This window comes from Henckelia pumila, chromosome 4 (genome assembly GCF_033568475.1).
Source record: "Henckelia pumila isolate YLH828 chromosome 4, ASM3356847v2, whole genome shotgun sequence".
NCBI classification, from domain to species: Eukaryota; Viridiplantae; Streptophyta; class Magnoliopsida; order Lamiales; family Gesneriaceae; genus Henckelia; species Henckelia pumila.
In genome coordinates this window covers 160,609,318-160,681,406 of record NC_133123.1, presented here as the reverse complement: position 1 = coordinate 160,681,406, position 72,089 = coordinate 160,609,318, and the positions used below count along the sequence as shown (strand labels likewise).

Here is a 72,089-nt window from a genome sequence, read left to right as displayed (position 1 = left end):
TATGATACTATATATATTGATATATGTTGGGTTTGAGTTGAAGAAGATTGATAGATTGATATATTGAGTTTCGGTTACCGATTTTGATATCGATACGCCACCGATTCAAGAATTGATTTCATTTCGAGTCTTGTTGATTGAATTGAATATGATATGAGTTCATGGCTGATTTGATTTGATTCTGACCACTTATTTTCAGATTTTATAAGAGTTTTATTGACTCGAGAAGGTTGCCTTCGAACCGAGAAAGATTTGAAGAAGATTTGAAATTGTTTGGTAACCTTGAAGATTGAATAATGAGTTGAAGAAAATAGTTTGTAGATTTCAGATTTGAAGCGTCTACAATTCACGAGAATGAAAGGTATAAGATGACATCGAGAGTCAGAGATTTGATATTCGAGAATGATGATTCTTGAGTTATCCCGAATAAATCACATACTTGATTATGTTTTATTCTTGATTTAGAATTTGATGTTGTCGATTCATTTCAGGTAGTGGATCTTTATTGCTTATGATATGATATGATATGATATTGAATTGATTCTAATGCAAAGGTCAGATGGACCTTATTTTCGAGTCTGATGGGACGATGATAGATGGATATCCATGTCAAGATCGGATACGAATCTTGATGGCAGTGATTTGATATGAATCAATTCGTGATAGCGCGCTATATAAATCTTTTGATTTGAAGTATGATTTGAAGTCTTGATTTATATGTTTTGAATTGATATATGCGTTATATTACTCTATCCTTGAAATGAAATGGTTAGAGTTGACATGTTTATATTTTAACGCATGTATATGTCGTTTATACTGGGAATTATATTCTCACCGGAGTTTATCCGGTTGTTGTCTTATTTTGTATGTGTGCATGAAAACAGGTGGGGCATGAGCTAGTCAAAGAAAACATTGACAGCTAGGGAAAGAGTTTAGCACGTGAGGACTCGGGTTTTAGTTGTGTTGTCTAGAAACATCAAACATGTGAGAACTATGTTGGTTTGAAGTACACTTATGCAACTTGATGTAGTTGTGTATTTCATCGTCTTCTAAATGATCCATTTGATGTAATAAATGCATGCTTATATGTTTGAGACTTAATATATGTACATATGCATGTTTCAGATTTTATAAACCATGATTTGAGTTGGATTTTGAATGATTTGGATTGAAGGTTCAAAGTTTGACAGCAAAAGAAATCTGCAGATTTTCGAACAGGGCACGCTCGCTCGATCACATGAACTCGTAGGATCGAGCGCGGCATGTGATTTTATCGAACAAAGAATTTGATTTTGTGGCCCGTTCGATCGGGTGAGTTCGTAGGATCGAGCGCGGCCAATTATTTTCCAGACCCAAGAGCTGATGATTTAAGCTCGCTCGATCGGGTGAGTTTATCCGATCGAGCGAAGTGCTGAAATTTTTTTTAAAAAAAATTTCAAGCTCTTGTTTAAACATTCTTTTATTGTTTGATTAATGTTAATTGATTCTTTATTAATTAATCATGTTTAGTGATTAATTGCCTCAAGATTTGATTAACAACCCGAGGTCCCCACAACAGGTGGTATCAGAGCATAGGTTCTGGACTGAGATAACTGAGCGGGGTAGATTGAATCGCATGTTTTGATGTATTGCATGATTACTGCTTTACTTGATTTGATGAATTGCATGCGAGTATGATTTACTCTTACGAGAAATGAATTTCTTACTGATTTACAAATTATGAGTTTCTTATTGATTTTGTTATAAGATTCTTCGGGTGAAGTAAGCACCCCAGACTGAACAGAACCTTATTCTCAGATGAAGTAAGTATCTCTGATTGAACAGAACCGTATACTAGAGAATCAAGAAGATGATATTGCTTATAGAAGTTTGTTTGAAGAATTTGATCAGTTGATTGAAATCCTGAGAATATGTAGATAAATGCAGAATCAAACTGATTGTATACCAACTTCAAGACCTGACAAAAAGTTAGTGAATTGTGATGAAGAAATTTTTAGAAAGATGAAACTGATTTTATGAAGCAGAAAGAAATTGTAGACATGCCATGGTATGTGAGATAATTACCATCTCAGCTACAATTTTCCTTCACAGAGTAGATACGAGACAAGAAATATGGGAGTAATTCATTTAACTCTAGCAGACCAAGACCGATTTGTTTGGTTTAGAATGCAGAGTATGCTAGTGATTATTGCACTAATTGTGAAGGGAGATACCATAGCAATCAGTGCAAAGAAGTTTCAATCAGATGTGATTGATGCAAGAATGTAAGATATTTTGCTAGCATATTTGTTTAAGTACAGCAGATTCAGAGAAGAACAATTTCAGAAGTATACAGAAGATCAACATGAAATTGCATCTGAGAATGAGATTGCATGTAACAGAATTATTTGAGTTAATCTGTTATATTATTGGTGCAAGATATATATTAATTGATAGCTAAAAGCTTTGTTATGTGTTTACCTCTGTATCTGAAGAAAGAATCTGAGAATTGAATTGAAGAATTGAGCTACAGTTTTGATGACATGAAATTGAACATGATTTTTTTCGTACTTTGAAATACTTGTTTATGTTGCATGATAGATGATGATGCACTAACCAAGTACAGAATAGCAGAAGATGATGATAAGACGTGATTAAGCTAAATCAGCAGTAGAAAGTGCATATGAATATGATGCTATGATATTGTATGGAATTTAGAACACGGATTTTTTTTATTTCGGTTGATGTATATTCTGTTTGACTACAGAAAAGTTCCAAAATAAGTATATTCTATGCATTAGATCTGTTCAAGAATTAAACCAGAATTGGTAGATATACCAATGGTTAGAATGTGCAGATATATTCCAGATAAGATTTTCGACTTTAGATTAAGTTGTAAACTGGAATTCAATATAGGATTGATAGGATTATGAATGAATATTGCTATTGAGGTTGATAGAACAGATATGATAAGAAAATCAGTTACAGTTGAGTCTTTTCTTTGATTATACTGAAATTATTACATTATACTGGAGATATAATTCTTGAATTGCTTGATATCAATTTTGGGGTTTTTGTCATTGACCTCAATTGATATCGATTGGCTCTCAATTCTTTATTCGTAGAGCCTGATTTTATTCACTCGCTTTGAGTTATGAGATGCAAGTGAGTTTTTTTCACTTGGCAGAGTTTGTTATCCAAAAGATTTTATTTTTGGATGACCCTGATTGAGATATTTTCTCAATCTTGTTTTATTTTTTTTATTTTGAGAATTATTGATCCTTTGATGGATATTTCAGCGTATTTTAAGATTTTTGGCTCATAACTGATAGAAAGATTTGAGTATTATCCAGATTTTTGGGTTGATTTTGTGACTTATCAACTCTTGGGAAACATAAAGAAAAAACGAAATGAGTATTCGATTAATTGATTACAGATTTCTGTGTATTCTGGCTTGAATTTTTCAGATGAATGTACAATCAATCAGAATTATTTTGATTGAAAATGAGCCAGATTTGCTTAAAATAAGATTTAAGAAACACAGAGACTAAATCAAATAAGTTAGAATTCATTAAAGAATGCCAGATCAAGATATGAATTGAAGTTTCATATCAGAGTGAATGATTTTAATGTGAATGATTATATGATTGAGCTAGATATTTCTGAAATGAGATATTAGATTCTGAAAGAAATGCACAATAATAAGTTCACTACCCATTCACTAGGAATTTTATCAGAGAAAAAAGAAAGCAGATATGACAGAATTTGTTCGTTGTAGAATTACAACGTATAGAGAATTTTAGTTGAAGTTGAGAAGTATTGATCGGATAAATTCAATTACATTTGGTAACTCTAGAATTGAAATGAGATCACAATTTGAAAGATTATGTCACTAAACTACCAAGATTAGTCAGAATGCGTGATGTAAACTGTGGTAGGTATGATCAGATTGATTTGAATTACGAGATACGATAACAGATATCTATGACCAGATCACCAATAAGTGGGTCAGAATTGTTATGAGATTACATAGTAAGCCAAGAATTATTGTTTCAGTTTGAGACAATCAGTTTACTATTGAATTGTGATACATATTATCAGTAAACTCTGAATACTCTTGAATGGAAAACTACAATATATCATCCTTAAATTGATGAATAGTCCGAACAGACTAATCAGATTGCAAGAATACGTTGTATTTGATGGAATGCAGGTATGAAGAGATAGCTATAAGAAGTTAATGATATGATGAGATTTCAAGAATTATTGCAATCTATTGTCGAAAAAGAGACTTTAGATTTCTGTGATAGAATGTGGCATGGATTATTTGATATTCTGAGTGTTTGGTTGTATGTGATTGCATGATACCATTCTCCGATTGATGGATTGTCTGAGTTGACTATCCATATTTCGAGGATATATATGCTCAGAACTCTAGTACCTGATTCGATATTAGTTGACTTGATGTGTGCCACTTAAATTATATGATTCCTGTGATAGCTATCTGTTTGATATTGAGATAGTATTTGGAGTATTTGATGATCAGAGAATCAGGAATTTTCTTGATTCATGATGATATATGGGAGTATCAACTATTAAATTAGATGTGATTTGATAAAATACAGAGAATATAAAGATTGATCTGTATGGAATAAGAATAGAGCAGGCTCTATAGAGTTAGAAATTGAATGATTTTGAAGCTTGAACAGAGTGTTCAGCGAGAAATATGTTCTTTGACAAAGTATCATTCAATTCAGGAAGAAATCCCAGAATTGATCTGATATTGGATTTCCATGAATAGTGGCTATAGAGATGATAATTTAGCTCATTAATTAATACTCTATCTGAGAGATGAAATGTACCCTTGAGTATAAGCTGAAGAAAATTAGCTAGAGTCGTTCTTGTGAACTTCAAACAAAAAGCAGCGCAAATGTGAGATCACTTAGTGATTACAGAAGAATGAAATAAATATGATTGCAGAAGCGATCAGAAATAAGAAGAAGAAATATATCAGAAAGGATCTCTGAAATCCACAGCATTGAAGTGAAGAATGGATACAGATCCTGAAGCTGTGAACATAATGACAGTGTAGACTTGATAGATATTCTATGCAGAGCATAGAACGATATTGGAAAAGAAACAAGTCATCAATAAAACTGAATTGCATTGTATAAGATATCAGACAGAGTTAGTGATTTCACTGAAAGATTTATTCGTTCTACTTCCACAAGATAGAACAGATATGTTATACGTGTCTAAATTAAGGAAGTATCGATTAAATTCTACATACACTTTAATCAGATGAGACAGAGTCTGAAAAGATTCTAAGCATTCTTGATTGAAAAGAGAAATAGCTCGGAAAGAATTTTTTTTCAGCTAATCAAAGTACGAGAGAATAGACACAGAATGGAAGAGATAAATTAAAAGAAGATTATGAGATGAGATAGAAGTTCAAAAATATATGATTGAAGTGATAATTATTTCTGATAATCATTCAGTCTATTAGATTTGATATTCAGATTGAATGTGATTTCGAGAACGAAATCCTTCCTTAGAGGGGAGGAATTGTAAGGCCCGAAAATATTAAGTTCTTAATTACGGAATTGAGATTTAAATTACGAATTTGGGAAAAATATTGATTGGAGAATTTATGTAAATTAGATATTTAATTTTCGAGTTGAAAATAGTTAATTTGAGAATTTACGGATTTTGAGATTTCAATTCCGGAAATTCTTAAATTAACATATTAAATATTTGACTTGAAGATTTATGGAATTTAAGATTTCAATTCCGCGTTCCGAGATTTAAAGAGGAGTAGTTAGAAAGTAAAACTCGAGCAGAGACCGATTTGCAAATATCGAAGTTTTAAGGCTAAAATGCAATTTTCTTTTTTAATTTTAATTCGAGAATATTTAATTTGAAAATTTTGGAGTTTAGATTTAAATTCTAATATTCTTAAATTATTTAGGATTGAAAATGAATTAAAAGGATTGGCCAAGGACTGAATTGCAAATAGCCCAAAGATCAGGGACTAAACTGCAAAATTGGCATATATATATATATTAATCTCCACTTGCATAATCAGATAATACACGTGAGGAGCAGAAAAACAAGGATAAGGAATCAGAAAACGTGAAGATGACATTTTTGACTTCTCAAACCTTCGATTCTTCAACATTCGGCCGTCAGAATTCAGAGTTGAATATATATTCGCGATCACGGCTCCGAGAGCTACGTTTTGGTACAACTTTTATTAAGTTCTCTTATACTTGATTTTAAATTTGAAGATGGAATTTGATTATTCTTGGATATAAGCGTATATGCGCTAGCATCGAATATATATTCGAAGACGAATCGGTAAAAGACTGTCATTTGGATTTGATATGAATTTTTGAAGCATTTTCGAAAATTTGAAATTCTTGGCTGTTGAATTTCGAGATTTTGATGATATATTGAGTTTGATATCATGTTTAGATCATAGTATGGATGGTGTTTAAGCTTTTGGAATTACCGGTTTCGAATCGTTACGCCACCGGTTTGAATTTTGATTGATTAATCAAGTTTTGAAGTTGCTTACACTTTGATGAGATTGAATTGATCATGAATGCTGATAATTAAGATATTATAACTTCATTTCAGATTTGAAGTGAATGTTATCGAATTCAAATCGAAGAGTTTGAGTTCGAATGATGATTCTTGATGTATTTGAAGTTGAATTACGACTTGAACAATGAACAGCTTATGACGAAGTTCCCAACTTCTAATATGTTGATATATGATGCTATATATATTGATATATGTTGGGTTTGAGTTGAAGAAAATTGATAGATTGATATATTGAGTTTCGGTTACCGATTTTGATATCGATACGCTACAGATTCAAGAATTGATTTGATTTCGAGTCTTGTTGATTGAATTGAATATTGTAGTAGCCCGTAACCAAAATTAGTAATTAAGGAATTAATCATAATTACTTGGGTAGAGTTCGGAAGCTCCGAAGGTGAGTTCGGAAGCTCCGATCAGGATCGGAAGCTCCGAACAGGATCGAAAGCTCCGAATCGATATTACGTCAGGCATGACGTGTAACAATATCGGAAGCTCCGATCAGGACCGGAAGCTCCGATCACCCCTATCCGGAGTCAACAAGTGATATTTTTACAAGTGGCAGATCAGGATCTTCGGAAGCTCCGATGGCAGGATCGGACGTTCCGATCGAGGTTCGAACGTTCCGATCAAGGATCGGAAGTTCCGATCGTTGTCTATAAATAGAAGGCCGAGGCTTCACTTTCATTTGCCAATTCCGAGTTCTCCTTTTCTTTCTAGTCCTTTTGGAGCTGTTCTAGTCTTCTTAGGTTTGGTCCGGAGGTCGGCGAGGCGTTCGGTAGTCGTAGCGGAGTTGTGCCCAAGTTCTGGAGGCATCGACATCAAAGGGCTAACGACGGATGAAGGTATAGCTTTTGCTTCTTATAAATATTTAGGAGTATGCAAGAGCTTAGTTAAGGCTTTTAGAGCACTTTAATGATAGTAGTACCATTTGGCAGTGTAGAGCAGACTATAGGCGTGGACCTAGAGTTGGTAGAGCTTGCACTGTATTGAGGTACGAAAGTACTGTTCGAGATATCCTGACTGAGTATGCATGTATTATGTGACTGCATGATTTATATGCCATGATATTATGCTTCATTCATTTGCATCTTGCTGTATCTCTTTCGAGATGTCTGTTAGTAGGGTTGTACCCTATCCTGTTAGTGGATGGACTTCCATCGATTTGGGTCCGGCGTATCCACGGTTATCTCGGTATGGGAGCCACCTCCTGAAGCGACGGCACAGCGTGCTACATACCAGGGCCCGGTCTGTCTCTGTTATCTGATCCTTGACCTCGAGTCTATAGGGAGTTCACTTTGCATGCATGTATACTCATACTCTCGCACTGAGCGTTTTATGCTCACGTCTCGTACTCTGTATTTTTTGGACACCCTATTCCATGGGGCAGGTTTGCGATTGGACGAGGAGGGTGGATCCAGGAGGGGCTAGTCAGTGGTTGGCCAGCTGGAGCTTCGTTTAGGTTTTATTACTGTTGTTTTGGGTTTGTACAGCTATTTGATTTGGTTGTATATTATTGGATAAATTACAGATTCCTTTACTTGGGGTTATAAATTATTTATGGTTTCCGCAGTTTTATTCTGATATCTGTTTAATTAAGTTTAATTGCATGCCTAAGTTCTGTTTAGTAAGTGATCCGGGTAAGGGTCACTACATTTATGGTATCAGAGCATGCAAAAGAATTCTTGGGATTTAGTCTCATCATGAGGTATTTTTGTAGATGGCAAATCATGACGACCGGAGTTCTCATGGCAGTGTCGGTGGGCGTTGGGGTGATGCCGACCGGGAGCCTCGTCGAGAACGGCGTCATCGTCATCATGACGACGAGCGTTTCACTGTGCGTCGATTCTTAGCTATGGGTCCTAAGCCCTTAGTTGGAGGTGAGTCTCCGGAGGATGCGGAGAACTGGTTAGACCGCATGGAGACGACTTTTTAGACTTTCCAATGCACCGAGGAGCAGAAGGTGGAGACCCTTGGCTATCTTCTGGATGGGCGTGCGCGCAGGTGGTGGAGGTTTACTTCTGCACCTTTTGTTGCGGCGAGAGGAGTGGCCACCTGGGCCGAGTTCCGCACAGCTTTCCAAAAGCGGTGTTTTCCTCCTGCACTCCGTCAGTCGAAGGCAGGCGAGCTACTGAGTCTGCGATAGGGAGCCATGTCTATCGATGAGTATCAGCAGAGGTTCTTTGATCTGCTATCCTATTGCCCCGAGATTGCTGATAGCTCAGAGATGAAGTATAATCTGTTCCTTCAGGGCCTTAACCCTGAGATCCATGACCGTGTGGCGGTTGGCGACGACATGTCCTACGAGGGTTTGGTGAGCCGTTGTCACCAGGCAGAGGACAGCATACGGCGGAACAGGTCTTTCCCTCAGTCGAGGCCTGCTAGTTCTTTGGGTCCCCGTGCCCAAACTTTCAAGAAGTCTGGATCTTCTTCTTCCTCTGGTTCTGGAGGTGTTGTTCGTTACGGTAAGAAGGACAAGTGTGATCACTGTGGGAAGAACCATCCATCCGACAAGTGCCGTAGAGCTTCTGGAGCTTGTTTCCGTTGTGGAGAGACTGGTCATATCCGGAGGGATTGTCCACTGTCTGGGGGAGGCGGTTTTGGATCTGGTTCAGGATCTGGTTCTCAGGCCACCGTACAGCAGAGGTCGCAGGGACAGTCTACTGGGAGTTCTCATTTGAGGCCACGAGCTTCTGGCCAGGTGTTTGCCCTGAGACATGATCAGGCTGTGGAGGAGAATGAGAAAGTCATCGCAGGTACATTTCTGCTTTATGGTATACCTGCTCTTGTACTTATTGACACTGGTGCATCTCATTCCTTCATTTCTGCACGTTTTGTTAAGAGGCATAAGTTACCATGCATTGCACTAGACGTAGTGATGTCTATTTCTACTCCGACGGGCCAATCTGCTTTGGCTAAGCGTCTAGTGATGGGTTGCCCTTTAGAGTTCGAAGGGAACATTCTGTTAGCGAATCTCATGGTCCTGGCGATGGACGACTTTGATTGCATTCTGGGAATAGATATGTTGAATACCTATCGAGCTTCAGTGGACTGCTATCAGAGATTAGTACGCTTTCATCCAGAGGGGAGTGAGAGTTGGTTTTTCTATGGTGAGGGAGCGCGACCCCCGATGCCTTTGGTATCAGCTTTGAGAGCCTGTCGATCTCTAGAGTCTGGCGGGGAAGGTTACCTTATCTATGCAGTTGATTTGTCCGCTGAGAGTATTGGGATAGAGAGCATTCCTGTTGTGGATGAATTTCCAGATGTATTTCCTGATGAGATTTCGGGTTTTCCTTCTGCTAGGGAAGTCGAGTTTGGCATAGAGTTGATGCCGGGTACTTCGCCTATTTCTAGAGCACCGTATCGTCTGGCTCCGTCAGAGATGCGTGAGTTGAAGAATCAGCTACAGGATCTTTTGGACAAGGGGTACATTCGTCCTAGTGTATCTCCTTGGGGAGCTCCTGTTCTCTTCGTGAAGAAGAAGGATGGGTCGATGCGGCTGTGCATTGACTATCGGCAGCTGAACCGAGTCACTGTGAAGAACAAGTATCTGTTGCCTCGTATTGATGATTTGTTCGACCAGCTGCAGGGCTCGTCAGTTTACTCCAAGATTGACTTGAGATCTGGGTATCATCAGTTGAGAGTCCGTGATCAGGACGTAGCCAAGACTGCATTCCGTACTCGCTATGGGCATTACGAGTTCCTAGTGATGCCATTTGGTTTGACTAATGCGCCGGCTATATTCATGGATCTGATGAACCGTGTCTTCAGGGAGTATTTGGACAAGTTTGTCGTGGTCTTCATTGACGACATCTTGGTGTATTCACGTAATACGGAAGAGCATGTTTCTCACTTGCGGTTGGTACTACAGACTCTTCGAGATGAGCAGTTATACGCCAAGCTGAGCAAGTGTGAGTTCTGGATGGATAGAGTGGTCTTTCTTGGCCATATCATATCCAGGGAAGGGATTTCTGTTGATCCAAGCAAGATTGAAGCGGTACTTAATTGGTCGCGTCCGACGACGGTTGCTGAGATCCGTAGTTTTCTGGGTCTAGCAGGGTATTATCGTCGCTTCATTCTGAACTTCTCTCAGTTAGCTCGACCGTTGACGCAACTTACCCGCAAGGGTGTGGATTTCGAGTGGTCCTCCGAGTGCGAGGAGAATTTCCGTGAGCTTCGACGGCGGTTGACTTCTGCTCCGGTGTTGGCATTACCGTCAGGATCTGGAGGGTATGTAGTTTATACAGATGCTTTTCTTCAGGGGTTAGGTTGTGTCCTGACTCAGAATGGGCATGTGATCGCATACGCTTCTAGACAGCTGAAGCTTCACGAGGACAACTACCCAGTCCATGATTTGGAATTGGCAGCCATTGTGTTCGCTTTGAAGATCTGGCGTCATTATCTGTATGGCGAAAAATTTGAGATCTTCACCGACCATAAGAGTCTCAAGTATTTGTTCACTCAGGCGGAGTTGAACATGAGGCAGAGATGTTGGATGGACTTGCTTAAGGACTATGATTGCGAGATTAAATACCATCCGGGAGCTGCTAATCTCACCGCTGATGCTTTGAGTCGCAAGGTGCGACTATCCGCACTTCAGATTTGTTCGATGTCTAGTGCGATCAGTGACTGTTGTACTTCAGGTTATACCTTCAAGCATAAGAAAGGTATGCAGAGTATCCAGATGTTTGCAATATTATCTGAGCCAGCCTTGTATTCGCGGATCCGAGATGCTCAGATGTCTGATTTGAAGACCCAGCGTTTAGCTCATCTAGCTAACGAGGGTAGCTCGTCTGGATTTCATTATCAGTCAGATGGCTTTTTGTGTTTATCTGGTAGGCTTGTGATCCCGCAGGATGAAGAGTTGCGAGAAGAGATTTTGTCTCAGGCGCATCGCACTAAGTTGAGTATTCATCCTGGAAGCAATAAGATGTACAAGGACCTCCGTACTCGTTTCTGGTGGAAGGGAATGAAACGCAGTGTTTATCAGTTTGTTTCGAGATGTTTGGTGTGTCAACAGGTCAAAGCAGAGCACCGACGACCTGGAGGATTGCTTCACAGTCTGCCTATTCCTGAATGGAAATGGGAGTTTATCACAATGGACTTTGTGACCCATTTGCCGGTATCCCCGAGGAACTGTGATGCTATCTGGGTTGTGGTGGACCGACTCACCAAGTCAGCGCATTTCATTGCCTATAGCCGAGAGTACTCTGTGGATCGCATGGCACGGATGTACATTCAGGAGATCGTCCGACTTCATGGAGTGCCTGTGAGCATTGTCAGTGATCGGGACCCCAGGTTTACTTCTAGATTCTGGGGGAGTATTCAGCGTGCGATGGGTACTACTCTCAGTTTGAGTACTGCCTATCATCCGGAGACTGATGGTCAGTCAGAGCGCACTATCCGTACGTTAGAGGATATGCTTAGAGCGTGCGTCATGGATTTTGGTTCAGCCTGGCAGGATCATTTGCCATTGATCGAGTTCGCTTACAACAACAGCTATCACACTAGTATAGGGATGGCACCTTTTGAGGCGTTGTACGGGCGACGTTGTCATACTCCACTCTTCTGGGAAGAAGTGGGGAAGAGACAGGCTGAGGGACCGGAGTTTATCCAGCAGGCGATAGACATTGTTGATCAAATCAAGAAACGGATTAAGACTACACAGGATCGTCAGGCCAGCTATGCTAATATCAAGCGTAGGCCTTTGTAGTTCGAGGTCGGGGAGAAAGTGTTTCTGAGAGTGTCACCTTTCCGCAAGATTCTCAGATTTGGCCTTAAGGGCAAGTTGTCTCCCAGATTTATCGGTCCGTTTGAGATCTTGGAGAGCATTGGCGATTTGGCTTATCGACTAGCTTTGCCACCGCATCTATCCAGTATTCACGACGTGTTCCACGTATCTCTGTTGCGACGGTATGTGGCGGATGAATCTCATATTCTGCAGCGGTCTGAGGTTCAGGTAGACAAGGATTTGACTTATGTTGAGAAACCTCTTCGTATCCTGGATTATAAGGATAAGGTTTTACGAAACAAAGTCATTCCTTTGGTTTTAGTTCAGTGGCAGCGTCGAGGCACTGAGGAAGCTACTTGGGAGCTTGAGGACAGGATGCGTAAAGACCACCCTGAGTTGTTTTGATTTCATTCTTTAAGTTGTATTCAGTTGCAAACTCTGTAAACGTTTGATTTGAATAAAGAATGTTTCTGATTTCTGTATTTGCATTCGGTACTTAAGATCTGATTTCGAGGACGAAATATCTTAAGTGGGGGAGAATGTAGTAGCCCGTAACCAAAATCAGTAATTAAGGAATTAATCATAATTACTTGGGTAGAGTTCGGAAGCTCCGAAGGTGAGTTCGGAAGCTCCGATCAGGATCGAAAGCTCCGAACAGGATCGGAAGCTCCGATCGATATTACGTCAGGCATGACGTGTAACAATATCGGAAGCTCCGATCAGGACAGGAAGCTCCGATCACCCCTATCCGGAGTCAACAAGTGATATTTTGACAAGTGGCAGATCAGGATCTTCGGAAGCTCCGATGGCAGGATCGGACGTTCCGATCGAGGTTCGGACGTTCCGATCAAGGATCGGAAGTTCCGATTGTTGTCTATAAATAGAAGGCCGAGGCTTCACTTTCATTTGCCAATTCCGAGTTCTCCTTTTCTTTCTAGTCCCTTTGGAGCTGTTCTAGTCTTCTTAGGCTTGGTCCGGAGGTCGGCGAGGCGTTCGGTAGTCGTAGCGGAGTTGTGCCCAAGTTCTGGAGGCATCGACATCAAAGGGCTAACGACGGACGAAGGTATAGCTTTTGCTTCTTATAAATATTTAGGAGTATGCAAGAGCTTAGTTAAGGCTTTTAGAGCACTTTAATGATAGTAGTACCATTTGGCAGTGTAGAGCAGACTATAGGCGTGGACCTAGAGTTGGTAGAGCTTGCACTGTATTGAGGTACGAAAGTACTGTTCGAGATATCCTGACTGAGTATGCATGTATTATGTGACTGCATGATTTATATGTCATGATATTATGCTGCATTCATTTGCATCTTGCTGTATCTCTTTCGAGATGTCTGTTAGTAGGGTTGTACCCTATCCTGTTAGTGGATGGACTTCCATCGATTTGGGTCCGGCGTATCCACGGTTATCTCGGTATGGGAGCCACCTCCTGAAGCGACGGCACAGCGTGCTACATACCAGGGCCCGGTCTGTCTCTGTTATCTGATCCTTGACCTCGAGTCTATAGGGAGTTCACTTTGCATGCATGTATACTCATACTCTCGCACTGAGTGTTTTATGCTCACGTCTCGTACTCTGTATTTTCTGGACACCCTATTCCATGGGGCAGGTTTGCGATTGGACGAGGAGGGTGGATCCAGGAGGGGCTAGTCAGTGGTTGGCCAGCTGGAGCTTCGTCTAGGTTTTATTACTGTTGTTTTGGGTTTATACAGCTATTCGATTTGGTTGTATATTATTGGATAAATTACAGATTCCTTTACTTAGGGTTGTAAATTATTTATGGTTTCCGCAGTTTTATTCTGATATCTGTTTAATTAAGTTTAATTGCATGCCTAAGTTCTATTTAGTAAGTGATCCGGGTAAGGGTCACTACAAATATGATATGAGTTCATGGCTGATTTGCTTTGATTATGACCACTTCTTTTCAGATTTGATAAGAGTTTTATTGACTCGAGAAGGTTGCCTTCGAACCGAGAAAGATTTGAAGAAGATTTGAAATTGTTTGGTAACCTTGAAGATTGAATAATGAGTTGAAGATAATTGTTTGTAGATCTCAGATTTGAAGCGTCTACAATTCACGAGAATGAAAGGTATAAGATGACATCGAGAGTCAAGGATTTGATACTCGAGAATGATGATTCTTGAGTTATCCCGAACAAATCATATACTTGATTATGTTTTATTCTTGATTTAGAATTTGATGTTGTCGATCTATTTCAGGTAGTGGATATTTATTGCTTATGATATGATATGATATGATATTGAATTGATTCTAATGCCAAGATCAGATGGACCTTATTTTTGAGTCTGATGAGACGACGATAGATGGATATCCATGTCAAGATCGGATACGAATCTTGAAGGCAGTTATTTGATATGAATCAATTCGTGATAGCGCGCTATATAAATCTTTTGATTTGAAGTATGATTTGAAGTCTTGATTTATATGTTTTGAATTGATATATGTGTTATATTACTCTATCCTTGAAATGAAATGGTTAGAGTTGACATTAGGGGTGGGCATAATTTGGTTAAAACCGAAAAACCCGATCGAACAGAAAAATTCGGTTTTTTCGGTGTTTCAGCCGGTTTCGGTTTTAAATTTTATGAACTTCGGTTATTCGGTTCGATTTACGGTTCCAGTCGTCCAAATAACCGAATTAACCGGACCGACCGATTTCTAATTAAATAAACTAAGGTTTTATGGATATTGGGCCATATCTTTGAATGTTCTAAATTTTTTATGGCCCAGTGGGTGTAATATTTTTATTAAAATAGGGTTTTTGTTGAACTCAGATAGTCAGATCTCAGTAGCCGCTTTCTTCCTTATCAGTCGGTGATTCGGCATCGCGATTCTTCCTTTAGAGTTATTCAATCTTTGATTCATCGCCACCGGCCCACCGTGCCACACCTGTCCAAGTTTGTCAAGGTACTTCCGATTTCAATAATACCAGTTACCACTTTGTTTTATTTTGAATTTTATTTTATTTTTTTAGTGTTTATCAATTTTTCAACAAGTGTATCATGTGTGTCGATTTGGTTTTTTTGTTTTTGATTTTATGATTTTATACAAAATTTATAACTTTTCGAGTCTACTACACTACTTAACACTTGACAGTATTTTTGATTGAAAGTTCGTTCATTAGGTTTTAAAAAAATTCATTCTGATATATTTTATTCATCGAAGCAAATTTATTATTTTTTTGTTGTGAAAAAGTGTAAAACTTATTAGATAATCTACTTTAAGGATTAAATGAATTTTTATTGTTTTCTCATATTCTTCTAACAACACGTTAAATTTTGTGGGAGAAAGTTAATATTATATAATTGTTGTCTTTTTCTTTATTAAAAAGAATAATGTTGTTTCTTATTCCAAAAACTTTTTATTTTTCAGTAGATGGCAGAGAAGGAGGGTATGGTCAATGAAAGCAAGGCTCAAATGATAATGCACCTAATTCTTCATCAGCAGATTCGGTTGATGTTGGGAAAAAACGAAAATCAATAAGAACTAGATCTACAGTTTGGAAACATTTTGAGAAATTTGATGATTCTGATGGGGCACCTAGAGCAAAATGTAAGTATTGTGGTTCAAGTTATGCTGCTGATTCAAGTTTAAATGGTACTTCGTCTCTTAGTTCTCATTTGAAAAGGTGTAAAAGTTACCCTTGTAATGTGGAAACTAAACAAGCTAAAATAGCATTTCAAATAATTTCAAAAGATCAAATAATCGTCAGTGCTTTGAGATTTGATCAAGAAGCTATCAGGAAAGCTTTGGCCAAGATGATAATTGTTGATGAATTACCTTTTAGTTTTGTGAAAATGGAAGGGTTTAAACACTTTGTAAATGTGATACAACCATTATTCAGAATTCGCTCTCGTAGGACAATCACAAGGGATTGCTTTGAACTTTTTTTGGAAGAAAAGAAAAATCTTAAGCTTTTATTCAAGGAAACATGTCCAAGAGTTTGCCTCACAACAGACACATGGACTTCAATACAGAGAATTATTTATATGTGTCTTACTGCTCATTTTATTGATAGATGATAGTTTGCAAAAGAGAATATTAAATTTTTCTCCAATACAGAGTCATAAAGGTGATGATATGGCAATTGTGATCACTAAATGTTTGCTTGATTGGGGTTTGGATAAGGTGTTCACTATCACAGTTGATAATGTTAGTTCTAACGATACTACATTGAAAGAGATGTCAAAGCAATTCAGTAAATGGGGAACTAATTTGATGGATGGTCAACACCTTCATGTGAGGTGTATGGCTCATATAATCAACCTCATTGTTCAAGATGGCTTGAAAGAAGTTGGAGATTCTGTGAGACGAGTTAGACAAGCTATAAGATATATTAGGCAGTCTCCTTCAAGGATTAAAAGATTCAAAGACTGCTGTGAAATTGAAAAGATAACAAGTAAAAAGTCTTTGTGTTTGGATGTTGTTACTAGGTGGAATTCTACTTACTTGATGTTGAAAACTGCTTTGGAATTTGAAAATGCTTTTCTAAGTTATGGTATTCATGATTCTGGCTTGTTGGATCATCTTCTTACCCATGTTTGTGAAGATGGAAAAGATGTAGGTGCATTGACAAGTGATGACTGGAAAAATGTGAGAAAAATGGAGAAGTTTCTTGAAGCTTTTTATAATCTTACTTTGAGAGTTTCAGGTTCATTATATGTAACTTCAAATGTCCACTTTCATGAAATTGGTGAGCTTGCTTGTGTTTTAAAGTTGTTGGTAGATAGTGATGAAATTTCTTTGGCTATGATGGCAAAAAGGATGAAAGCTAAATTTGATAAATATTGGGGTGCTCCAAAAAAAATGAATAAGATGATTTTTATTGCATGTGTTCTTGATCCTCGTTTCAAATATGATTATGTGGCTTTTGTGTTGTTAAGGATGTATGGACAAGAAAAGGGGGAGAAAATAAGAGATGAAGTAAAGTTGTATATGACTACTTTATTTGAAGAGTATAGGAAGGTCACTTCAAAAATGTCTAAAGGATCATCCACTGACAGAGTTGAGCCATCAACTATAAACATTGGAATCCTTCATAAAAGAACATTAATACAACAAGAATACTTAAGGCATAAGGCTGAAAGTGGAAATATGGATGCTAAGACTGAGTTAGATAGGTATCTTGATGAAGATGTTGAGGTTGCAAATGAACAATTTGATATTTTGCTTTGGTGAAAAATTAACTCTTCCAAATTTCCTACTCTGGCTGAGATGGCTCGAGATGTGTTAGCAATTCCTATTTCTACGGTGGCTTCGGAAAGTGCATTTAGCACCGGAGGACGTGTTCTTGATACATTCAGAAGTTCATTAACTCCTCGATTAGTTCAAGCTCTCATTTGTCTTCAAGATTGGTTCCGAAAAGAAACTTCACCCATTAAAGTAGAAGAAGACTTGGATCATCTTGAAAACATTGAATCTGGTAAGAATCGTGTCTTTTTTTTATGTTTTATGTATGTTACAATTATTTTTTTATTTAATGTTTCGTAATGATTTTGTTAATTCTTTTAGATTTGATCAGTGTTGGAATGGGTTCTAGCATAACTGAAATATAATCATTCAATGAAAAGTAAGTAAAGTTTACGCACTTTCAGTTATTGATACATGATTTGTAGTTATTCTTGCTAATTGTAATGGATTTATTGCTTTTTTTCATAATAATAGAATTTTTGGAGATGATGAATTGATGATGGGACAGATATTAACCGTAGTTGCAGTAAGTTTACATATTTAATTTATTTCATTCATAATTACTTTCTAACTACTGATTTTTTTATTTTTTATTTTGCAAAACAGGATTTTGTAGTTGTTTGATAATTGGAACTCTGGAAATTCAAATATTTTTAAGGAGTATTATTTTTGAAGGAATTGTATATTTTTTGAAAGCATATTTACCATTACTCGTAATTATACTTCAAAATTTATATTTTAATGGAGTAATTATGTTTTATTGTTATTGATTCTCTATTATGTTATATGTATTGCGTGAATCAAGTGATGCATCATTCTAGATTACAAACCGTATATAACCGGCCATACAAACCGAACCGTATTACAAAAAAACCGGTCCAAACCGAAACAATATGGTTCGGTTTTGGATTAGAGATTTTCAAAACCAAAACCGAAAAAAACCGAACCGTTATAGGGAAAAACCGGATCAAACCGACCGTTGCCCACCCCTAGTTGACATGTTTATATTTGAACGCATGTATATGTCGTTTATACTGGGAATTATATTTTCATCGGAGTTTATCCGGTTGTTGTCTTGTTTTGTATTTGTGCATGACAACAGGTGGAGCAGGAGCTAGTCAAAGACGACATTGACAGCTTGGGAGAGAGTTTAGCACGTGAGGACTCGGGTTTTAGTTGTGTTGTCTAGAAACATCAAACATGTGAGAGCTATGTTGGTTTGAAGTACACTTATGCAACTTGATGTAGTTGTGTATTTCATCGCCTTCTAAATGATCCGTTTGATGTAATAAATGCATGCTTATATGCTTGAGACTTAATATATGTACATATGCATGTTTTAGATTTTATAAACCATGATTTGAGTTGGTTTTTGAATGATTTGGATTGAAGGTTCAAAGTTTGACAGCAAAATAAATCTGCAGATTTTCGAACAGGGCACGCTCGCTCGATCGCATGAACTAGAAGGATCGAGCGCGGCATGTGATTTTATCGAACAGAGAATTTGATTTTGAGGCCCGCTCGATCGGGTGAGTTCGTGGGATCGAGAGCGGCCAATTATTTTCCAGACCCGAGAGCTGATGATTTAAGCTCGCTCGATCGGGTGAGTTTACCCGATCGAGCGAAGTGCTGAAATTTTTTTTAAAAAAAAAAAATTTAAGCTCTTGGTTTAAACATTCTTTTATTGTTTGATTAATGTTAATTGATCTTTTATTAATTAATCATGTTTAGTGATTAATTATCCCAAGATTTGATTAGCAACCCGAGGTTCCACATAATATATTTACATTTATATTAAAAAAATATTATAAATATTTTATCTAAAAGATATGGACGTATATTTTTCATTTATATATAAAACTAGCGTTGACTCGAACGCGATCCATACACATGCATATATAGAAAAGCTTTTTTGCGTTATATTATTTTGTGTTATTAAAAGTTATAACTTTTATAATAATTTTGTGTCATGTGATTCATGTCGAAGCAATATAAAAATTCAAAAGTTTAAATAAAGATAAAGAAATATTTTAATAATTTTTGTAAGCTTGATATGTTTACAGCTGAGTTACAAATTTACTAAAATAAATTTATGGTATTTCTATCAAATAAAATTATTTTTTAAAAAAAATGTGATGATTTTTTTTAATTTGTACTTAAAAATTAGACTATAACATCAAAATTAGTTAATCTAGGTCCTTCTTAATAATATAATAGTATAGATGATCAAACACAATAGAATTGCAATACTAGCTATTTGAATTTGGATATGGAGATTAGCTATAAATATTTTGTTATGTATATTGGGGTAATAATTATCTCTGTTATGAGAGCGATCGACACATGATGTTTAATTTGGGCTATTGTATGGTTTTAAAAAATTAGAGTTGCACACCAAAATTGTAATTTTTTTAAAATAACAAACTTTTAATCTTATAATTAATATCAGAGTCAAGTACATAATGTGTTCGATCTTCATAAATTGCAAAAATTGTAATCATTGATTTTTTTGGGATTTGGGATGCAATAATTTCTCTAAGGGAAGCCGACTCGTGATACACTTTGATCGTTTTACAATTTAAAATATTAAAACTATACAAGTAACTAACTTTTGGTAAAGTTGTAAATACTACTTTCATTTTATATATTTTGTTGATAAGTAAATATCCAATAAATTATTAAAACTTTAAATAAATACATAAACTAATTATATATTTTCAATAAAAATAAAAATACACTACTAATTAAATAGAAGACGATAATTTCAAAGATGAGGACACGTATTCTTAATTGTGCATGCAATATGTAAAAAGTAACATATCAAATTATCAGGATTCAGTTATAGTTGGCGCTTAGGACATCAAAAGTTTTTAAAAGAGATAAGACGTACGCTAATCGATAAAACAAACGCACGCATGTGACATGCCGGCACGATGCAGTGCTGTATATTATAGTGTACGATCGATCGGTTGTAACGAAAGAACACGACCTTCAACAAAAGAGATGCAACCGAAGAGACTCTCGCAACTATAGACGAACATCTCCATACAAGTTAATATTGTAACATGGGAGAATGAGCCTATCTAATTGTGACCTTACCACTACGTACCAGAGATAGCTGCTTGCTAATTATGGTAAATTTGGCAACCTCTATGCGATGATGGAAGATCAATTAGTGTAGTCATGGGAACACGTATCAGTATAGATACATATCAATGCAATACTCTTCAAAAATATTGATGAATTTTGTGGAATACTTTAAAATATTTCACAGTACTGATATACCATTTACTTAACTAAACATGTTGAATTGACTTGAATAATTGAAGTTTAATTGCAATATATTCAGTACTTATCTATTTTCTTTAGCAAATCAAATCAATAAGTAAAAAATTATTTATATTGATAGATAAAAATATTTTAAATAAATATAAGTTTTTCAGGCTCAACTGCTAGTTCAAAGAAATAAATTAAAAAAATCATGCACAATCATAAATTACAAAATTCAAGGGTTCTTTGAAAAAATTTACAAATATCTATATCAATCTTGAAAACAAATCTACAAGATTCCGTGAAAATTTTTAAAACTCTGTGAGAATCCACAAATTTCGGTAGAAATCTATCAATTCCACCAAAATCTATCATTTAAAAAACTCAGTAAATATCTGCAATGAATACATGGTTAAACTGAATAGAAATAGTATTTGGTTTCAATGCACGCTTTTAGACAAAAAACTGAAATTTCATAGTTGTTCGATGTGTTTTTGTTTAATTCAAGTCAATTAGATCTGTTAAATAAAAATAATATTATTAATTTTAGAAATATATTAACAATTAATATAGCATGAATTTATTCGTGATTTTGAATAATTTTGTGCAAATCCATTAATACATTACAATAATTGATATTTTGTATGTTGTCGGACATTTTCTTGAAATCTGAATTTATCTTAACCATTATTCAATCTTCGATTAATTTAATTGCATTATTTTTTCTAGAATAAATTTAGTTCATTGTAATCTATACAATTGCCGCGTCTTTGATTTAGCCTAAATTAATTTAAACAATTTTGCTCTAAGTGGTGGGAGGACTTGAACTCCATCCAACTTTATCATAATTTGATATATTGTGCGCTTGTTAATAACGATTAGTTGTTGAATAAACAAGGATATACAAAAGGTGTAATAAATAATATTGAGTTTTGTGTAATTTTAAAAAATGAGATAAATTTGTTGTTAATAAATTATGGACCAATATACCCTCACTTAAAAAAAAATTTCTTCTCTTCATCGATAACACAGAATCCTTTTTTTTATCTTTTAAAAAAAAAACACACAGAATCCATTTGTTTGTGACTTGAACGATTATGGCTTCAAATCCACCTGGAACTAGCAAAACGGATCGGAGAAGAAAGGGCTGTATTCAAAAGAAGATTCCAACGAAGAAGTGTACTTCATCCGGTTCTAATAATTTTCGTTCTATTTACACAAAAAAATAACAGATTCATATAGGATAACAACGAATTATTTAACAAAGATATAACCAAATTACACGGCAAACACATATTTGCGAAAATTCAGGCAGATCTTCTTACAAATTTTCGTTCCTACTACAATATTAAAAACGAATGTAGTCAAAAATAATTTTCAAGATAAAAAAAACCCACACAGCGAGCTTCCTCCAATTTCTGAAATTTTATCAACTGCCAAGAAAATAAAACATCCAAACAAAATTCGTTTTGTGACGCCATATGCCAAACATTTCGAGGTTTTGATCATGATTTACCTCATTTCTGCAATTAAACGTAGAGAGAATAAAAACTAATGAGGGTTTTCTTCGATCAACGTTTGAAGAGAAGGAGACGGCATGATTTTAGATTGATTTTTTGTTAGGGAAAAGGGGCATTCTTGGAATAAATGAGTAGGATAGAGAATGGGATTGTTAATAATAGGGTGGGGTGTGAGTTTAGTTAACCTATTTAATATGGGTTTATTATTTTCAGAAAACATTAGTTAGGTTTAATAAAAATCATACCAAACGAATGATTATCTTGTATAAAAAATCACTATCCCACTTTATCATGACTACCAAACGCATGGACGAGAAGCAAATATTCTTCCTAAACTGAAGAGTTAAATAAACCTTCTAATTATCGAGAAATCTAGAGTTTATCAAAATTTTTCAATAACCATCCGATTATTCGTCCTAAAGCATCAATCAGGGTAATATTGTACTTTTCTCATTGTTTATGAATAAACACATTCTCCTAACTCCTTCAATATTTTCTCCCTCTTTCTCTCTTTTAACACAATAACTATTCTTAAAAAATTCTTCAATTTTTTTCTACGATCATGAGTAAAAATGATAATTCAAGCATCCTATTTTATTTATATAGCTTTTTTTTTTATGCTTGATTGTTATTTTATCTATCTTTATTTTGTATAATTTATGGTTATATTATTTTAAATACGATATTTATTATTGTTTCAAATAATTTGAATATTTGTTCTATTTTAGTTTTTTTTTTTTTTTTACATTCTACTTAACATTCAAAAAAAAAAAAACAAAAAAAGAGATGGCTCATATGGAAGCCATCTTGGTTGCACAAGATTGTGAGGGATTCTCACAGATCCTTCCATGGTTTGCGATTTTTCGGGCTACCATTTTTCTTCGTTTGTTAATAGTTGATCAGGTGACTTTCTGATGCTTTCGAGGATCGAAGGATTGTAGTATCTTCATTTTCTTGGTTTGTATTTTTTGTTTGATCATTACTTTAAGATGGAGTACTTTATAAATGTTGGTATATGCAAAAGTTGGGCTTGTTTCTTTGTATGACTAGGAAATTAAATTAAAGTTTTCCTGAAAAGAAAAGGATACAGTTGAAATAAAACGTGTGATTAGGAATCATGTTTCTGGTTTTGTAAGTGTTTTCACAGGAAATTACACCCCCATATTCACTTATCATGGGCTGAATCAGGTGCATGAATGAACAGTTGTCCTCCTGTTAATCCTTGATTAGTGCCTCTTCAGGATTCTTCAAGGATCAGAATATATAGATTTCTCTTCATATTCCTGTACAGAATTTATCATTCCAGCAATTTCCCTCATGTTTGGCCTCGTTTCTGTTAAAGAATTGATGCACTTTAGAGCGACTTGAAGCAAATTCACCATTTTTTCCTCACTGGCACCTTCTGAGATCAGTGTTTGATCGAAAACTTCAACCGTCCATTCCTCTCTTATGGCAGAATTAACCCACCTGGCTAGATCATATCCATTGTTCTTGACTAGTTTTCCTGTTAGGAGCTCGAGAAGGATTATGCCGAAGCTGTAAATATCCGCCTTGAAGCCATTTTTTGGGGCAGTACTTCCTCTGATAGATTTGGTTTCTTGGAAACTTTCTATTTCAGCAAGAACCAAATGGTCTTGATTTTCAACCTCTCTCAGACCATATTCACTTATAAAGGGCTCCATTTTGTCACTGAGTAAGATGTTTGAGGACTTCAGGTTTCCATGAGCAATTCCACAAGCTTGGAGACTTTCGTGCATAAAAGCCATTGCTTCGGATATTTTGGCAGCTATGCTCATTCTGCTTCCCCAGTCAAATGGTTGGCCATTTTGGGATCCTGAAATTGGCAGTTAGTAAGTTACTTTTAAAAAGTTTCTACCATTACTTTGATCTCTTATAATATCACCCCCAACAGTATCAATCTTGGCTTCGTTTTCGTTAATCAAGATTTGTATCCGCCTTCAAGGAAATATGCCAAGGAAATTGTGTGTTCTGGATGTGATTTATGAGTTCTTTAACTACATTGACAGAAGGGATAAAGAGGAAGAACTTACCATGAAGAAGTTTGAAGAGACTTCCATTCTGTTGAAATTCATAAACCAGGAGTTTTTCTTGTCTAGAGCAATAAAAGGCGACCAGAGGCATCACGTTGGGATGCTTCACGTCGTCTATCCGCTGCATCCTCTTCTTGAAATCAGCCCTTGAAATATCCCAATCCTTGATTCTCTTCACCGCTAGAGTCGAGCCATCGTCTAGTATCACCTTATAGAGGGTTCCACGCCTGCCTCTCTCGATCAACTCAGCTGGAGATCGCAGCAAGTCCTCAAACTTGAGCCCATTCGCCGGCTGATTTGAGAGAACTACAAGTGAGGATGAGGCGCCCTTTCCAGTTTCATGTGATGTTACAGAGAATTCAGAGGTTTTTCCACCAGCAGCCTTCGACTCGCTGGATGTGCTGCTTACTTTCTCGTGTGTGTTGTCTTCTTGATAGCCCTTGTTAGAGGTGTTTTTAGTCTCTATATATTTCCTACTCTTGATCAATTTGAAGGCAATCAGACTCACAATAATGAGTCCAATTACCGCGCATGCAGCGTAGAGAAAATGGTCTTTCTTAAAGGATGAGCCTGTCTTTGTAGGTGGAGGAAGGAGAGGGCAAGCATTAGACAATAGCATTCCACACAATCCCGGATTGCCTATAAAGCTGCTTTCATTGAATTTCCCTCCAACATTAGGAATTGAGCCGTTGAGATTGTTGTTAGAGACATTAAACTCTTCGAGATTTGAGAAATCAAACTCCGGTATACCGCCACTGAGCTTATTGTCTTCTGCAAGAAAAGATAGCAACCCGGAGATTCTTGACACATTCGGGATTCCACCAGTAAACATATTGCCTGATACATCAATCCTTTTTAGATTGCTTAGTTTCGAGAGGGATGTGGGAAGATTTCCTGAAAATGTGTTTCCATGTAGATACACATGTGTCAGTCTGCTGCACCTTGATATCTCCTCTGGGAATGCTCCAATAATACTGTTAGAGCTGAGACTCAAAACCGCGAGAGCTTTCGTTACACAAAGAGAGGAAGCATCAAGTATCCCTGTGAGGTTGAGTTCTTCAAGAACTATTCTCTTGACGGTTTGCGAATCAGTGTAACAAGTCACCCCTTTCCAACTTCCATTGCAGGGATCTGAACTAGTATTCCAACCCCAGTTTTGTCTTCCATGAATGTCTTGGGGGTCAAGTTTTTCCAAAAACATGACCAATGCATCCCTCACTTCTGCTGTTTCCGAGTTTGCCATCGATAACAGAAGAAAGAATGCCTGGAGAACTAACGATACACGAGCTCGGTTCATCGTGCTTCTTAGATTATTATTGCAAGAAATGTAGTCATGAAATGATTAGCCTTTGTGCAACATTTAGAATGAAATACTATTGGAGATGTAACTGTTCATTGCCAAATGGCTAAATTTATAAGACAGCTTGTTCTTTTCTGGGAAATGGTAAAGGGGTTGTGCACGCTAAAAAAATGGAGGATTGATTGAAAAATACTCAATTTATTAGTAAAATAAATATGTATTTGCCGGCAGGGGGCGGTAAGAATCCCAGTTTTAAGGATGTGGGAATTGTTCTATTGCAATACTTGAATTGAGGAATTGGTCAAGTAGTTGAATTTTCTTACATGCATTCCACATGGTTCGTTGAGTTATGTTGCTTATTATTCATATATATATATAGGTCTCTTGAGAGAAAAAAACGAAAAACAGCTGAACAAGGTCTCCAATTTGAGTCTCAATTATAAAAAAGTAAACTTGTGATAGCAAAGCCTGTTTCTTCCCTCATTTTGGATTTAACCCAAAAAAAAAAAAAAACATCTTTACATGTAAAGTAAAATGGAATCAACATCGATTGGTCATCATCACTCAACTGTAACTTGAAATTTCATCCACACACCGATGGGCTTTATTCTGAAGAATGAAGCTTATGATTTTTAAGGAAATTATATGAAATTCAAGGGATTTTTCTCGGATACAGAATGATTATGCTATTTATTCTATGAAATCTAGGATTTATTCCAGGGTAGAACATGGATATTAGCCCAATTGTTAATCCAAAAGCCCATGCGGACTGTCGAGCCAAGTGAATTTTTTATGTGGGTCAACACGTAGAACCACATGACAAGCCACTGCATCAACTGTAGGGGGTAGTACCCACGGTTGCATCGAGGTAACCAGAATCCGGGCCACGGTTACCAGGATATAACCATATATTACTAGTTTCATAGTTTGAGTAACAAAAACAAACAGTTAAACTGGCTTCAAGTTAGAACGTTTGAATGGCATAGCTAACTGTTGTATATTCAACTTATGACAAATCAAGAAACACATACAACTGTCATCAAAACAAAGGTACGCTCGACATTAAATCTGCAGTTATTTTAAAGAGGGGATTGAAAAAGCAAAAAAAATATCACCCCTTCGCCTCACCTAAAATGTCTGTAAACAGCAGATACAAACAACTCAGAGAGCCTATTTCGCAACACTCTGCTTCACTCGCTTGAAAGACGCTAGCTAATAGTTTCACCGGTAGAGTGCTTGAAAAAGTGGCCTCCAACACCGAGAAAAGCAGAGAGTGATATAGGAATGAAATTTCAACAATTCAATTGACAAATAGATATAGATCCCTAGATGGTGTGAATGTGATATCAAATCTTTAGATCATCTGACATTGCTGATGGTATGCAATGTGTGGCAAGGATGTCCAGAGTCGCCGCTTTCGCAGTCTTTGTTTGGAGGACGACAATCTGTTCAAAACATAATAAATATAATTGAGTTAAATTATACTACAGCAGGATATCTAAATTGACATAGTACACCAACCCTACAAAAACATAAAGATCCACCTGCTGGTATTCTAAATCAAATTTCAAGAATTCATCGTTGCAACTTTCTACCATTCTGGCTAAGCTTTTCAGATTCTTCACAGGTTGACCATTAAAAGCAAGAACCTAACAGACATGACAGATAATGAATAATATAGGCTAGAACACAATGATTTCAGTGATTAACTCCTAGCCTCAGTTAGTCATCAAACCACAAACCTGAGTATTGACAATATCTTCATACCCAATGTTGATGTCAGCGACAAGCACCTTAGATAATTAAGCCAAACAAAGCAGCAAGGGTGAGAAACACTCTTCTTAGATGAGATACAAATGGTTTCTGTACAGTGTGACGCACCTGTGAAACAACAACAATTTGTTCATCTGGAGATTGGGGCATTTCATGTAAGAGTTTGTCCAGTAACTTGACTGGAGCTTCATACTCGTAATCCTTTCCATACTGAACATTACCAAGAAAGACGTGAGAACTAATCTAAATGACTGACAAAATTTATTGGTTTTCATGATTTAACTTATACAAAATTGTAATCAGCATAAATGAAAATAAAGAAAAGTATAGACATTGGACATTTTGAATATCATAGGGATATGCAAATTTCACAGCCAAAGAGAAAGAGAAATAAAGTTGTGGTAGACAAGATTTTTTTGGCATAGAACAAGATCTCCAAATTTAGGAGTCAATAGAAATGGATCTCAAGAGGAATTATATAAAAACTAAACAAGGAAACTGTCAAACAACGTGCTGAAAATCAACGAGAATATCTCCTTGGCTCCTCAAACCTAAGGAGGGACAAAGTTAAGCACTAATATCGTCATATACAACACATAGAAGAAAAATAATCAAAGGAGAGGAAGGTAGTGAAGGGAATGGAAGGGAAGGGCTATCGTCATTTGATCGCTAGAACCTTGACAAACAATGCAAAGTCAGACAAGTTCCAGAGCCAAAAAAGACATGCCAGTTATGAACTATTTCCTGTTTGAGTGATCATTAGCTGTTAGACAAAAGCCTGCCGCCAACACAGATAAGACGCTATGGCTGGCAAGCAAAAATCTGTATCACTACAATGCATCTCGCCCTTGCTTCTGAAGCACATGCTTGTCAGATCAGTTTTGAAAGACATCAAATAAAAAAGTAAAGGATAGTAGTTCGTGATTAAGATCTGGTACAGATGCTATCCCACTGGAGTTCAAATTTACATACACCTCAAATACAATGGTTCCCAATTTGAGTGAATTAAAATTATGGGAAACTTTTATAGGTGTAAAGCACAACAATCCATATTGCACTAAAAAAAACTTCTGGTTGCAGTGAACTTGAGATGTAAGAAGCTCAAAAATGACATTTACACTGCGCATATATAGAATCAGGAAACCTGAAGGCTGTAACAAACATGAATACTCACCTCAGAACGAAAATATGGAACAGAAACCGTCGTAAAAACAAATCCAGCGATGATATAATAAGAGGGAGGTCTTCCCTTGTTGTGAGCTGGAATCAACCTTCTATGAGTACCAAGCTTAATATTGAACTTAAGAATTTCAGAATTACGAAGAACTTTAATTGCGGCACTATCTTCAGTGTATTTCTGGGACACAAGGTAGCTGAAACCTATACGCTCTCCATGCCTGAATGGAACTGCAAGAGACCAAAAGAACTATAATGAGCATCATCAATTCAAGAAATCACAATAACAAAGACACATCACAATAACAGAAAGCAACAATCAATTCAAAGAGACACAGCAATCACAATAACAGAAAGCATCCATTGCACGTGAAAGTTGACCTGATACTTTGAGAAAGCAAGAACAGCATAAGAGTCGTATTTCGACAGACGCTGATATGCACAAAGTCACGTTCAAGAACCACCACAAGAGACACTAATGACCAATGGGACATTGTAGCCATGATATCTATTAACAACTATTTGCATCAATAATAAAATTGCAATATGGCTAACCATGCTGTTATCGAAGCTCATCAAACCAACTCACAGACCAGCCACATCTCTCTCAGTTGGCAATGATTTTGGGAAATGCAACATATTTATACTACACGAGAAATGCACACTGCAGAGGTCTAGTTACTGTTAATTATTCACAATGACATTATATAGAATTTTATGAACTTTCCTCCTTGATGAAGCACAATTCTCCATTGGATGTCAAGCATGAAAACTTCAACATTAGTTGCGTAAAATAAAATTTTTTATTTGTCACTGAAGATAGCTTCATAAAAGCAGCACATGATTAAGCATAAAGAAGAAATGGTAGCATTTCTACATGTCGTTATCTAAGTGCCACTCGAAACTTTTCTCTGGATCTTACCGGTTCCATCATTCGCAATATCAACTCCATCAAAGCTGAGAATGATATCTGATGGTTTCAAAACCTTGAATTCTGGAGCAGTGGGATCAATTCTTCTTATTCGAACACCCTTCTGATCAGATTTCATCCCCATGGACAACCGCAAGTCGGGATTTTCCATCTTTTGCCACTCAACCCCGAGAATGGGGAAACCTAACACAGAGCACTCAAATAATTCAGGTAACATAGTCTCAAGAAAAATTCAAGTGCAAGATATGTCTGGTAATCATTTCACATGAAAATCATCTATACATGTAAGATGATGAACATCAAGCCCAAGTCCATGATAACCAATAGAACTTATTCAAGCATCCAAGTCAGACTAATTAAATAATTACCAAAATACCAATGCTAGTAGTTGTGAGAATGAGGGAACACTGAAAAGTTAGTTGTGAGAGAGAACATTATTTTAGATATTTAGGAATCAGAATCCTAGAATGCATATTCTTATTTATATATATATATATAAGATATAATATAAAGAAATCCTGGAATGCATATTCAAGTCCAAATTATGCCAGCTTGTCTTCTTGGATCTCACAAAAGCACCTCGGCATTCTACGATTTCCCTCTAATGCGTAAACCATTTTTCCTAGGTATAGAATATAACTCCATACATATTATCATGCAATATAACCACCCTGTTCACTTAACCACCGATGAAAACCTCCAAAGTTGAATGCAAAAACAGGAGAGATGGAAATAGAACGAGTGAGCTAATATGCGTCTCGGTGAACTTACCAGTATATGATCCATTCTTCTCATAATCTTGAATAAAGTGCATGATGACTGGTGTTGGTATCACATAACCAATATTCTCCACATCTTCATGCTTGAGTGATTGAAATGCAATACCAACACAATTTCCCTTGTCATTAAAAGCAGGTCCACCGGAATTCCCAGAGTTAATAGCAGCGTCAATCTGCAAAACAAAATTCGAAATACATTGATATAATTCATTCTTAAAGAAATTAATACTTGTGAGTGAAACACAAATGACATACCTGTAACCCCAGAAGTTCGGTGGATCCATGAACATAAGAAAGGATCTCTATCCGTGACACAACTCCACTTGTCACAGAGATAGTGTCACCTCCAATTGGATAACCTACAACTGTCACAGCATCTTGTAGTGCAGGCAAATCCCCAAATTGTACAGGTGAAACCCCTTCCCAGAATTCATCATCTTCCACTGTGAGCATGGCTGCATCTCAAACACGAAAATAACTTCATAAACTAATCTGATATATTATATATTTATATACATGTATTTTATCCAACTCTCTGTGTTTTTTTTGTGGTCATTTAACTGTAAAGTATTAGCTGCAAGTCAATGGAGCATCTTAACACTCCAGAGGGAAAATAGTTAATTGCAAATATTCAATTTTGCAAATTAGCAGTAGCAAAGTTATTGGCTTTTCCCCTCGAGACCCTTTTGTAAACCAGTCACCTACACATCAACAAGAGTACATATATTTTTAGACGTTTTTCCAATTTAAACACATTATCTACCAGAACTTCCTTTCTTTCATTTTTCTGGGAAACAATGATAAAGTGTCTATCCAGGTTTTCTCATTCCAGATGCCCTTTAAGGCCCCTCATGCAACTATCAGGTACTCAACAGTGTCCATTATGACCACGTATCAGGAAATACATACAGAACAAACGTGCCTCATGAACAGGGCCCAACAATATTTTATAACTGAAAAGGCCAACTGCTGAGATTGTTCATTAACTCGAGCTAAGTCGTGAATGTTATAATCCATGCTCAAGCATGCTTTGTAGTTGCTATTATGATTTACATGGTACAACAAGAAGTAAAAATCTATCCAAATTATTAGATTGGAATCTTCACAATTGAGGAGAAATCCCATCAAGATTCAAGAATGACATGACTTCAGTAACATCAACTTCTCTCAAATTTTGTCACACATGTTTTTGGATAATTTCACAAAGTAACACATCATGAATTTTGCACTCATTTACAAAAAAATTATACAATGACGAGAACACCAAAACTCAAAGACAATATTACCTTGGAATTTGGATTTACACAGAGTCTAGAAGAAATAATTAATTTCTTGGACTCTTGGTACAACCTTTCAAAAAAACAAAATGACTACAAACACGACGGGTATGTTTTCACTCTCGATTAGCCAAAGGTAATTGAGACAACAGAGTGAACTAAACTCGAAAAAGGCTCCAGTAGGCTTTATTTCACAAGATCGCAAACACTTCCCAACATCGAAAGTTCAATCACGATAAAATCAGAGTGAAACCAGATAGGTTGAGGAAGCAATCATAAGCAGCAACAAAATGAGAAGAAAAAAAAATTCTAAAGATCAAATTTTATGAAGTACATTAATAAACTTAAAAATTATCTGTCCCCTAGGATCTAAGAAATTATAACATTGCTCCGGAAACCCAAATAAAAGATGATACATCAATCACCAGAACAAATAGCGACTCTCACCAATGTCACATTCTGTCCCTATTGCAAGCACGGTGGCCACATACTTGGTATCTGAGCCTCTCTTCTTCAACTTAACCTGTGTATAATGCTCCACGGAATGGGCATTGGTTAAAACTCTCCGCCCTTCTATAACAAACCCACTACTGCTCGAGCTGTACTGCCTTTTCCTCTGCCACGGCAAAGAGAAATTTGGCTCCGTATGAACACAAAATACCTTAACCACGGAGTCCATGGCGGGAACAACCCTAGCCACCGCACTATCGATAATCAGCGCGGTTGACAATGATCCATTAGGGATAGCTGGCGTGGGTATTGACAGGGTTTTCGAAGTGGCAGGCGGCTCGGGAATTGGGCTTTTTCTGGGGCGGCCCCGGCGTCGGAGGTGGTGGTGGGAGGCTTTGGGAGAACTAGGGTTGATGAGCTCCACGTTGCTGACTGAAAATACAACGTCATTTTCGGAGGAGACAGCGGCGACGGAGGGAGAGGAATCATTTCCGTTGTCGAGTGCGGCGGCGACGGGCGGCCGGGATTCGGCGCCGCGGCCGCGCTTCCTTTTTAATCTGGTTTCCTTGCACATGACGGAATTGAATGCCAAGAGGAGAAAATCTAATTAAATGAAATGGAAAATGTCATTTTGGGCCCACATTTTGGGCTTTAGTAACTTCTTGGGCCTTATGTGGAAACCTACATGTTTGATTTCCAAATTATTTTATTTAATGTATATGTCAATTTTTTATTGCATTATTTCATATTTGAACTTAAAAAACATAGAATATTGCATTCACATTTAGCTTTATTTTTTGTTAAGAATCGAAAAAATTAAATAAATAACCTAGTGGGGTGAATAAAATATTTTAAAAAAATTTCAATAACTTAACCACTTAAAAGTTACTTATATCAATTACAACATATCTCAATGTATATATAAATATATAATACATATATATCCTTGATCGATATTCTAAATTTGAAGAAAATCAAAAAAGAATGAATTTAAAATTTAAAATTTCTGAAATTAATGTTCGGAAAGTAAATAATATATAATTTTCGAAAATTTGAAGTTAACTTCTCTTATCAAGTTTAGCATCAAATAACCTATAACATTACTTTTCACAAAAAAAAAAAAAAAAAAAACATATAACATTAGTTTGTCAATACTTTCAAATTCATGAATTTATATTATCCTTGTTTTTATTTAAAATAAAACAATTGATTAAATAATGACACATATTACTTACTATACATTAATATACAAGTAAATTCAAATCAATCTTGATTAACGTGAAATATTATTGAAAAAACATAAAAAGCGAATTTAAAATTTGTAATATTTTTTTTTCAAACAACAAAAAGACATTTAAAATCCATCAATCAAATACAGCCTTAATGTTTATATACTTTGGCTCATTCATGTCTACTCAAAGTCTTGAAAACAATCATTATGTGTTATATATTTGTATTATAAATCCAAATCTAAAAACAAATTGTATTTGCATAACATTTTCCAAACCCCTTCTCTCCAAAAACATATTCTCCAGATTAAATCCCGTCTGATATCAAAAATCAGACCAAAAAAACATTGTTTAAAAAAAAAATTATATATATATATATATATATATATATATATATATATATTTTCTTTTAATTTTTATGGTGTTTAGATAATCATTTAAGTTTTTAAAATAAACATTTTTTAAATCAAATTTAAAGCTTTTTCAAAAACCCAAAATTAGAGCTTAAAAAATACTTTTTTAAAAAAATAATCTATGAAATCTAAACGAACTCATAGTCAGTTAGTCTCCAATGCACTTTTAGGTGCTTACAAAGAAAATAGACGGGTACATCTTTCGCATTCACCAAGCAATACCAATGGCAAATCCCACCTCAAAACTGTAATCAGGAACCAGGAAAGATACTTGTATGACTCGTCGCCATTTATACGTCCGTCTCATAAAAAACGAAAATATATACATTATAAGATCCTCGAGATGAAATTTCAAATAACACGTACAGTATATGACATGTTATGCAGTAAGTACTGAGGCAAGATTGATAACCATGTTGTGATACCACTACAAAATAAGGTTAAAACCTACTCATAAATATGTATTGGGAATGATGCAGATGTGGAAGGTTAAAAATGAAGAGCTCAGTCGTCGAAGGTTTTCACTTGGTGCCAGTTTTTAAGAACTAGTTGCCTCAGATTCACTAGTCGGAAAGGGCAAAAGCTCGCCAACCTTTCGCACAAACCGAACTGCACAGTTTTTTCTGGAGAGCTAACCGGCAGCATGATGGTTCAGAAACGGGCTTCAAACACTAGTAAAAGCAAAATAAGCAAGTGTTGTTAGGTTGGAGAAACTGGAAGAACATGACAGCATCCGTAAGTTTAGATGATAATTGGATTAACGCAAAGTGAGCACATGCACAATATGCAGCTGAGAAAATGCAGAAGGGATTATATTGCCAGCATGATCTGTTACTAAAAAATATAATATAGAGTAGCACCATACAAAATTAGGAAATGCATTTTTTTTATGACGTATTGCATTAAAATACACTTACAAGAGTTATAGAGACTGGTATGCACCAAATTTCCTACTGCCATGAAAATTGCTTGTATCTTACATTCTCATTATCCCAACCTCCCTCAGGCTCCTTCCTTTTCGAAATTCCACCTGAAACTGAAAGCATTCGGGCTTGCTCGTCTGCCACAGCTTGTGAAATGGCAACAGAATGTTGCACTGATGACTCCTCCCTAACTTCACCTTCAACGAATCCCGGGCCTGCATTGAGATCCAAACCTGGCCTGCCCCACTTTCTGTCATTCTCCAACACACCATTACTTCCATTATCTGGAAGGTTAACCACATATGGTCTCTGAAATTGAGATGACACTGGACCAACTGATCCCAGAAACGGTGGATTTACCGGGGGTGCAAACAATCTTGCACCAGATGAGGAATCAGCATAAGCGTTTGCGCCAACAGGAAAAGTGGCTGAAGGAAGCGGAAAGGAAGTCCCAAAAGGAAAGACTGGAAATTGGTAATGGCTAGATGAGAAAGGCCCTGCAGGAGACGATGATAATACTGATCCTCGGTAGAGCTCGGAAGTAAAAGGGGCAACACCAATAGTGCCAAAATTTCTTTGGGAAGCACCAGGTGGAAAAACTGGAAAAGTCTGGTCAACTCGATCGGGTAATGCTGATGGTATGGCTACTGTTGAGTATGTATTCCCAGGAGGGAACCAAGAAGAGAAACTCCCCAGCCCAGGACTGTTTATTCTAAGTCCTGCAGAAGGCAACTGAGATGCTAAGCCACCCTTGACTTTCTTACTGATTGAAAACTGATCAACGCTAGTATTATCAACCAAAGGCCCATCATTGAGATCAAAATCCCTCTGAATATCACCTGTAGGTAAACCAACAAATGGTTTAATATGAGCAATGGAGTTCTCCCCTTTATGATAGCTGCTGATAGAGCAGTATGCGTTATCATTAGCCTCATCAACCCTATTCAAGTCAAGATCCAAACCTCCAGAGCCACGTAGAAGCACAGATCCCGGGCCATCATTCAGCAAGGTACCATGCTTACTTGCATAATCAGTTGTTAAATTAACAGCCAAAGCACAATCTCGAGAAGCCAGTTCCTCAAGAACCCTTTCATCAGGCACATTTAGATCAAAATCCAAGAGAACTCGACCATGTTTATTGGTTGAAATATCAGTGTGGGGTACATTTGTCAAACCAATTTGGTTCTCAAGAGATTTTCTGGGTTCAGCAGGCCTAAATGCACTAGTTGCAGCAGATCCCTTCCAGCCAAGTTCTCCCTTGATTTTCATCAAGTCCTCCGGAGGAACAAAGGGACCTTTAGCAGCTGCGGCAACTGTGATGGAAGCAGGATGGACGCTTGGAACAGAACTTACAGAAAATGGTATTGAGTTCATCAAGTGAGCAGCGGTCGAAAGCGAGGAAACTAAATTGACTGGCTCCCCATATTTCCCATCATCGGCACTAAAACCTTCGTTTAAGTCGAACTTTATTTTGACATTAGGATCTGCTTCTCTTGTACCAGAAGTGGAAGCCTCAACAGCATTGGAAGTACACTTCTCTGCTGCATCTAATTGCATGCTGACAGACTTAGATCCCTTGAATTCAGCCTTTTGTTGTGCTTCAGGTTTCACAGAACTACTACATCCATTTTCAGAAAGTGGCATGTGCTCGGTAATCTTTGGCTTGTCCACCTTGGCATCTTTATCACTTTTCTGATCGATAGATGTGGAACAAAACCCAGATATGCTATGCTTTTCAATATGAGAATTCCTGCTGACTTCTGCATGAAAGTTTGGCATTTTAAGCTCATTGGTGCAACTCTTAGCATCATCTCTATCAGGTTTACCTGATTTGACTTCGTCACCACCTTCTAACACCGAGTTCTGCACATGTGCACTTTGGTGCAACTTTACATCATTGTCTCTTTCCGAAAATTCATGCTTAATACTTTTACTCGCTTTCTGCTGCGCATCAGTTACTACGTCCAATCCATCTTTTAAATCCCTCTTACTGTCATCTTCACGCACCTGTTTGGACTCAGGAATATCAACTGTTAGTTTACCCTCTTCGACACCAACACCAGCCTTTTCCCCCGTCACCATGGCAATATTTTCCTCACTTTTACATTTCAAAACACTATTAGTTCCAGCATTATTAAAATTGGCCTCCTCATGAATTTCTCCATTACATTGATCATCTCTTAACTTGTCTATAGAGAGAGAAGGTGTCAAAGAAGAAGCACCGGTCTTTTCATTAGATTTATCACAAGTCTCCCACTCTCTGTCTGCACTTTTTCTGAAATCTGTACTAGAAGAGTCCAAATGGTTATTGCCTTCTCCAGCTAGTAAATCTTCAGAAGAACGGGATGGAGGACACTGTATGTCACCGGGGAACTTGATGGATAATTTTTTAAGCAGATGCAAACTGTCGTCAGACAATAATTTACTGTCTAAAGCAGCCAGATTCTTATCATCACATTCAGCATCAGTGCAGATCTGACTTTGACTTGCTGACACATACTTTTCAAGGGAAGGCTTAGACTTTGCTTCATCCATAACGCCATTTTCCTCGACTGCGGGGGTACTCATTTCAGTAGAATCAGTCGGAGAAACCAAATCAGATCTGGACATTTCCCTGGTAGCAACACTAGCAAGTAAGTTCATCCCAACCTCATCCTCAAGTGACAAGGATGAATTTCCTGCAGAATATTTAACACAGCTTTCAATTAAAGCATTCATAGGGCTGAAAGAAGATTCATGTAACTTTGAAGAGTTCAAATGATTTGTCGGAGAGTCCTTAGTTGACACACTTTGCTCTTCATCAGGAAGAGCAGCAGGTGACCCGGCAACTTCCCCTGACCCAATTAATAAACCCTTAGAATCACTATGCTGCCAGGACTCCTGATTCAGATCTGAAGCAACATTAGATCTATAGGCATCACTCTTGTCCTTGGAAGTACGGTCAAACTGCTCATGTTTGTCCAAAAGCAATGTGGAAGAAGCTCGACTACCCAACAAGGTAGGATCTTCTAGAGATTCACCATTCACGCCATGAGGGGGACTTCGTACCCGGTTTGGTATCTTAACAATTAGCTTATGAACACTCCCCTCAGTGACGGGACCCTCAAGAACCCTTTCACATGTCGAAGCAGACTGAGACTTCTCTGAAACAATACTTTTGTGCGCAGAAGAAACTCTGTTGAAACCAATATCTTTCTGACTTCCAGACACCGGTGCCACAGAAAAACCACCAGATTTTCGATTGCGAGCAGTCCCACCTGATATCTTACTAACATTTGTTAAACCCGCAGAGGAACTCTTCCCATCCTCCTTCCCTGAGAAAGACTGACTGCAATTATTAGACTGATTAGAACTACTGCTCCTGTCCTCCCTAATTACAGGGACATCTGGAGTGCCTCCAACTGAAACTCTGGGCTGGCTCTCCTTGCCAGATGCAGATGCAGGCGATGAAGATGATTTTAGTGGCTCCGGAGAAGAGGTTGCAGACTTTACATTACTCTCCCCATGTGAAGACCTTGCTGAAGTAGTCTTTGACACAGAACTCTGAGTAACTGGGCTTTTAATGGCAACATCAGACCCACTTGGAGTTCTGCTGCCAATTTGTGATGCCTCTGGAAGGCGTGATTTGGAAGTCCAGACAGAAATAGTTTGTGCCGAACCAGATTTTGTGTCGATACTATTCATTTCAGCTTCAACGCGTTTCTTCCATGTGTCAACTAAACTTCGAGCTTTTCTCTGGATTTCTAAGTTTTTATGCGATCGTAAATGATTCACAGATTTACCAATATTGCACATTTGAAGGGCATGAAGATTAACTGGAAGTTTATCAAGGGCACGAAGTAAAACCAAAAGGAATTCCTCGACAGATTTATCACCATCCTTTAAACTATAACCATCACCAATCTTCCCTTTATGAACATCCTGGAGCCATTCGTCCAAAACGGGCAAACCCCTCAGCTGAACAAACCCATCAAGGCAATCAACTTTATCGGTGGCAGCCACCACACCTGCAAGCATTGAACGGCCAAGAAAATCCCGGTTTCTATCCATTCTGCTTGATTGCATTAGCTGAATAAGTTTCTCAACCCCATCCAAATTTGTAACTCCTCCTTTTTCAGTTATTCGTGCAATCTCAGACTTCAAATTAGTTCCAGGTTTGCACTGAACAGATTCACCGTCATCAAGTCTAAATGAACGTTCTCGTTTAATGGGATCAGTACCATGATCTCCTCTTTCCCTCTTCTTCCCCTTGACTTGAGAAGGAATGGATGTCCCGCTATTTTGACCACTATCACAACCAGGTTTTAATTGTGCGGTTGAAGATGGACTATTAACTTGCTTTGGAGAACGATCACCAGGCTGCAATGTACCATGCATTTCTGTCCTTGTTTTGTATAAAAGCTGGTCTATTTCTTCCTGTCGCTCCTGCAAAACCATTGTGTATCTCAGTAACACATCACAATCAAAAAAACACACAGATTCAAACCCAAAAGTATTCAATCGTCTGAACACCCCCGACCCACATAAAAGCAATACAGGTATAGAAATTATAGTTTTAACAAAAAACTTCGTCAACGACAGCAACTAACATTAATGTAATCTTGATCTAGAAATTATAGTTTTAACAAAAGACTTCGTCAACGACAGCAACTAACATTAATGTAATCTTGATCTGTTAGCCACCATAAACACTTGTTTGCAATGTCATAGACACGTCGACAAACATAAGATGATGTCCCTGTGGGCAGTTCTACGCCTCTAGGTAGAAATGCAACTTTACAAGGATGAAGAAGTGAAGCAGCAGGAATTTCGTCTTTGTGAAAGGAATAGAAAATCTCATTAGGAGCCGCGTCCAAAAGAGAGCCCTTTCCAAGCTTTAATTCAGCTGGTCGATAAAGCCAATTCACTCCTAGATGCAAATTATTCTCTTCACTCAATGTCAAGCAACGAATTAAACCAATGAAAGGAGGAGAATCCTGAGAAGGTTTGAAAAGAGCACAATCGCCAACACTTATTCTGCGATCGTCCTGAAAAAAGAGAGAACTTACTCACTAGGATATATTGCACAACATAGCAGAGTCATATCACACTAAAAAGACCGAATGGCATAGTAAATATGAAACAGAAGAAAAGACAGAGAATAAGTGGCCATACTTCCAAACTCATGCCCAAAATTGTCACAATCGGTAGTGAACTCAATTTCTTTACTACCTACAATTGTACTGATATTAGTTGATATTATTAGTATCTCAAAATCGAAAAGACAAACATTTGGTTTAATAATTCAAAGTATAGTTTTCTATGCACCAAGAATCTATGAAGAACGAGACAATGACGGGTAGAAATACAGAAATAATTTTTCTTGAAATTTGGGTAAATGTGAAATAAAATGAGGGTCTGGTGCAAATATTTGGTATCATTTAAGTATGTGATTTTATATTTATGGACACCACCCAGCGCCCCTGCCATGATGACCCATGAATAGTCGTTTTGGATTAACGCAAATTATTATTCCAATATTCACAATCATAAAAAGATGTATAAATCGATAACTGAAAATAATCTTAATATATGCAACTCATAAAAATATGTATAAACCATATAGTCTTACCAAAAATAGTCGTCGGAGATCTAAGAACATACCTAAATTATCATCATGTTCCTAAAAAAATGTAAAGGATTTACAAATAAAAGGTCGTCTTAGACAATTGTGCATCATTACTTACGCATTTCTACACACACAAAAAACAAACCGTCCAACATAGATGGACACAAACTTTGTTTCAGAATAACATATATATGATCTTCCACAGCAGGATCATCCTAGATTTTCTAGATCCCCTCCCCCCACTAATTCACGCAGCCTTCTGAAAGTATCATTGAGGACAGGTTGACCAAAGCAGTTTATGACAAGTGTTACAACAACATAATGATGACAGTAAAAGAAAGAGTAGTGTCAAAGGCATGGAGACCATATCATAGTTCTGAACAAATTTCTATCATTACCTCAACCATTCATATATATTAAACACAGTGTCAAAGACAGGTTGATAAGGATGTTGTTTCGAACGTGTGTATATTATCACCTCATCTGCTGATGCACAAGAAAAAAAATGTCTGTTAGCATCAAAGCAGTTGCGCCCAGATGCACAGCATTATTGTGAAAGTTATTAGTGTAAAAGATGAATTCAGACTATGGTGGAATTTTACTGTTTGAAGTATAAACGGAATAAAAACCCCCTAGACACTATTTTTTACTCGCACACCAAATTAAGAAACTCCAAGATGAGAATTCACAGACAAGTATATATCATCAAACAATCAGGTTGCATGTTTCAATTCATTCATCGTAACCAAATCCTAAAACATGGAAAGCACACTAAAGACATTCAGTGATGCCACGGAGCAAATAAAAAAAGTTCAACATCCAAAGGAACAGAATGACAGAATCTATTGAGGGGCAAAAATTTAAAACCCACCAAGGCAATACCTTGCAGAAAGAATCGACGGTTGTGCTGGCAGTGACAGAAGAAGCAATAGAAGAATGATGATAACCCCCAACAGCTTCAGTCGCCGCAGGCAGGACCGACCGCATGTGCTAAAAACACTCCTTGAACTCCTACAATTCTATCCGTCCCATGAACCGTCAACACATCAAAATTTTCTTTTTTCTCATTTCACACAATTTCTTTTCCGTCCGACACCACAACTTCAACCATCAAGTATTTCCAATCACCCCCTCAAAATTACTGCTTTATCCCAAACCCTAACCCCGCTTCAATAACTTAATACCATTCACCCAATCTCCCAAAATTAAAAAGAACCGGGAAAACCCAGAAACAAGCCGAATTCCTCAATTCAGAGAAAACCCTAGATCACCTCAATTATATTGAAACCGCAATTTATCCTGCTTTATCTCATTCACAGATTCGATTCGCCTATTCAGTGCCTATCAAATTCAAGCTCGAAACTTTTCAGATCAAAAACAACAAGCAAGTCAATCCAAAAAACAAAAAAAAAAAGTTACCAACCTCGTAACCGAGATTAACCCTCACGTACAAATTAGCAGAACAAAAACGTAAAATCGCTCATACACATCCACGCGTGCGGCTACGCGCCCTGGAATGAGGAATACGGAGAGAGAAAAAGGACCTGCAAAATTTTCCGATTCAGGAGGAGAAACAGCGAGAGGTTTCAGAGACAGAGAGAGAGAAAAAACGGCGAGATATAGAGACAAAAGGATTGTACGTAAAGGGAGAGAAGTAAATAAATTTAAGTAAAAAAATGGAAAAGCCGGGCAGCCCGGGCAGATCGGGCAGACGATGATAATATCACCCGGAGAGGCACCAAAATGTTGTCTCCACGTCTTCTGAAAATCCCTTCATTGCCCCTACGGTACGGGCTAGCCTTTAGCATCCAAGAATGAACCTATAATATCAAAGTACACCATTAATTCCTAAATTATTTCAGAATTATGTAATTAATAATTATGGATTATGTTCCAATGGAATATTTACAATAGTTCGTCCATTTTTATAATAATGTAATTTCGTGTAAAACGAACACTACGATATAATTTTAGAAATCGATTCAACTAAGTTATGACGTGGAGAGCGTTTAAATGAAAGTTTCTTACATCTTTTTCATTAACTAGTTTGTAATTTTTGCATGTTCTTGATGTGTCATGCAGTTGTGCCTCTTGTATGATGTATCACTTAGCTACCATGTGGAAATCAAGTGATATATTTTTCGACTCGTGTTAGAAAACAACGTAGTAATCGATGATACAAGGACAGCAAGACAAGAACATGATACAGTTTGGGGAATGAAAATATTAACACAAAATTTTAAAAAATTTAAAATCAAGCATAAGTGAGATGTTACAACATGTAACGCCCCGTTTTTATCTTAATTGATGTTATTTGAAATATTCAGTGATTTAAGAATTCGAGAGCCGACTTTTTATTAATCAGGGACCTTTTTGCAATTTTCGAAAATTTCAGGGACTAAAACGCAAAATTTAGTTTTGTTATATTTTAGACTTGTTGACTAAGTCTCTCATTTCTTCCCTTCCTCCTCCAAGTCGATCCTCCACCATTGAAGAACGCCCAAAGCTTTCCCAAGCTTTGTGATTTCGATTCTAGCTCAATCCGTCCGATAGAATTGAATTCTGACTTGATATCTACGATCACAGCTTCGAGTGCTCCGTGGGATGTAAGTTTATCTTAATTCTGAGAGGTTTGATTTTTTGGATGTTGTTAGAATTAATTTATATTCGGAGAGGATGATTATTAGATAGCCGTGACAGTATATCTAAGACGGTTCGAAGATCTATCGACGAATGGATTTGATATGAGTTTTCTTGTTATTTTCGAAAATCATGAGTTTGAGATGTGTTGGTTTTGTGTTGGAATTGATGTTTGAGGATTGGAATGAGTATTTTGAGTTGTTGTTTTGCTGTCTGCATTTCCGGTTTGATCATTTATAGTCGTTATGCCGTCAGTTTGAACGTCGTTTTGATGTTTTAAGTTATACGAGTTTGTTATGAGTTTGATATCGATTTTGATCACCATGACTTCTTCTGATAGATTGAATTGAAGTTCTTGAAGATTGTGAGCCTTGCAGTCTTGATCAGTTTAGAAGAGTCGAGCCGGTATAGTATCGATGTCTTCTTTTATCGATTGATGAACTTGTTTGGATATTGATTGAGGATTTGTTATTTTCAGATTGAAGAGTTTGAAACGACGAGAAGGTATAAGATGACTTTGAAATGGAATAGGACGATTAACTCGAATCCGGATTAATTCGAGTGTCCTAGAAGAAATCAAATACTTGCATGTTTATATGTTTATATGAATTTATGATTGAATTTATATTTGAATGCATGAGATTACATATGCATTCATATTGAGACGATTGATTATTCATTTTGAATCAGACGATCTGGAGATTATAGTTGAGTGGCCTTGGTAGGCGATTTACTACAAGTGTCGATTAACTCACTATAATGCCCTAGAGTCTAGAGGATTAAAATATACCTCGTCCACCTCGAAAGGGGAGTTCGGTGTGATCGTTGGATATTTTAACCTCGGGATCCCAAACCGAAGAAAGAAATAAAGAAAAATTTCATTTGATTATCTGAGTTTGATAATCCAGAAGTTTTAAAGTCATGCATATCATTTTAATTCCGCAATTGAATGAATTACTTGAGGAATATGTGGAATTTGATTTTATATCATGTTTTGATATATTTATGTGTTATTATATGCTAGTCTCTTTTACTGGGAATATTATTCTCATCGGATTATCCGGCTGTTGTCTTGTCTTTGTATGTGTGTTTGGCAACAGGTGGGGCAGGACCGAGTCAGAGATCGCATGGCTAGATGGTCGAGTTGATAGAGTGAGGCCTTGGTGTTTTAGAAGTCGATTATGTAATCGAACTTGTTATGTTTTGTATTCGGATTGTAATAGCTAGAACCGATGCATGTTCTATCCTTTTGAGCATTGATCAACTCTAGAACTTCATGTCTTATTTGGAGAGATTGTGATTTAATGCATGATTATGTTTTGATAAAAATTTGGGAGTTGTATTGCTTGATTTCGGTTCTGTAATTGCTGAAGTTTTTCTGATGTAGCAGAGCACGGACCTCGTGCCTCTTTTGTGCAAGGGTCTGTGCCTCCTCGCATTTCGGAATCTTGGTTTTTTTGTGCATGCACGGACCCTGTGCCCTTCATGTGTAAGGGTCCGTGTAGGCTGGCAGAGAATTGACTATTTTTGATGTTTTGCACGGACCCCCTTCCGAACTTGACCTGGGGTCTATGTGTTCTTGAAATTGTAGGCACAGACCCGTGCACGGATGTGTGCATGGGGTCCGTGCAGGTGTTTAAAAAAAATATTTCATTTACTTGTAATCTTGTAGGCTTTATTATTGTTTATCCTGAGATTAGATGATTATAATCGAGGTCTCACATTAAGTGGTATTAGAGCGTTAAGATCTTGGACTGAATTTAGAAGAGAGCGGGGTAGATCGAGTCCGCTTGTTTTGGCTCCTCGCATGTGTTTGAGTTATTTAATTGATTTATTAAATACGATGCGAGCATGCTTTATTGATTGAGAATTATTTGAATTACATGATTATGTGATTTAATTTATAAAGCATGAATTGATTGAGATATGAACTATAATCATTCATTGAATCCGAGTTTCGTCTTTTGGCTTGAGATCAGAGGTTGTGGGACACTGGAATTTTGAGATTGAAATATATGTGTTCTAATCCCTTTGATTTTAGATGGGTACTCGAAGAAGATTGAACATGAATACTCCACCTGTAATGACTCCTCCGAATGACCATGGCGATACGGTTGAGAATCAGATGGATGCCACGGCTACCCCTATGGAAACCTTACTGAAGAGGTTTCAATCTTTCCGACCACCGATCTTGAAAGGTACGGAGAATCCCGTGGATTGCGAGGGCTGACTGGATGATATAGATCAGCTCTTTGATTCTCTCGACTATTCTGATGACCGGCGAATTAGATTGGTTATTCATCAGCTACACGGAGTGGCTAAGAAATGGTGGACCTCAACTAAGAAAACCATGGAGAACATAGGTACTCTTATAAAATGGATTCTATTCAAGACTAAGTTTTATAAACGATTCTTCCCAGTTTCTTACCGAAAGGATGAGAATGCCGAATTCGCAAATTTGAAGCAAGCAATTTGAGTATCAAAGAATATGTTACCAAATTTGACAGTCTATTGAGGTTTGCTCCACATATTTCTGACAATGAGGAAGCGAAAGCTGACCACTTCATTGACGATTTGAACCCTGATATCTTTACTTTGGTCAATACCGGGAGGCCCAATAACTTCGCAGATGCTATGGATCATGCCAAGGGTGCAGAAGCTGGACTGATGAGACAGAAAGGGAATCGGTTTGCACCTCAGCAACAACAGAGGCAGTTTCAGGCCCAACCGTCCCAATACCAGAATCAACCACCGAGGATTGAAGGTGGTAGCAGTGGAGGTAATAAGAAGAATTACTTTCGTCCCAAGGGAAAACAGTTTAAGAACTCGGGAAGTAGTTTTTCAAGTTCTGGTGGCTCGAAACAGAACAGTTACAGTCAAGGTTCAATTTCCTCTGGTACTTCTTGTAGCAAGTGTGGAGGTCGTCACTCCAGTGACCAGTGTAGTGGAATATTTGGGAATTGATATATTTGTCAGCATACAGGGCATTATGCTAAACTTTGTCCTCAGCGGGGCTTTGAGCAAGAACAGAGTGGAAATGCTTCTCGACAGTCGTCTCAGCCTCAGAGGCAATTGAATGCAGTTCACTCTTTCCAACCTCAACAACAGAATCGTCAAGGAGGCAACCATAATTTGAACCAACCTCCTAGACAGCAGGCGAGAGTGTATGCTCTGAATGAGGATCAGGCTCAGGCTGCACCTGATGATGTGATTGCAGGTAATTGTTCGATATTTGATTATCCTGCTAATATTTTGATAGATACAGGTGTTTCTCACTCTTTCATATCTGAGAAATTTGTGTTGATGCATGTCTTGCCTTTTGATCCATTATCTGCTGTAGTTTCTGTTACTTCACCTTTGGGTGGAGGAATTGTTGCGAGAAATTTCGTTAGAAATTGTGGATTGAGTTTTGAAGGAAATTTGATCGAGATCGACTGTATTGTACTTGGTTTGTCTGACTTTGATTGCATAGTTGGCATAGATGTTTTGACTAAGTACATGGCTACAGTAGATTGTTTTCAGAAGATAGTCCGTTTCAGACCAGAGATGTCAGACGAGTGGAGATTCTTTGGTAAGGGTTCTCGTTCTAAAATTCCTTTGATTTCTGTATTGTCTATGACTAGATTGTTGCATAAAGGAGCCGAATGATTTTTTATTTATGCGGTCGATGTTTTGAAGTCTAGCCCTAAGTTGATTGATATATCAGTGGTTAGAGAGTTTTTTGATATGTTCTCGGATGAGATTCCGGGATTACCGCCTATTCGTGAGATTGAATTTAGCATCGAATTGACGTCAGGTACTCAGCCGATTTCTAAAGCTCCGTATAGAATGGCTCCGATCGAATTGAAAGAACTGAAGGAGCAACTCAAAGATTTGATCTTCAAGGGATACATCCGGCCTAGTGTGTCGCCTTGGGATGCTCCTGTTCTCTTTGTTAGAAAGAAAGATGGCTCTATGCGTCTCTGCATTGACTACCACCAACTGAACCAGGCGACAGTTAAGAACAGGTATCTTTTACCTCGTATAGATGATCTTTTTGATCAACTGCAGGGTTCGTGTATTTATTCGAAGATAGATTTGAGATCTGGGTATCATCAACTGAGAGTTCGAGAGGAGGATGTTCCTAAGACTGCGTTTCGAACGAGGTATAGCCACTTTGAATTTCTTGTCATGCCGTTCGGTTTGACTAACGCCCCAACAGTCTTTATGGGGTTGATGAACCGAATATTTCAGCGCTTTCTAGATGAGTTTGTTATTATTTTTATTGACGATATCCTGATCTATTCGAAGAGCCGTGCTGATCATGCAGAGCATCTGAGAATTGTTTTGCAGATTTTGAGAACTGAACAGTTGTTTGCCAAACTATCGAAGTGCGAGTTTTGGTTAGATCGAGTCATTTTTCTTGGTCACATTATCTCGGGAGATGGGATTTCTTTCGATCCCAGCAAGATCGAGGCAGTTATGAACTGGAGTAGGCCGACTTCTGTGCCTGAGATTCGAAGTTTTATGGGTTTAGCAGGTTACTATCGCAGATTTATCCAGGGTTTCTCTTCAATTGCGAAGCCAATTACCCAGCTGACTCAGAAAAACACGCCTTTTGTTTGGACTGAAGAGTGTGAGACCAGTTTCATTGAGTTGAAGAAGAGATTGACTAGTGCTCCGATACGGTGTATTGCGATGCTTCTCATTCTGGTCTTGGATGTATTCTTATGCAGATGAAGCACGTGATAGCATATGCGTCAAGGCAGTTGAAATCGTACGAGACTCGTTATCCAGTTCATGATCTTGAACTTGCTGCTATTATTTTTGCCTTGAAGATCTGGTGTCACTATCTGTACGGTGAGTCTTTTCAGATCTTTTCTGATCATAAGAGTCTTAATTACTTATTTTCACAATCTGAGTTGAATATGAGACAGAGAGATGACTAGATTTATTGAAGGACTTTGACTGCGAGATTAAGTATTACCCGGGGAAATCGAATGCAGCTGCCGATGCTTTGAGTCGCAAGCTTTGTTCCTTATCTATTTCGACCATTGGAGTGTCTCGTTTGATTGATGACTGTTGCAATTCTGGATTGGAGTTTGAATCAGATAGGAGTCCTATCAGAGTTTGTGCTATCCAGGCCGAGTCAGAGTTGTTTGTGTCGATCAGAGAAGCACAGAAATCCGATGAGAGTATTCAGAATTCGATAGAGAAAGTGAGATCTGGACACCAGTCTGAGTTTCAGGTCAGGGATGATGTTTTACTTGTGAATAACCGTATTGTTGTGCCTGATATTTCTGAGTTGAGACAGCGTATTCTGCGAGAGGCACATTGCAGTCGGTTCAGTGTTCATCCAGGAGGCCGGAAGATGTTTAACGACCTGAAGAGTCAGTTTTGGTGGAAGAAGATGAAGAGTGATGTTGCGAGGTTTGTATCCCGTTGTTTGAACTGTCAGCAGGTGAAAGCCGAGAGAAAGAGGCCGGGAGGTCTTCTGCACAGTTTATCTATTCCGGAATGGAAGTGGGATCATATCTCGATGGATTTTGTCACGAAGCTACCTCGATCTGTTCGAGGATGTGATGCTATTTGGGTAGTGATTGATAGGTTGACGAAGTCTGCTTGTTTTATTCCCTATCGGATGACATATCGTCACGATCAGATGGCCGACTTGTATGTTAGAGAGATTGTCAGATTGCACGGTGTGCCGAGATCGATTGTTTCTGACCGAGATCCTCGGTTTACTTCTCACTTCTGGCACAGCCTGCAAGAGGCTCTTGGTACTAGGTTACACCTGAGTACAGCGTATCATCCTCAGACGGACGAGCAGTCTGAGAGGACGATTCAGACTCTGGAGGATATGTTACGAGCAGTGGTGCTTGACTTTGGCACTACTTGGCAAGATTCATTGCCTCTCGTTGAGTTTTCGTACAACAACAGCTTTCAGACGAGTATAGGTATGGCACCATTCGAAGCGTTGTATGAAAGGAAGTGCAGATCTCCTCTGTACTGGGATGAGATGTCTGAGTCCCCAGACTTGGGACCAGATATGATTCGTGATATGGCTGAGCAGGTGAAGATTATTCGATTGAGAATGAAGACTGCTCAAGACCGACAAGCAAAGTATGCGAATATCCATCGCAGACCTCTATCTTTTGATCAGGGAGACCGTGTATTCTTGAAGATTTCTCCGTTTAGAGGTACTGTTAGATTTGGGAAGAAAGGGAAGTTGTCACCGAGATTCATCGTCCCGTATGAATCTTTACAGAAGATAGGCGATCTAGCCTACCGATTAGCACTTCCTCCTTCTTTATATGGAATTCACGACGTATTTCACGTCTCGATGTTGAGAAAATACCATCCCGATCCTTCTCATGTTCTTCAGCCTGACGAAGCCGAACTTGATGAAACTCTGAGCTACTTTGAGAGACCGATTCAGATCCTTGACAGAAAGGAGAAATAGCTCAGAACCAAATCGATACCTTTGGTGAAAGTTCAGTGGAGTCGTCACGGAGTCGAAGAAGCGACTTGGGAGACAGAATCTGACATGAGACAGAGATTTCCTGATTTATTCATCTGACGTGAGTTCTTAATTCTGTTCTTGAATTCTTAATTATCTTCTTATGAGTTGATATTGATGATTTCGAGGACGAAATCTTTTCTAAGAGGGGGAGAATTGTAACGCCCCATTTTTATCTTAATTGATGTTATTTGAAATATTCAGTGATTTCAGAATTCGAGAGCCGACTTTTTATTAATCAGGGACCTTTTTGCAATTTTCGGAAATTTCAGGGACTAAAACGCAAAATTGAGTTTTGTTATATCTTAGACTTGTTGACTAAGTCTCTCATTTCTTCCCTTCCTCCTCCAAGTCGATCCTCCACCATTGAAGAATGCCCAAAGCTTTCTCAAGCTTTGTGATTTCGATTCTAGATCAATCCGTCCGATAGAATTGAATTCTGACTTGATATCTACGATCACAGCTTCGAGTGCTCCGTGGGATGTAAGTTTATCTTAATTCTGAGAGGTTTGAATTTTTGGATGTTGTTAGAATTAATTTATATTCGGAGAGGATGATTATTAGATAGCTGTGACAGTATATCTAAGACGGTTCGAAGATCTATCGACGAATGGATTTGATATGAGTTTTCTTGTTATTTTCGAAAATCATGAGTTTGAGATGTGTTGGTTTTGTGTTGGAATTGATGTTTGAGGATTGGAATGAGTATTTTGAGTTGTTGTTTTGCTGTCTGCATTTCCGGTTTGATCATTTATAGTCGTTATGCCGTCAGTTTGAACGTCGTTTTGATGTTTTAAGTTATACGAGTTTGTTATGAGTTTGATATCGATTTTGATCACCATGACTTCTTCTGATAGATTGAATTGAAGTTCTTGAAGATTGTGAGCCTTGCAGTCTTGATCAGTTTAGAAGAGTCGAGCCGGTATAGTATCGATGTCTTCTTTTATCGATTGATGAACTTGTTTGGATATTGATTGAGGATTTGTTATTTTCAGATTGAAGAGTTTGAAACGACGAGAAGGTATAAGATGACTTTGAAATGGAATAGGACGATTAACTCGAATCCGGATTAATTCGAGTGTCCTAGAAGAAATCAAATACTTGCATGTTTATATGTTTATATGAATTTATGATTGAATTTATATTTGAATGCATGAGATTACATATGCATTCATATTGAGACGATTGATTATTCATTTTGAATCAGACGATCTGGAGATTATAGTTGAGTGGCCTTGGTAGGCGATTTACTACAAGTGTCGATTAACTCACTATAATGCCCTAGAGTCTAGAGGATTAAAATATACCTCGTCCACCTCGAAAGGGGAGTTCGGTGTGATCGTTGGATATTTTAACCTCGGGATCCCAAACCGAAGAAAGAAATAAAGAAAAATTTCATTTGATTATCTGAGTTTGATAATCCAGAAGTTTTAAAGTCATGCATATCATTTTAATTCCGCAATTGAATGAATTACTTGAGGAATATGTGGAATTTGATTTTATATCATGTTTTGATATATTTATGTGTTATTATATGCTAGTCTCTTTTACTGGGAATATTATTCTCATCGGATTATCCGGCTGTTGTCTTGTCTTTGTATGTGTGTTTGGCAACAGGTGGGGCAGGACCGAGTCAGAGATCGCATGGCTAGATGGTCGAGTTGATAGAGTGAGGCCTTGGTGTTTTAGAAGTCGATTATGTAATCGAACTTGTTATGTTTTGTATTCGGATTGTAATAGCTAGAACCGATGCATGTTCTATTCTTTTGAGCATTGATCAACTCTAGAACTTCATGTCTTATTTGGAGAGATTGTGATTTAATGCATGATTATGTTTTGATGAAAATTTGGGAGTTGTATTGCTTGATTTTGGTTCTGTAATTGCTGAAGTTTTTCTGGTGTAGCAAAGCACGGATCCTGTGCCTCTTTTGTGTAAGGGTCTGTGCCTCCTCGCATTTCAGAATCTTGGTTTTTTTGTGCATGCACGGACCCCGTGCCCTTCATGTGTAAGGGTCCGTGTAGGCTGGCAGAGAATTGGTTATTTTTGATGTTTTGCATGGACCCCCTTCCAGACTTGACCCGGGGTCCGTGTGTTCTTGAAATTGTAGGCACGGACCCGTGCACGGATGTGTGCACGGGGTCCGTGCAGGTGTTTAAAAAACAAAATATTTCATTTACTTGTAATCTTGTAGGCTTTATTATTGTTTATCCTGAGATTAGATGATTAGAATCGAGGTCTCACACAACATGAACATGACATTTAAATTTCCCAATCTCTAGCATTCATTCATTTACCATTTGCTATTACATTTCCTTGATGAGCTATTTGAATTTTTTCTTGTGTATAAAGATCTTCGTCACAGCGTATCATGTATGATTTTTTTAAAAAAAATTGGAGTTGTGTTTGCAAAGGGAGTAGTAATCTATAATGCACGGACACGAACTTGTTATTACATTTCTATAAATTCTTTTCAAAAAAGTGTAAATATGTGGGCGTGTCAGATGTAATTGCATCAAATTGAGTAACAATATAAAATCTAACTTATGGACACATATCGATTCTAAATCTCAAATTTGATCGTTAATTGTGATCTTCATATTTGAACATCTCACATTTTTCAACTACGATTAGACTTTTCTCACGATAAAATTAATTAAAACTATTTAAATAATAAATGGACCCAAGTTAATTTAATTGTGAAATGTTATATGAAAATAACTTAAAAAATGTGTGAGTTAGATTCTTTATTGGTCGTACAAGCAATTACAACCAATGTGAAGAACCTTGGATACGTGAGTCCTTGCGCGACGAAAACTATGATGCGACTACAGAAACCAGTGATCACAGAGGTCATTCATGTCCGTCGTTCGGCAAACAAAATAGTTCATCCTATTGCTCGTTTTGCTTGTTCTATCTTTTCCTCAAAAAAATTGTGGTTACTCCACGTTATAGGGTTAAGCCGGATTAATTGAACTTGTACATAATTTTAGCTCACATAAAAAGATTTTGGACACAACACAATAGAAAAACATATAAAAATATACATATACGGGTAATTTTTTTATAAAATAAAATATATTATCAAAAAATGTATAATCAACAAATTAAAACAAAAAAAAGGTTTTACATCCACTTACTATTTATAAATATGGTTATAATCCTTTTAAAAAAATTGGTTATCATCTATAGGGGAAAAAAATTCTAATATTTTATATTCCTCACCATTGTCCCTTTGGCCTAAAGGTGTTGAGTTTATTACAAAATGTAGAATTTGAAGAAATGAATGTCATACGTAGAATTGAATATTTGCCTCTTTATCGAAATTTTTTTAATAATAAATTTGCCGTTCAAATAAACTGTAAAACACGATGTTCAAATGTGCTCTCAAATCCAACCAATTTCAATAAGATTTTGTCGAGTTAAACAAATTGTATGTATTCAAACCCAAATTTCATTATAAAAATCGGTTTTGTCAACACCCAAAAACATATTAGTGATTTTGATTTCTTCCAAATCCGACCAAATGTCGTCACCCAAGCGTAAATGTACCTGTTTGTTGGGCTGATTAGCCCAATCGAATTCCAAACAATATAGCAAACATAGGCCCAAAATTTTTTTTGGCCCAATTTCCACAACCCCATTGTACTTATCCTCCGCGTAAATCTTAAGCTAAATTGAGAATTATAATCTAAACCCACCAAATGTTTTTTTAAAAAAAAAAACCAAATTTTCGAACAAATTTGGTAGTGTATATCGGTTATACGAAATAACTGGTGTTTTTCAAAACGATAATTAAATATTTGAAAAAATGAAGCTACTATCTTTAAGCAAAAAAACTTCAACAAAACCATTTCACAAATTAATTTCATGAGATGGGTTTGTATGACTCGAGTTAGAGATTAACGAGTCTATTCAATTTTTTGCTACAAGAAATTGTACATGGTTTTTTTTTTAATATATATTGAAGAGTTCCGTGTAAAATGGTTTCACGGATCTATATCCGTAAGATGAGTCAATCTAATCGATACATACAATTGAAATTAATACTTTTGAGCCGCGAGATCTTTCATAAGAGTTTAAGTTTTGACCCATGAGATCTTATCATAAGAGTTTAAGTTTTTGTGTATATTGAATCTTCGTTATGCTAAAAAAATGTTTGATTTGTTTTAGTTCCTTTAAAAATAAATTAACACATGTGTATAAAATAAATAAATAAATGAATAACACAGGCGACTAAATCAATATTTCCTAAAAATTAAAAAATAATAAAATTAGTGAACAATCCAAATCAAATCGTCACTTTAGCCCCAAACTTTAGTATTCCTAAAAAACTTTTGTAATAACTTGAAGAAGAAAAGGATGTGACACTACTCACATCCCACTCTTACTCGAAAAGACCCAATCTTTTAGAAGTTTGATTGATTAATTAAAAGGTGAACGAGATTTTTTCCTTTTTTGTTTCCTTTTTTATTTTTAAAAGATTTTTTATTTTTAAAAGATTCAATCTTTTCAAAGTTCACAAGAGGAATTTATTTATTTAGATATTAAATCAATTTTGTTTTAGAAAAGTGAGATTTCCATAAATCAAATGTTTCATTAATTAAAGATTATATTGATTAGCTTAATTAACAAAAATATTGGTCATGTTGTCGGCTAAAATTATGTTCTTGCCACCAAAATGGCCCCCAAATTGTTTTGAGTATGTATATTTTTATATGGATCTATGATCTTTGACTACAAATCAATAATTAATTTTCATGGTTGCTTATTCGATTTTTATTTGAGATACTTTATTAAAAAACATAATTTTTCTCTAATAATTTAAATAGTTTGATACGTATTTTTATTTTATTACTTAGCTATTCTTTTTTCATTAAATCTTATATGTTTTTTTAAAGTTTGTTACAATCAAATTTCGAGCTCGAAATATCACAGCAAACTTGATACTACCATGTCACATAAGTTGCTCGTAATTGAAATTAAAAATTTTAATTTTAAAACTTCTTTTTTAAATATTCTCAAGATCCATGGAAAGTGAAAGGAATTCATCACTTCAACATATATAGGTCGATTTCAAACGTCGAATCGAATTAATATCAAATGTTAAAGAGTCAAAGTCTATTTAGACTTTAGCCTAGTAAGATTATAATTACCAGTACTACAATAAATACGGAAAAACAAATTTCGTGTGGAATATTTATTTCATAATTTTAAAATAATTGTTTACATAATTTTTTTTAAAAATAAATGTAATATATAAATTTTAAAGTTAATGTCACGTGAATTTAAAGCTACCAATTATTGTGATATGACTTGTACGTATAAGATTGAGAGTGAATGATGAATTTTATTAATCACACGGAAGAATATAAATACAACAATAGAGAAGCCCATCACAACTAGATAAGCACAAATCTAATCCTAATTTAAACAAAGATATACAAGGTAAAATATCTAAACAAATCTCAAAGAAGATGGAGTATCGGACGAGACACCAATCTTGAAAATTAAAGTGCGAAGACGAGAGCTGGACAAAGGTTTTGTCAAAGCATCGGCAAGCTGATCAGCAGAGGAAACATGAGTTACATGAAGTTTCTTTTGTTGGACAAGTTCCCGAACAAAATGATAGTCTAATGCAATATGTTTCATTCGGGAATGAAAAACCGGATTAGCACAAAGATAAGTTGTATCAATATTGTCATTGTATAGAGCTGGTATGGAAGGTAAAGTAACACCAAGTTCACCAAGTAAAGAACACACCCAAGATATCTCGGTAGCACCCGAAGCTACAGCACGATACTCAGCTTCAGTTGAAGAACGAGCAACAGATTTTTGCTTCCGCGAACTCCAGGAAATCGGATTTGCCCCATAAAAAATGATGTGAGACCTCGATTCTAAACCACTAATCTAGGATTAATCAACAATTAAGCATACAAGATCCAAGATCAAAGGCAAAAGAAAAGTTTTTTTTTTTTTAAGGGGTGCGCTCGGGTGGTCAAAAACCGCCGCTCGAGCGCGCCCTGATGTCCAGTGCTACTGGACTGCTTCGACTGGGGTGCGCTCGGGCTGCTAAAAACTGCAGCTCGGGCGCCCCCCCTGCAGCAGAAACAGAACAGAAAAGCTGGGCAACTCATTCCAAAAGCTCTTCCACACATCAAACTCAAAGTCATACATTAAAACGCAACTCAAAACGTTAATACACATGCATACTCCAATACAAAGTAGTTCTAAAGTTATACAATCTCGAACTAATAGAACATGCTTTCGTCTAGCTTATTCAATACAAAACAAGTTCAAATACAATCTAAGTTCGATTACATATTCGACTTCTAAACAACAAGGCCTCACGTCTATCATCTCAACCACCTATCCATGCTGCCTCTGACTCGGTCCTGCCCCACCTGTTGCCAAGCACACATACAAAGACAAGACAACAGCCGGATAATCCGGTGAGAATAATATTCTCAGTAAAAGAGACAACATGCAATATCAAATAAGTATTTCAAACGAAATACATCGACTTCCAATTAATCAATTATCAACCATGCAAATTCCACAAGCATGTCTAAAATTCAATTCATATGCATAAATGCAATGCATGTCTTTAAAATCTGGGATTATCAAGTCGGATAATCAAAACATTTCAGCTTTTGCTTTTGGGATCCCGAGGACGAGATCACGTAAATGACTCACCGACTCTCCCGATCGAGGTAGTGCTACGTATCTCCATCCTCTAGACTTTGGTGCAACTATAAGGAGTATGCTAGCACTAGGTGAAACGGCTACACTCAGGCCACTCACAATATAATTCCCAAAACGTCTATCATAAAAGGGCCGTCCTGCCCGCTACTCAAATCAAGGATTCATGTTTAAGATGAATGCAATTCAAAACATAACTCAAATAATTCAAATAATCAAATAACATGCAAGTATGTGATTCTTCGGAACACTCGAATCAAGTCGGATTCGAATCACACGTTCCATTCCAATCTAAGTCATCTTATACCTCTTTTCAACAACGTCGATGCTCCAAACCTGGAAACAACATCGATACAAGAATTCCAAATCAAAATTCCATTCCAAATAAAGTTCAACGATAAAGATAATTCAATTCAACTTCCGAGGATGGATCAACTCGATACCAAACCTCGATCAACTCTTCAACGATTCGAAAGTTGCCAATTCGGAACTCCACGATCTTCAACTAATCTGCGGAGATAAAATTAATCCAATAACAATCCATTCAAAACGAGCAACTCCCAAAAACTCAAACGAATCTCCAATTTCCGAAATCTCAAACCGGCGGCATAACGGCTATGAATTCAACTAACCGAAAATGCAAACAACATAATATCATTCTAAGCAACTCATATCAATCAACATTCAACCAAAACAATCCAATTCCAACAAATCACAAAACTCACTTTTTCGAAAATCCCTTCAAAAAATCATAACAATTCCGAACGTCGTTCTATTTCAAAACTGACAGATAATAAACGATCAGAACTCCGCTAGGAACAACATACTAGAATCTAAATCGATTCTAACAACCTCTGAAAAACAAAACATATCCGATCGGAGAAATACTTACGGTATAACGAAGCTCTCTCAGCCGTGATCGCTAATCTGCCTTCAGAAATAATTTCTAACGGACGGATCGAGCTCGGGAGGAAATCAGAAAGCTTGAAGGACTTGGGAATCGTCTTCAATGGAGGAGGCGTGAAGGAGGAAGGAGATGAAGTGAAAAGAATGAGTCAAACCCCTTTAAATATCTAATAAAATCGATATTTGCGTTTTAGTCCCTGAAAATTCCAAAATTTGCAAAGTAGACCCCGATCAATAAAAAGTCGGCTCTTTAACTCTGGAAACTCTGATTATCTCAATTAAGCTCAATTAAGATAAAAACGGGGCGTTACAAATAACATAAGCTTCTGTAGAACAACGGTCATCCGGATTACCTCCCCAATCCGCATCAATAAAGCCATGAAGAGCTGGAGTAGGCGAGGGACAAAGACAAAGTCCATATGTAAGAGTTCCATTAAGGTAGCGAAATATGCGCTTGACAGCACCCCAATGAAGTTCAGATGGAGCGTGCATAAACTGAGATAAGCGATTGACAGCAAAGGCAATATCCGGACGAGTGAGCAGAAGATATTGAAGACTGCCAACCGCCTGGCGATACCGGGAGGCATCGGCTGCTGGAGCACCATCATGAAGTGATAGAGAGCCCGTAGTTGCAAGCGGAGTGGTGATCGATTTTGAGTTGTGCATATTGAATCTGGTAAGAAGGTCAAGAACATACCTTCTTTGAGAAAGAATAAGTCCAGTGGAGGACAGAAGAACCTCTACACCGAGAAAATAATCCAGGGTGCCCAAGTCTTTGACGGAGAAACGAGACGCCAGTTTCTCAATAATGGAGTTAACAATAGATGTATGACTGCCAGTAATAATCAGATCATCCACATACACCAGAAACTATACAGTACAATCTCCAAGATGATAAATAAAAAGAGAAGAATCAGCACGAGACCCATGAAAACCAAGAAGGAGCAAAATGGCACGCAACTCTTGAAACCAAGCCCTAGGAGCTTGCTTAAGACCATAAATGGCTTGTTCAACTTGCAGACATAACCTGGAAAATTTGTGTTCGAGTAGCCCGGTGGTTGGGACATAAAGACTTCTTCACTGAGGGAACCCTGCAGAAAAGCATTATTCACATCTAATTGACGTAAAGATCAAACCTGTTGGACAGCCAGCGAAAGCACAAGACGAATAGTAACAGGTTTAACCACAGGGCTAAAAGTATCAAATAAATCAAGCCCAGAGCGTTGCTGAAAGCCCTTAGCAATGAGCCGAGATTTATAGCGATTAATAGACCCATCAAAATTGCATTTAATCCGAAAGACCCACTTACAACCAACCAGATTTTGAAATGGATGAGCAGGAACAAGATCCTAAGTACCGTTGCGAAGAAGAGCATCAAACTCAGCAGACATGGCAGAACGCCACTCTGGATCACGTAGTGCAGTGAAAACACAAGTGGGCTCTTTAGAAGCAACATGTTTAGTAACATGAAGAGAATACCTGGTGTTGGGTTTGGAAATACAATTTTTAGAGAGAGTTGTCATAGGATGAGTGTTCATGGATGACGCGGTGGATGGTAGAGGTAGTGGTGAAGAAGCACGAGCAGGAGCCACATCAGCACAAGGGACAATGTCCGGAGGGGAAAGAGGGCATGGCGACGTCACGGGAGAAATGATAAGGTTGGGTTCTGGTTCGAGATCATGAGCCGGGGGAACAGAGGGCGGAGGATGAATATAGGGAAAGACAGACTCAACAAAGCGGACATGACGAGAGATAAAGATTTTAGCAGAGGATATGTCAAAACAGATATACACACTTTGAGTAAGAGAGTATCCAAGAAAAATACACGTAGAAGAGCGAGGATCCATCTTATGGTTGGTGTAGGGTCGTAACCACTGGTAACATAAACAACCAAAGACACGAAGTTTAGTAAAGTTAGGTGGTCTAAGGAATAGTTTTTCAAAAGTGGATACCATCCAGAGATTGGCTTTGGGCAGACGGTTGATAAGATAAGTTGCAGTAGCAAGAGCAAGAGCATAAGGCCAGAAGGTCAATGGAAGAGACGCTTGGTGGAGAAGTGTAAGGCCAGTGTCAACTATATGACGATGACGACGTTTAGCATAGCCATTGTGTTGCGGGGTGTGAGGTGGTGTAGTGAGGTGAGAGATACCTGACTGAGCCAAAATGTGTTTAAGAGCTAAGAATTCGCCACCATTATCAGTATAGAGGGAAATTATTTTCTTTTTGAAGAAATTTTCCACAAGAGATTTAAAAGTGGGAAACACAGTTAAGACATCCGATTTGCGTTGTAAGGGATAAAACCAGATGTATTTGGAGTAATGGTCGACAAAGATAACATAGTATTTGTATCCGTTATCAAACAGAACCGGTGACGTCCAAACATCCAAAAATATTAATTCAAGAGGGGGGGAGGAAGTAAGAGTAGAAGTAAAAAAGGAAAGCTTGTGACTTTTAATAATATGACATGAATTACAATGAAAATTCGAAGCAGAGTTAGAGGAAATTAAAAAAACATTGGAGGAAGCTAAATGCTGAATAATATCAGTAGAGGGATGACCAAGACGAGCATTCCACAGAGCAAGAGGCGTGAGAACTGATGTGAAGGCCGAGGGTGAGGAGGCGACATGCTTAGGAATGGGCCATGTGTAAATTCCATCCTTACAAGGTCCCGTGAGCAGAATGGCCCCTGTGCGTAGATCCTTCACCTGAAAGCCAAAAGGGAAAAAGGCAACAGAAACATCATTAGTGCAACATAATTTTGAAACCAAGACTAAATTTTTGCACATATATGGAACACATAGAGTATTGGAAAGAGAAAATGAGTTAGGAGATGCGGGTAAAGTAAGAGTGCCAGTGCGCGTGATGGACAAACCAGTGTCATTGCCAACAACAATGGAATCCGAACCATCGTAAGGGGTGCGGAGAGACAGGTGGGCAAGATCAGAAGTGACATGATGCGAAGCACCCGTGTCCATTAACCATTCGGCCGGAGTTGGAGAGGTCGAAGGTATAGCTGCAGTATGAGCCTGAGGAGTAGTATATGCAGGGCTAGTTGGAGGAGGCGACGCCTGAGGAGTCCATGGAGTAAACTGATAGGTAGGGCATCGTTTAGCAGAATGGCCAGGCATACCACAAAGTTGACATTTCCCGAGATATGGACGCGGAGTGAAACCCTGCGAGGTCTGACGATGGGAGGTCTGGTAAGGTGGCCGAGGGTCCCTGCCACGCGACCCGTTATTGAAACGAGGAGGACCCGATGGCAGGCTGCTGGTGGGTGGACGGCTGGACCGAGAGACAGTGAAGGCAGTGGTGGGCATTGGAAACTGGACAGGATGAGCGACAAGTTGTGCCTCAAAGGTAAGGAGCTTCTCATGAAGCTCGTCAAAGGAGATTGTTGTATCCCTGGCTTGAATTGCATGAGACAATTCCTTATAGTTGTCATCCAGACCATGGAGGACCTTGAGAGTGAGATCTTCGGAATCAACAGTGACTCCCATGAGGGCAAGGACATCAACCGGAACTTTGATGCTTTGCATGAATTCGGTGATGGATTTCGAGCCTTTGACGGGGTTCGAAATTTGAGCCTTGAGTTGAAGGATGCGACCCCTACTCGGAGAAGCATAAGTTTTAGCAAGGGTCTGCCATGCATCGAGTAAGGTTTTGGACGCAGCAATGAACGGGATCAAGGTAGGGGAGAGCGCACCAATGATCGCGTTGAGAAGTAATTGATCTTGCCGAATCCAGAGAGAATAGGTCGGATTGGGAGTGGTAGCAGTAGCGTTGGTGATGGTGGGCGAGGGACATGGCCATGAGCCATCAACAAAACCCATGAGATCATACCCAATAAGAAGGGATTGGAATTGAAGTTTCCAGGCGGAGAGGGACTTGTTTGGTCACATTAATGGCTGTGAGGGATGGTGGGGCGTTTGTGGTCACAGAGGAAGAAGAGGCCGACATTGTGTACAGGAGAGTGGTTTAGGCGTGAACCAAAAGGCTTTCTGATACCATATAAGATTGAGAGTGAATGATGAATTTTATTAATCACACAGGAAGAGTATAAATACAACAATAGAGAGGCCTATCACAACTAGATAAGCACAAATCTAATCCTAATTTAAACAAAAATATACAAGGTAAAATATCTAAACAAATCTCAAAGAATATATACAAAATATCACTAACAGTACGTATTTATGGATGGAAAAGATGGTCTAGACTCTCAGCTAATTTCTCCTGAGTTCTGATGAATAAGGGTAAAATGAAAATTTACAATTCAAGTCTCAAAGTTAATTTCTCCTTGGTCCTAACTCCTAATTTTATTTGAATTTGTTGTGAGACGGTATATCTTGAGACGAATCTAGTCTATAACCATATTGAAAAGTAATTATTTCAATATAAAAATTAAAAAATAATATTTTTCTTGAATCAAATTAATCGGAGATTTATCTTTTAAAATTGAACTGTGAGACGAGATCTCATACGTGCTTTTGTAATTTTATTTTATGAAAAATAATATTAATTGTTATATATTATTTTATTATGTTATGTTATTAGGAAATTGCAATTTCAGTTATGCATTTTTTTTGCGATTTTAATTCTTAATATTATTGCATTTTAGTTTTAATCATTTATCTTTGAACTTTTGATAATTTTAATTATTTTTTATTAAATTTATTGACATGACAATACATATGTCTTTTTCACCGGAAAGGCTACATCTACCAAAAAAAAAAGAACGAAAATAAGAAATTAACTTAAATTTAACGGACCAAAATCTTAAAAAAAAACAAACATATATAATTTTACTATATTATATTATTGTACGTTGGAAATTATTATTAGGATAATGGTCCTTTGAGGATGGAAAGCAACACCTAATGCTCTGTCTCGGTCATTTTACCTCATTTTTAATTTCTCTCCCTATACATGGTACGTATTAATCTTGAAATAAATCAAACAAAAATTACTAATTTAATGATTTTTTTTTGAAGTATTTAAAGATTTTTTTTTTGGAAGTATTTAAAGATTTTTTTTTACTATCAATTCTTAAAACATTTTTTAAGCCAAGATTCGACTTCGGATTTGTGGATCTTTAAAATGTTAATTGTTAAGAAAATTAAAATCTATGTATATTTTCAAATTAATTTCCTAAAAGAATATATAGATCTATAATCTAGAATTTGAAGTTGAGAAGAGTCAAATCACAAATGCTCCACTATTTATACATCGCCATCTCTCATTCCTTCGACATAATAATGTGTTGCTTTGAAGATCATTTTGGTTTGTATACATTTATATGCATACATCACATATGCCCTTTATTATAAATCATATCCTCACCATTTCTTAAGAAAAATATCAACCTTGTAATATCTTGTCATTTTATCAAAAACCATAAATGACAACATTAATTGTGTAACACGAATATTTCAAACTGCTTAATTATACACTTTCATTGTACGAAGTAATCGCTCCTTCGTAGGGGCGATGTCAATGCAGTTCCAACAACTGTATCAACTTGCTGATTGTATTAAGAAAATACTTGATTTTAGCATAAATTCCAGTTAACCAATATGTAAGTTTAATTTCTTGTAAAATAGTCTCACAGATATTTGTCAGTGAGATGGGTCATGGTTCAATCCGATCAATATACAGAGTGGAAAGTAATATTTTTAGCACAAAAAAATATTTTTTCTATAAATGAGATCGAATATGAGATTTATCTCACAAAATTAACTCGCGTAAGATACTCTCACAAAATTTTTATGTTGAACTATATAATACTTACGTTTCAAAAACAGTTATAACTAGTAATAATATGTACACAATTTCATATTTAAATCGTACAATGTAACTCATATTTTATTATTTGATCGCCTTCTCGCTAAAAGCAATTATCGCTTCCAATAATAATAGACCTATATCTAGAGTGGCAACATGTGTCTTTTTTACACAATCTCGAAGAATCATAATAAAATAAAACAATATCACATGTAATGGAAAAAATAAAGTCATTTTCGGAGAATGGAATATGTATTTACAAACAAATAACTAAGGGTTCAGAAAAGTTCGAAAAGGGGAATTAAAAGAGGACAAAATCTAGGTAGCCCCATTAATCCCCCACAAAATTATGGAAGTTAATTAATTATGACTCGATAGCTTTTTCTAAATAATAATGGTGGCACATAATGCTGTCATCCACAATCAAGAAAAGTATGATGATATTCCTAAATTATACACAAGTTGGCATTGTTGGAACATTATCTAAAATGAAATGGAATAAAAGATTCAAAATAAATTTGTCTAAAGTCATTGGTTATTTAATATTTATAACCGGTAAAACGTAAACTTTTAGTCCGTGTGTACAAGGTATGATATTTTTAATAATCTATCTTTTAGTAATCTATATTTCGTTGAATCCATTATAAATTTATAATCATGTAATTATGTTATGTTAAGATATATATGAACTTTTAGTAATCTATATTGTTGTAATATATCTTTGTTGAATCCATTATAATCATGAAATTATGTTATGCTGATCAAGTTTAATCATTCTCAACTTAATCATATAATTAAATGGGAAAATTTCGTTAAATCTACACTGTTATATAATAGTTTTACACTAGCTGTTTTGATGTATAAAATCACACCAATTTTTTTTTTTTTTCATTTTACCTTAAAATCTTTATCACATATTGTTTAAGTTCAATTTCAAATGACTAAATTATTCTCGTTTTTTTCTCTAAATTCTTTGTCGTATTTTCTCAATAAATTCGTCAAATTTACCATTATTCATCAATTATTATCGTGATTAAATTATTCGTACAAATTTTTAGTCATCATTCTCACGTGTATTTATTATGATTAGAGAAAAATACATAAAATTACGGATTTAATGAAATAAGAAAAATAATATTATCATTTTAATTATATTAATTATGATCATTATTTTATACACAACACATATACATATTTCACGGTAGCGTTCAACCTAGCATATGAGTATTACCCCAATGATAGATCTAATGTCATATGATTTGTCAAGTCAACAATATAACATTAATTACGCCTATGTGTAAAAATAGGAACTATTAGATGCATGATTTGAGTATTACCCATATGCATATTTCATTAGTTTTTATTGAGAGAGACCTTTTAGAAAATTAACTTTTGATGTTTCACATTCCGAATTTGCCCTTTGATGTCGCTTCGTGTTTTTAGTTGATTTACAATTACAATTTGTTCAATTCAAATTTCACTCGGGGGAAAAAATTAAGAGATGAAATTGCTTCAAGAGTATTAAAAAAATTTTGTTTTATAAGCAGGAAACTACCAGAAGTTCCCTACGATCGGTTGAGACTATGCTCAACCAGATGTAATACAGAGATCCACATTCAAAGGTTTTGTTGCACTTGAAAAAAAATTCAACATGGTCTCACCCTCACGAGACAACGTAATTGGATATAATCTATCTATTACTTAAAAAAAACTATGTATACACTATTGTGTGTGCTTCCCTTAAATTATTTATATATCAATAATTACATAAAGTAATTGGATATAATCTATTACTTTAAAAAAAAATTATGTATACATTATTGTGTGTGCTTCCTAGGGGTGTTCACGGTTCGGATAACCGCCCGATTCGAACCGAAATCAAAAATTCGGTTCGAACCGAAAACCAAACCGAAAATTCGGTTCGGTTTTCGGATTTTCGATTTTTCGGTTCGGTTTTTCGGTTCGGTTCGGTTTTTTTTTTGCGGTTAACCGAACCGAACCGAAAAACCGTTTTTTTTTTTTTTGCTTTTTTTTTTTTTGAATTTGAATTTTTTACCAATCAATTAATATGTACATAAATATTGTGTGCCCATAAAATTAATTTTATTGAAAAACTGAAATAACAAAAGTCATCCTTCGTTCTTTTTTTAAAAAAACATAATTGATTTAATTAGTTATCTAATTATTCAAACATACTTGAATTGTGGATTCAACTTGAAAAATGTATTGATTTATTGATTTTAAAAAATATTAATTTTTGAAATAGAAATAATTAAAAATTAATGAAGTTATTTTATTATATTATATATACATATATTTTCATTATATATTACATTATTTTTATAAATTCAAAAATTATTATTATTGAAATTAAAAACGTTAGCAATTTTTTTTTTAAATGCAGTTATTTTCAAATATATTTTTCGAAGTATTAAATCACAAATATTTAATTTAACCATTAATTTTTTCCAAAAAATTATTCGAATAACTAAAAATATTTAAATTTTTTTTAAAAAAAATTATTTTAATATTTTTTTCACAAAAACCGATTTTTAGAAAGAAAAAAAGTTCAATTTTTTTTTTTTAAAAAAAAACCGAAAAACCGAACCGAAAAACCGAAATAATTTCGGTTAAAAACCGAACCGAACCGCCCAGTTCGGTTCGGTTTTCGGTTTGGCTTTTCAGAGAACCGAAATTTCGGTTTAACCGAAATTTCAGTTCGGTTCGGTCCAAACCGCCCGAATGAACACCCCTACTGCTTCCATTGCGCTGATAATTATAATAATTTGACAATTTAATTATATGGCTATAATGAAAACTAAATTTGTTCCTCAAAATATGACAAAAAAATGTCACACATGTATACATACAAAAGCAGTGAAATTGACATTTCGTCTTTATAATATTTATAAGATGAATGTCAACTTTTTTTTCGTAAAAAATTTCTCATATATTTAAAATGAGTTACAGGAATCTTACAAGTTTAATTTAAAATAAAACAAAAATGTCAACTTTTTTTTAAAAATTTTTTTTCCCATATATTTAAAATGAGTCACAGGAATCTTACAAGTTTAATTTAAAATAAAACAAAATAAATTCAATTCTTATCTTAATTCACATCCCATTCCCAATCCTCAAATCCATTTCCCCTCGCTTTTCTCTCTCTCCTATCACTTGATTCGTCCATCTTCTAGGCTTCTAGGGGTTTTTTTTAATATTTAATTTAAAAAAAAATTAATTTCAAAAATAATTTGAAATAGGGAGATTTACAAAAATACCTCAAAACGTTCTTGCAAACAGCGAACCTGCAAAAAAAAATGCAGGGTCCGCTATTAAAGAGAGCAGACGCTGCAAATTGCAGCGTCCGCTCATGCTGGCAGTGGACGCTGCCAGCATATACATGGGGACTTGCAAACGCAAGTCCCCAGGTACACCTTTTTTTTTTATATATATATTTAAAATTAATTAATTATATAATTAATAATATTTTGTAAAATTATATTTAATAATTTAGTACTATGATCATTTTTTTTTTCAAAATTCTAAATTTCGAATTTGATAATCTTTGAAAAATTATTAAAGAAACAAAACATAAAATTTACGGTTAAAAAAATTTTATTGATTAAATAAATTTACGATTTAACTTAATTTTGGTCAGTTGAGTTATATATTTATTTTAATCATTTGGATTTATGGAGATCCCTCGTTTAAGTGGATAAATCTAGAGTAGTTAATTCAAATCTATTTAAACCGAACTGATGCAAAAATGCTATTACAAAATTTCTCAATCCGAAACAAAATCATCTCGAAAATTAGAATTAAAATTTATGGTTAACAAATTCAATTGATTAAATAAATTTTTTTGTGATCAGTTATCAACATATTTTGATAAATTTATTTTAATATAAAATTTATTATTTTTATAAATTTATTTTATATCATATTTTTTAATATAAATTTTATTTTTTTATTAAAAATTAAAAATTGGTTAGCGGAGTTATTGACTTATTTTTAATTAAAAAAATTAAATTTATATTAAAAAATATGATATAAAATAAATTTATCAAAATAATAAATTTTATATTAAAATAAATTTATCAAAATATGTTGATAACTGATCACAAAAAAAATTATTTAATCAATTGAATTTACCGAAACAAAATCATCTCGAATATTGTGAACTCGAACTGACTGAAATATATCCAAATTAATTCTCTATGTCTATTAATAAGAACTTGCAGAGATCCAAACGAATTAAAATAAGTCAATAACTCCGCTAACCAATTTTTAATAAAAAAATAAAATTTATATTAAAAAATATGATATAAAATAAATTTATCAAAATAATAAATTTTATATTAAAATAAATTTATCAAAATATGTTGATAACTGATCACAAAAAAATTTATTTAATCAATTGAATTTGTTAACCATAAATTTTAATTCTAATTTTCGAGATGATTTTGTTTCGGATTGAGAAATTTTGTAATAGCATTTTTGCATTAGTTCGGTTTAAATAGATTTGAATTAACTACTCTAGATTTATCAATTTAAACGAGAGATCTCCACAAATCCAAATGATTAAAATAAATATATAACTCAACTGACCAAAATTTAAGTTAAATCGTAAATTTATTTAATCAATTTAATTTTTTTAACCGTAAATTTTATGTTTTGTTTCTTTAATAATTTTTCAGACCGATTATCAAATTCGAAATTTAAAATTTTGAAAAAAAAAATGATCATACTACTAAATTATTAAATATAATTTTACAAAATATTATTAATTACATAATTAATTAATTAAAAACAAATAAAAAGAAAGAAAGAAAGGTGTACCTGGGGACTTGCGTTGCTGGCAGCGTCCGCTGCCAGCATGAGCGGACGCTGCAAATTTGCAGCGTCCGCTCTCTTTAATAGCGGACCCTGCATTTTTTTTTTGCAGGGTCCGCTGTTTGCAAGAATGTTTTGAGGTATTTTTGTAACTCTCCCTATTTAAAATTATTTTTGAAATTTAATTTTTTTTTAAAATTAAATATAAAAAAAAACCCAGGCTTCTAGCTCTTCGGATTGTTTTCCCTTTATTCTCGAAAAACTCAAGTTATCCTAACATTCTAAATAATTTTAAAATAAGATGTATTGTAGGTCATACATAATGAAATTTATTTAACAAAAAGTTAGAACACATTTAATACAAAGATCAGTTTAATTAATTTACCGATAATGTTTGTTCCAAATGATGTTGTGACTTGTGATTGTATTTGATGAATTAACTGAATCACAAATAATATTTGGAATATAATTAACTGAGCTTTGTATTAAATGTGTTAGTGAGCGATGATTATATGCTACATAGAGAGAAACACTCATAGTCAAGGGCGGAGGCACGTTATGAATTGGGGGGCCTTGACCCCCCAACTTTTTTTTTAGTTCCATGATAATATATGTATATATGTTTGTGTTGTAATTTTGTTATTATTTCATTTATTTCTTTTATATAATTTTATTTATCCTCTCAAAATAGTAATATATTTTTATTTATTTGAATTAATTTTACAAAACTGAAAAACATAATATATTGGATGTCAATCTCAATTTTTGCATGCAATATTTGGTCTTAAATTTTTTTTTTCTCTTCCCTCTTCTTCCCTTCATCTTGTTTAAAGGCTACAATTTTCAAATAAAAGGTGTGTTTCTTTCTTTTATTTTTTTACTCTCTTGACTTATAACTCGCTTTTAAATTTTTGTGAGACGAGTTTTTTTTTTTTTAAAAAAAAAATCCATTGCTATTAATGTTTTATTATGGGATTTTTAAAATAAATTTCTCTGTTTCATTTATTTCTAACATGTACTCCAGAGGGTTATTAATATTTTGAAATATATTGATTTCTTTGTTTTTAAAATATGTAATTATATTATAAATATAGTCAGTACTATGCTTCATAATATGATGAAAGTTGAATTTCTTAATGATTGTTTGCTAGTGTATATTGATAATCAAATTTCTAAAAAGTTCGATATATTTCACTTGTAATCGTATATAATTTTCGTGATTTGCAAAGAGAATTTATAAATTCTAATCGATTCGAGAAATAATGATGTATTTATAATTTTTTATGATGAATATTGATGTAGTATTTGATACAAATATAATATATTTAAATTTTATTGTTATAGATAACAAATACTTGATCTTTCTCGAGTTTTGTATTGGCCCCCCTAATATCTAGTCCCGGCTCCGCCCCTGCTCACAGTGTATTTGCATAATATGTTGCGTGCAAATATCTCAGTTCAAAACAAAATATTGACGAATCCAACGACGTATTTGTTTTAAGAATAATGCGAAAAGTACGACCAATATTTCGTATAACGATATTTACAACAATATCAATAAAAAAATATTTAGAACAATTATATCGTAATTTTTTGCTATTATATCGCGAGATTTTGATAATATACCGTGAGATTTGTATTCGGTGTATCATGAGTTTGATTAATACAATTTTTGTATTGAATTTTTTATAATGTAAAATTGCTTGTAAAAGTTTGTTCGTACCTATAACATTACTCTTGTTTTAAATTGAGATGTTTGTGATAAAAAAATAAAATATCAATAGAGATAATAAAGGAAAAAAGGAAAAGAAAAAACAAATACTGTTACAATATTATGGATGTCAAAGATTTGGGTGATCAGAGAAAATCATAATCAAATCTCCGAGAGATGGTAAAAAATCAATATAATATCACTTCCTTGTAATATCATAGTTACCATACCCGAAAATTTCTTGTACCTATAAATAGGTCACTCATGTAATACTTTTGATATATTAAATTACTTGTTTTTTTACTTATTTGGTTAGTTTATTGCTTTCTTTTATAACACGTTATCAGCATGAGCCTATCATATTTTTCTTTTCGTCTTTTCCACGACATGTTCATGATCTGCAATTTTATCTTTGGTTTTCGTTTTTCAATCACTAATACACATGTCATGCTCGTCATTAAATTAATATGTTTATGATAGTATGACTTTTACACGCTAGATATAAATTCGATGCACAAACTAATATTTATTGTTGATATTCAATTGTTTTTTTAGTGATTCTGTTTTTGGATTTCAATATTGATGGATATTGATACACGTACACATATAAATTACATGATTATTATAGATGTACATCATTAAGCGATAGTAAGAAGTTGAGTATTTCAATTTCGATGATTTTTATTTGTTGTAGTGTCTGTCTTCTTGTTAAATATTCTAAGAATGAATTATATCATATATATGATTGTTGTGCATATATTATTATTTATGTTCACCGTTAAATTTTCATGCTTGACTTTAAACTTTTATATACATTTGTGTTATTGTGTATTAATCAATATTTATGAATTTTGTGTTCTATATAGATTTCATCATGTCGAATATCTCAAAACTTGAATTAGCCGCTCTTGGTATATCCGGCAAGAATTATCTCTCTTGGATACTAGATGCTGAAATACATCTAGATGCTATGGGTATTGGAGATACCATCAAAGAGGAAAATAAAGAATCACCGCAAAACCGTGCAAAGGCTATGATATTCCTTCGTCACCATCTTCATGATGGTTTGAAAATTGAGTATTTGACGATAAAAGATCCGCTTGATCTATGGAATAATTTGAAAGAGAGATATAGCCATCAAAAGACGGTGATTCTTCCAAAAGCACGTTATGATTGAATGCACTTTGCGCTTACAAGATTTTAAGTCTGTAAGTGAATATAATTCTGCATTGTTTCGCATCAGTTCACAATTGAAATTGTGTGGAGAAAAAATAACTGATGATGATTTGTTGGAAAAAAACATATTCCACATTCCATGCCTCTAATGTTGTCTTACAACAACAGTATAGAGAGAAAGGTTTCAAGAGGTATTCTGATTTGATTTCATGTTTACTTGTGGCTGAGCAAAATAATGAGTTGTTGATGAAAAATCATGAAATTCGTCCCACTGGTACCAACCCATTCCCTGAAGTGAATGTGGCAATGCATGAGGAAAAGATGAAACAAAATAAGACCGGATTCAGTCATGGGCGTGGTCGTGGGCGTGGGCGTGGACATGGACGCGGTCGAGGACATTTTCATCCATATGGTCGTGGGCATGAAAAACCTCGTTACTTTAACGATGGTTATAATAATAATAATGATCAAAGGAATGGAAGTTCCAAAAAGTGTGGTAATGAGTCTAATGACCAAGAGAAAAATGTTGAAAGTGGTCAAAACGATAAATCAATGAATTCAGAAAATGAGTGTTATAGATGTGGAGATAAAATGCATTGGTATAATAATTGTCGTACATCGAAACACCTTGTTGATCTTTATCAAGCATCAAAAGAAAAAGCAAAGGATGCTGAGACTAATTTTATGTATCAAGGTGATGATTTAAGTCAAGACCCATCTTTGTCCGCACATTTTGACGTTTCTGATTTCTTTGAAGATCCGAAAGAAAAAATTTGATCATTTGATTGAAGATGGAAGCGTGCAAAATTATTGAATAATTTGTTTATCGTTTATTTGGTTATTTTGATTTAAGATTGATTTATATTTATGAGTTATTTAGGACTATTGGTTTATGAGGTTGGTTTGACAATGTTTATCTATTATGAATCAAAGTTATTTATTTCATACTGTCTCTATATGAATAAAATATTTTTATTCTTATTAAATTTATTATTGTGAATAGAATATGGATTTTGGATATGAAATCAATAGAGATTTATGTCGTGTTGACAGCGCAATGACGCATTCCATATTCAAGAGAATAAATATTCTCATATTTACACATGAGAAAAAAATATGTCAACACAATTTTTGAAAGTACAACTATTATTGAAAGCTCTAGAAAAGTAAATATTATATGGAGAGACAAATTGTGTTACTCTCTCATAAGTCTCAAAGAAATTTATTGAGCTTTCAAGATATCCGTCGGAATGGATATTATATTGAGACTATAAGCCAAGAAGGAAAATGATATTTTTTATTGCAAAAGAAATGTCAAGAAATAAATACATTATTGAAAAATTATCGACATTTACTTATGGCTTATACTACACAATAAATGTAGCGGAGACGAATGCAACGGTTAGCCAAGAAATTCATTGATATGAATATGTTTATGACTTGGCATTATCAATTGGGAAATCCCAATTTTACAATGATGCGTAAAATAATATTGAGAATTCATATGGACATCAATTAAAGAAACATAGATTATTAATGTTAAAGAATTCTCATGTGTTGCTTGTTCTCAAGGAAAATAAGTCTTCATCAGCTAAAATTGATATTGATTCACCTATATT

The 72,089-nt window shown here is 35.8% G+C and overlaps 5 protein-coding genes and 1 long non-coding RNA gene across 16 annotated transcripts in view; 3 read left to right on the top strand and 3 right to left on the bottom strand.

Moving 5' to 3' along the window:
• Positions 1-2,528, top strand: part of LOC140866459 (uncharacterized) — a 3,209-nt gene extending 681 nt beyond the window's left edge. The window contains exons 2-3 of one of the 2 annotated variants that reach the window (XR_012144895.1): positions 200-361; positions 885-2,528. This is a non-coding gene — a long non-coding RNA (uncharacterized lncRNA). Of the gene's footprint in view, positions 1-199; positions 542-884 lie in introns of those variants that run through there. The other variant, XR_012144894.1, reaches the window with a different exon arrangement.
• Positions 2,529-16,361: 13,833 nt separating this feature from the next.
• Positions 16,362-18,290, top strand: LOC140867138 (zinc finger BED domain-containing protein RICESLEEPER 2-like). The gene is made up of 4 exons (XM_073272212.1): positions 16,362-17,756; positions 17,846-17,903; positions 17,999-18,050; positions 18,131-18,290. Exon 1 carries the CDS (start codon positions 16,415-16,417, stop codon positions 17,510-17,512), a length of 1,098 nt encoding a protein of 365 aa, XP_073128313.1. The 5' UTR covers positions 16,362-16,414; the 3' UTR covers positions 17,513-17,756; positions 17,846-17,903; positions 17,999-18,050; positions 18,131-18,290.
• Positions 18,291-22,634: 4,344 nt separating this feature from the next.
• Positions 22,635-25,798, bottom strand: LOC140865394 (probable inactive receptor kinase At2g26730). The gene is made up of 2 exons (XM_073270027.1): positions 24,366-25,798; positions 22,635-24,148 (listed from the first exon to the last, which is right to left on the bottom strand). Exons 1-2 carry the CDS (start codon positions 25,660-25,662, stop codon positions 23,562-23,564), a joined length of 1,884 nt encoding a protein of 627 aa, XP_073126128.1. The 5' UTR covers positions 25,663-25,798; the 3' UTR covers positions 22,635-23,561.
• Positions 25,799-26,648: 850 nt separating this feature from the next.
• On the bottom strand, positions 26,649-32,625 carry LOC140864141 (protease Do-like 9). The gene is made up of 9 exons (XM_073268086.1): positions 32,049-32,625; positions 30,580-30,779; positions 30,317-30,497; positions 29,537-29,728; positions 28,613-28,845; positions 27,547-27,648; positions 27,408-27,458; positions 27,210-27,314; positions 26,649-27,110 (listed from the first exon to the last, which is right to left on the bottom strand). Exons 1-9 carry the CDS (start codon positions 32,623-32,625, stop codon positions 27,012-27,014), a joined length of 1,740 nt encoding a protein of 579 aa, XP_073124187.1. The 3' UTR covers positions 26,649-27,011.
• A 1,387-nt stretch (positions 32,626-34,012) lies between these two features.
• Positions 34,013-41,849, bottom strand: LOC140894552 (uncharacterized). 10 transcript variants are annotated; one of them, XM_073303091.1, is made up of 7 exons: positions 41,648-41,849; positions 41,107-41,565; positions 40,623-40,710; positions 39,771-39,827; positions 39,272-39,643; positions 34,611-39,041; positions 34,013-34,364 (listed from the first exon to the last, which is right to left on the bottom strand). In XM_073303091.1, the coding sequence occupies exons 3-6, from the start codon at positions 40,629-40,631 to the stop codon at positions 34,644-34,646; spliced, it is 4,836 nt and encodes a 1,611-aa protein (XP_073159192.1). In that variant the 5' UTR covers positions 40,632-40,710; positions 41,107-41,565; positions 41,648-41,849; the 3' UTR covers positions 34,013-34,364; positions 34,611-34,643. The 10 variants fall into 10 exon arrangements, with proteins under 10 accessions (XP_073159192.1, XP_073159191.1, XP_073159196.1 ...); XM_073303090.1 differs by having other exon boundaries at positions 40,623-40,707; XM_073303095.1 differs by lacking the exon at positions 39,771-39,827.
• A 28,319-nt stretch (positions 41,850-70,168) lies between these two features.
• LOC140862230 (uncharacterized) lies at positions 70,169-71,247 on the top strand. The gene is made up of 2 exons (XM_073265237.1): positions 70,169-70,441; positions 70,639-71,247. The coding sequence occupies exons 1-2, from the start codon at positions 70,169-70,171 to the stop codon at positions 71,245-71,247; spliced, it is 882 nt and encodes a 293-aa protein (XP_073121338.1).
• Positions 71,248-72,089: the final 842 nt, after the last annotated feature.

Excerpts from the sequence above, each read along its gene's own strand:
- LOC140864141 (XM_073268086.1), bottom strand. The coding sequence starts at position 32,625 with ATGTGCAAGGAAACCAGATTAAAAAGGAAGCGCGGCCGCGGCGCCGAA. Across the intron at positions 30,780-32,048 it reads AGGGACAGAATGTGACATTG|CCATGCTCACAGTGGAAGAT; the intron begins GTGAGAGTCGCT and ends TTTGAGATGCAG. Across the intron at positions 27,459-27,546 it reads AAATTGTTGTTGTTTCACAG|GTGCTTGTCGCTGACATCAA; the intron begins GTGCGTCACACT and ends TAATTATCTAAG.
- LOC140865394 (XM_073270027.1), bottom strand. The coding sequence starts at position 25,662 with ATGAACCGAGCTCGTGTATCGTTAGTTCTCCAGGCATTCTTTCTTCTG. Across the intron at positions 24,149-24,365 it reads TCTCTTCAAACTTCTTCATG|GATCCCAAAATGGCCAACCA; the intron begins GTAAGTTCTTCC and ends TGCCAATTTCAG.
- LOC140867138 (XM_073272212.1), top strand. The coding sequence starts at position 16,415 with ATGGCAATTGTGATCACTAAATGTTTGCTTGATTGGGGTTTGGATAAG.
- LOC140862230 (XM_073265237.1), top strand. The coding sequence starts at position 70,169 with ATGTCGAATATCTCAAAACTTGAATTAGCCGCTCTTGGTATATCCGGC. Across the intron at positions 70,442-70,638 it reads GATATAGCCATCAAAAGACG|TATAGAGAGAAAGGTTTCAA; the intron begins GTGATTCTTCCA and ends TTACAACAACAG.
- LOC140894552 (XM_073303088.1), bottom strand. The coding sequence starts at position 41,211 with ATGCGGTCGGTCCTGCCTGCGGCGACTGAAGCTGTTGGGGGTTATCAT. Across the intron at positions 39,828-41,106 it reads CCGTCGATTCTTTCTGCAAG|GTAGTAAAGAAATTGAGTTC; the intron begins GTATTGCCTTGG and ends GTACAATTGTAG. Across the intron at positions 39,644-39,770 it reads TTTTGGGCATGAGTTTGGAA|GACGATCGCAGAATAAGTGT; the intron begins GTATGGCCACTT and ends CTCTTTTTTCAG.